Source organism: Triturus cristatus, chromosome 2_2, assembly GCF_964204655.1.
Source record: "Triturus cristatus chromosome 2_2, aTriCri1.1, whole genome shotgun sequence".
NCBI classification, from domain to species: Eukaryota; Metazoa; Chordata; class Amphibia; order Caudata; family Salamandridae; genus Triturus; species Triturus cristatus.
The window spans coordinates 168,144,197-168,216,285 of record NC_140582.1 but is presented as its reverse complement, the minus strand read 5'-3'; positions in this window follow the sequence as shown (position 1 = coordinate 168,216,285).

Genomic DNA, 72,089 nt, shown 5'->3' with positions numbered 1-72,089 from the left:
GGTATTTTTTACTTAATACCGGGAGCTATTACCGAATCGGTATTTTACCGACTGGATTTTGGGTTGATGCATGAGGCTGATTGTCTTTTGCCATTTGTACAGCAAAGTCTTTAAGCATAGGACTAGCACAATGCTGTCCTTGCCGAGCTGTAAAATGACAAAAGCCAATTACCACTCCAGGCACAGTATTACAGCTTTGAATTGATAAAATACAAATCAAGCCAACCTGAAATGAGTAAAAGCAACCCCTGACACAGTGTTTCGCTCTAATTAGAGCTCTTCAGAGAGGTATAGCGTTGTCCAGACACAAGGGATTACCCAGTATAAGTCAAAGAAATACCCTTTCAGGCATAGAGTGACGAATAAATTATGCAAAAAAGAAGCAGAGAACTCTGGGTAGTTCTCAAGTTTAGGTGGAAAGCAGTTCCTGTATGGAGCACTCTCAACACCAGCGACACTCTAGATCCGCTCACCTCAAATGTCTGTTTTTCTAACAAAATCTTTAAGCATAGGATTAGCACAGTGCCATCCACGCCGAGATAGAAAAGGACAAAGTCTTTTGCCATTTGTACAGCAAAGTCTTTAAGCATAGGATTAGCACAGTGCTGTCCTTGCCGAGCTGTAAAATGACAAAAGCCAATTACCACTCCAGACACAGTATTACAGCTTTGAATTGATAAAATACCAATCAAGCCAACCTGAAATGAGTAAATGCAGCCCCTGACACAGTGTTTCGCTCAAATTGGAGCTCTTCAGAGAGGTATAGCTTTATCCAGACACAAGGGAGCACCCAGTATAAGTCAAAGAAATACCCTTTCAGGCATAGAGTGACGAATAAATTATGCAAAAAAGGAGCAGAGAACTCTGGGTAGTTCTCAAGTTTAGGTGGAAATCAGTTCCTGTATGGAGCACTCTCAACACCAGCGACACTCTAGATCTGCTCACCTCAAATGTCTGTTTTTCTATCAAAGTCTTTAAGCATATGATAAGCACAGTGCCATCCACGCCGAGATAGAAAAGGACAAAGTCTTTTGCCATTTGTACAGCAAAGTCTTTAAGCATAGGACTAGCACAGTGCTGTCCTTGCCGAGCTGTAAAATGACAAAAGCCAATTACCACTCCAGGCACAGTATTACAGCTTTGAATTGATAAAATACCAATCAAGCCAACCTGATATGAGTAAAAGCAACCCCTGACACAGTGTTTCGCTCTAATTAGAGCTCATCAGAGAGGTATAGCTTTATCCAGACACAAGGGAGCACCCAGTATAAGTAAAAGAAATACCCTTTCAGGCATAGAGTGACGAATAAATGATGCAAAAAAGAAGCAGAGAACTCTGGGTAGTTCTCAAGTTTAGGTGGAAAGCAGTTCCTGTATGGAGCACTCTCAACACCAGCGACACTCTAGATCCGCTCACCTCAAATGTCTGTTTTTCTAACAAAATCTTTAAGCGTAGGATTAGCACAGTGCCATCCACGCCGAGATAGAAAAGGACAAAGTCTTTTGCCATTTGTACAGCAAAGTCTTTAAGCATAGGATTAGCACAGTGCTGTCCTTGCCGAGCTGTAAAATGACAAAAGCCAATTACCACTCCAGACACAGTATTACAACTTTGAATTGATAAAATACCAATCAAGCCAACCTGAAATGAGTAAATGCAACCCCTGACACAGTGTTTTGCTCTAATTAGAGCTCTTCAGAGAGGTATAGCTTTATCCAGACACAAGGGAGCACCCAGTATAAGTCAAAGAAATACCCTTTCAGGCATAGAGTGACGAATAAATTATGCAAAAAAAGAAGCAGAGAACTCTGGGTAGTTCTCAAGTTTAGGTGGAAAGCAGTTCCTGTATGGAGCACTCTCAACACCAGCGACACTCTAGATCTGCTCACCTCAAATGTCTGTTTTTCTATCAAAATCTTTAAGCGTAGGATTAGCACAGTGCCATCCACGCCGAGATAGAAAAGGACAAAGTCTTTTGCCATTTGTACAGCAAAGTCTTTAAGCATAGGACTAGCACAGTGCTGTCCTTGCCGAGCTGTAAAATGACAAAAGCCAATTACCACTCCATGCACAGTATTACAGCTTTGAATTGATAAAATACAAATCAAGCCAACCTGAAATGAGTAAAAGCAACCCCTGACACAGTGTTTCGCTCTAATTAGAGCTCTTCAGAGAGGTATAGCTTTGTCCAGACACAAGGGAGCACCCAGTAGAAGTCAAAGAAATACCCTTTCAGGCATAGAGTGACGAAAAAATTATGCAAAAAAGAAGCAAAGAACTCTGGATAGTTATCACCGATCCTACACGACGGTGCTTCGTTACTACGTTATCGACTCTTGTGAACTGTTTGACATTACGCTTCGTATGTACTCAGGGTTTGTTCACTGCTGGAACAATACAGCTTGGACTACTCTGAATTACTGTTGCTTTGGATAACTTTTCATCGCCTACGCTTGTCTACCGGCAATATAACTCGATTCTTGCATATTGGGAACTTTCCACATTGCTACAATTGAACAATCTTGCTCCACTAAGTTCGACAGCCTGATTCGTTGCCCTGAAGAAGCCCATGTTTGGGCGAAACGCGTTGGCTGTGGATATGATAACACCATCACAATAAAGAAGAAATTTGAAAAACTATTTAGCTCTTTGTGTATTACGATAACTTTGTAATATCACAGTATACTAGCTATTTTATTTTCGCGTTGCCTCTCATACTTTGTGTTTATCATTATTGTTTATGGTCTTTTAAGCGGCTGACTATTTGAGGTGGGCAACGCACACACTACTCATAAGTGACTTGTTCAGGCAGTGCGAATGTGCTCAAACCCAGCTGCTTACTTCTCATATATCTAACTCTGGGTAGTTCTCAAGTTTAGGTGGAAAGCAGTTCCTGTATGGAGCACTCTCAACACCAGCAACACTCTAGATCTGCTCACCTCAAACGTCTGTTTTTCTATCAAAATCTTTAAGCATAGGATTAGCACAGTGCCATCCACGCCGAGATAGAAAAGGACAAAGTCTTTTGCCATTTGTACAGCAAAGTCTTTAAGCAGAGGACTAGCACAGTGCTGTCCTTGCCGAGCTGTAAAATGACAAAAGCCCATTACCACTCCAGGCACAGTATTACAGCTTTGAATTGATAAAATACCAATCAAGCCAACCTGAAATGAGTAAAAGCAACCCCTGACACAGTGTTTCGCTCTAATTAGAGCTCTTCAGAGAGGTATAGCTTTATCCAGACACAAGGGAGCACCCAGTATAAGTCAAAGAAATACCCTTTCAGGCATAGAGTGACAAATAAATTATGCAAAAAAGGAGCAGAGAACTCTGGGTAGTTCTCAAGTTTAGGTGGAAATCAGTTCCTGTATGGAGCACTCTCAACACCAGCGACACTCTAGATCTGCTCACCTCAAATGTCTGTTTTTCTATCAAAGTCTTTAAGCATATGATAAGCACAGTGCCATCCACGCCGAGATAGAAAAGGACAAAGTCTTTTGCTATTTGTACAGCAAAGTCTTTAAGCATAGGACTAGCACAGTGCTGTCCTTGCCGAGCTGTAAAATGACAAAAGCCAATTACCACTCCAGGCACAGTATTACAGCTTTGAATTGATAAAATACCAATCAAGCCAACCTGATATGAGTAAAAGCAACCCCTGACACAGTGTTTCGCTCTAATTAGAGCTCATCAGAGAGGTATAGCTTTATCCAGACACAAGGGAGCACCCAGTATAAGTAAAAGAAATACCCTTTCAGGCATAGAGTGACGAATAAATTATGCAAAAAAGAAGCAGAGAACTCTGGGTAGTTCTCAAGTTTAGGTGGAAAGCAGTTCCTGTATGGAGCACTCTCAACACCAGCGACACTCTAGATCCGCTCACCTCAAATGTCTGTTTTTCTAACAAAATCTTTAAGCGTAGGATTAGCACAGTGCCATCCACGCCGAGATAGAAAAGTACAAAGTCTTTTGCCATTTGTACAGCAAAGTCTTTAAGCATAGGATTAGCACAGTGCTGTCCTTGCCGAGCTGTAAAATGACAAAAGCCAATTACCACTCCAGACACAGTATTACAGCTTTGAATTGATAAAATACCAATCAAGCCAACCTGAAATGAGTAAATGCAACCCCTGACACAGTGTTTCGCTCTAATTAGAGCTCTTCAGAGAGGTATAGCTTTATCCAGACACAAGGGAGCACCCAGTATAAGTCAAAGAAATACCCTTTCAAGCATAGAGTGACGAATAAATTATGCAAAAAAAGAAGCAGAGAACTCTGGGTAGTTCTCAAGTTTAGGTGGAAAGCAGTTCCTGTATGGAGCACTCTCAACACCAGCGACACTCTAGATCTGCTCACCTCAAATGTCTGTTTTTCTATCAAAATCTTTAAGCGTAGGATTAGCACAGTGCCATCCACGCCGAGATAGAAAAGGACAAAGTCTTTTGCCATTTGTACAGCAAAGTCTTTAAGTATAGGACTAGCACAGTGCTGTCCTTGCCGAGCTGTAAAATGACAAAAGCCAATTGCCACTCCAGGCACAGTATTACAGCTTTGAATTGATAAAATACCAATCTTTGACTTATACTGGGTGCTCCCTTGTGTCTGGACAAAGCTATACCTCTCTGAAGAACTCTAATTAGAGCGAAACACTGTGTCAGGGGTTGCTTTTACTCATTTCAGGTTGGCTTGATTGGTATTTTATCAATTCAAACCTGTAATACTGTGCCTGGAGTGGTAAATGGCTTTTGTCATTTTACAGCTCGGCAAGGACAGCACTGTGCTAGTCCTATGCTTAAAGACTTTGCTGTACAAATGGCAAAAGACTTTGTCCTTTTCTATCTCGGCGTGGATGGCACTGTGCTAATCCTATGCTTAAAGATTTTGATAGAAAAACAGACATTTGAGGTGAGCAGATCTAGAGTGTCGCTGGTGTTGAGAGTGCTCCATACAGGAACTGCTTTCCACCTAAACTTGAGAACTACCCAGAGTTCTCTGCTTCTTTTTTGCATAATTTATTCGTCACTCTATGCCTGAAAGGGTATTTCTTTGACTTATACTGGGTGCTCCCTTGTGTCTGGACAAAGCTATACCTCTCTGAAGAGCTCTAATTAGAGCGAAACAATGTGTCAGGGGTTGCTTTTACTCATTTCAGGTTGGCTTGATTGGTATTTTATCAATTCATAGCTGTAATACTGTGCCTGGAGTGGTAATTGGCTTTTGTCATTTTACAGCTCGGCAAGGACAGCACTGTGCTAGTCCTATGCTTAAAGACTTTGCTGTACAAATGGCAAAAGACTTTGTCCTTTTCTATCTCGGCGTGGATGGCACTGTGCTAATCCTATGCTTAAAGATTTTGATAGAAAAACAGACATTTGAGGTGAGCAGATCTAGAGTGTCGCTGGTGTTGAGAGTGCTCCATACCAGAACTGCTTTTACCTAAACTTGAGAACTACCCAGAGTTCTCAGCTTCTTTTTTGCATAATTTATTCGTCACTCTATGCCTGAAAGGGTATTTCTTTGATTTATATATAATCGTTGCTTTCACCGTTTCCAAGCAACCCTTTGGTTTGTGTCATGTGGATGAATTGTATATAAAAAAACTTACGAGAACTGGGTCGGACACAGTGAGCAAGGCGGACCAGTCTGCCGAAACGCGTCTGGGCCACAGTGTTGTTGAAATAAAGTATTTTCCTTGAAGACTTCATCCCACGGTGTCAGCGCCTGTTTCAAAACTACGAGAAACCAGGATTGGATGCAATATGTATATATATATATATATATATATATATATATATATATATATATATATATATATATATATATATTCACTGAAAAAACCATAGGTTTCACACATGTTATAGTTAGCTGGACATTTCTCTCATACAAAACCAATGAAATTCCCCAGTTATAGTTAGTTCAGCTAACTATAACTCGCGCACCCGCAATGCACTGCTGATGACGTCACATATTACATCACTCATGACATGGTCAGTGACATAACTCATGACATCACTGATGGCATCTCAAATGACATCACTGATGACATCACTGATGACATCATCCAGTGAATGTGTGTTTTTCTGAAAATTTAATATGTTTTATATATGTATATCTCAAGGTTGATGGAAGAATAAATGGGTATATAAGTGTCTAAATGGATGATTTGTTTTTGAAAAATTGATTGTGTAACTGACTGATTAAGTTTATCATAGTGAATACATGGCTTAGTGAGTAATGTTTAAATATTTAAATATCTGTATCAGTCTCTCACTTTGTGTATAAGTGGCTGCATGGGTTGGTGAGTAGCTACATGGGTGTCTATATAGGTTATTAGTTGGTTTTTTGAGTATCAGTCTGAGTGTCTGCATGGTTCGGTGGGGGGTATTACGTAGTGCATAGGTGCACGAATGAGTGACTCACTGTTTGTATGTGTTGAAGACAGCATGTGTGCAGGACTGTATGGGTGGATGAGTGTGTGCATGGGTGTGTTAGTGAGTGATAGACTGTCTCAATAGTGTCTTTATGAGTAATACATATGTTTTAAACTAGTATATGTGACTATCGGTGTATATAAGTGAGTATATGTGAGAGTGAGAGATTGAAAGAGTTCCTGTATGAATAAGTATGTGTTTCTATAAGTGATTGTTTAAAAGACTAAGTATGTGTAAGTTTCCATAGAAGTAAGTGTGGTGGTGTGTGTATAACTGTATATGCATGTAAATGTATGTTTGATTCTTTATTAGCATGAGTGACTATGTGTGTGAGTAACTCTATGGATGAGTGGCATTGTGTAACAGGATGTATAGGTGTATGAGTATATATGATGAGTGAGTACATGTATGAGTGACTGTATAGGACTGTTGGTGAATGAGTGGATGTGTATGTGGATCTTAGAATTACTGAATAGGTTGTTGTAACTGGTATTGGTATGTCCATTGTTTTGTAAATTTTAGTCTCTATTTTTGAATGTGTGTATCAAAGGTTATATTAGAGTGAGAGGAGGTGTGCCACTCTATCACAAGGATGATGTCATCAGTGATGTCATGAGTGATGTCATTTGAGATGTCATCAGTGATGTCATGAGTGATGTCACTGACCATGTCATGAGTGATGTAATATGTGACGTCATCAGCAGTGCATTGCGGGCGCGCGAGTTATAGTTAGCTGAACTAACTATAACGGGGGAATTTCATTGGTTTTGTATGAGAGAAATGTCCAGCTAACTATAACATGTGTGAAACCTATGGTTTTTTCAGTGAATTTGCAAGGGTTTTTAAATGCTAATTCATAACTATAACGTGTGTGAAACCTTTGGTTTTTTCAGTGAATTTGTACGGTTTTTTAAATGCTAATTTTTGAATTATTAACTTACATTTTTTTTTTATAATAAAAATAAAATTACTATGTATTCCTGTATATATTTTATTTGTTTTTGCTCTTTTTTTAAAATTTCAATTAGGATAAAGTTGAACAGTTTATTTAATTTTTGCAATTAATTTTTCTCCACTTTTTTTTTTATTTAAATTCTTGGGGTGCGCACTCTGAGCACGCTCCTAGTACGTTTTCGTAAGTTTTTCATGAATACCGTCGTACGTTATTTACGTACGCATACATACGTTATAGTGCGTGCTGGGAGCGCGCACCCAGTACGTATGCATACGTACGTACGCATGCGTGCGTGCGTCGTACGCATGCGTGCGTGCGTCGTACGCGCTCCACGCGGTTCACTTCCGCATACGCTTAAATTACGCGCAATAACGTTCGCGTATACGCGTGTTCAACGTATGCGTGTTACGTACGCGCATATGACGTATGCACATGCGCTCCTACGTGTTCGCGCATGCGTAATCACTAGGTGCGCGCTCGGAGCTTGCACAGTGCGCGCACCTCGGGTTATATGCTTAATAAAACAACACTTCTTATTGGTTATCATTACTTTCAGTTTCTGATTGTTTCAACACCACACCCAATCCCCTCATGGCAAGTCATGTGATCATGAATCATCACTTTTGATTGGTTTGAAGTACAGTTCCAGATTCTTCCCAAACCACACCTACTCCCCTCATTATTAGTTCTGATTCCTTTGGAGAAGGAGCTATTCTGTTGTTGAGAGACAATGGCTGAACAGCAACCATCTTCAGACAGTGACCAGGACATTCTTCAGAGGCAGAGGAACGGGAAGCAGAAAGACAGCTTTATATGGCAGTTTTTCACTTTTCCAGAGGGACAAAAAAAGGTAAATGCACCTAAAGTTACTTGTGTACTTTGTCAAAAAGTCTTGTCACGTGGGAATCCTAACAAGAAGTATTCTTTTAGCATTCACACTATGTTGAGGCATGTTGACAAAATGCATCCAGTGACTTTTCGTCGAGCTTCTGGAGCAAACCCTCCACCTGCTCAACCGACGACATCTGCAGCAGCTCAGCCGAGCACATCTTCGGCAGCTCAAGCGAGCACTTCTTCTGCAGTGGTGCCTTTGCCTTCTTCCACACCTCTTTTTGGACCACCTTGTTTTGCGAGTTTGTCCACACGCTGCACTGTTTGCGGTCGACTTATTTCTGTGGGTGAGACCAGTCTTGATCTCATTCAGAGAAAATTTGATGCGCATGAGTGCAGTAGGCCATAGATGTTTTTTCTTTTTTTTCGTTTTCTCTTCCTGTTTCCCTCCATTAACTCAAGGGCTCTTTTAAGAGCCACTTAAAAACTAAACCCCCAAAATTTTTTGGGGATTTAGGTTTTTTAAATTTTTTTTTGGGGTGCGCGCGCCCTGCGCGCACCCAAGGATGTTTTTTAAAAATTAAAAAAAAAAAAAATGTACAAAAAGAGGTGAAGAAATGGAAGCATGAAAAGGGAGGATTGAGAAATACAAATATTTTTCACTTTTTTAAAAAAAAAAAAAATTATTTTGAAAACAAAAATTTTTAGTATTTTGCAAGGGAACAGAATTTCTTTTTTTATTTTTTCTTTCTAGTTCTGCAAAAAAAGGAAAAAAGTATTAATATTCAATCATACATTACAAAAAGCATTACTTGTTTTTACATATTTTACAAAGCAATTTTTTGCCCTTTTTTTACTGTTTTCAGAATTTTTTAATTTTCACTTAAAATAGTGAAAACAATTGTATTCATCATTTAACAGCGGGCAAAAAAAAAATAATCTGAAAGATTGTTTAAAAAAAGCCCAAAAACTATCCTCACTAAAATATACCTTGTTAGAAATATTACATATATATTACAAGTACTTTTCTAGATGAATAAAAATTTTCTAGATAAACCGTCTTTAAACCTTGTCGCAAAAGCACACATGCCAAAATAATTTCTGTCAAAGGACTCCACAATTGTTTTTATTACTTTTCCTTTAGGCCAAATAGTAATTTCAAAATCCTTTTTAAGTGATTTCTTCAATTATAATCCTTTAAAATTACAAAAAATGCTTTCTTCAGATGCAGTTTTTATTTTTCAAAATTTAGGTTTCAGAAAAATTAAGTAAGAATTGGGTAAATCATAAGGCAAACGTTGCTTGAAAATCAATTGGGAATCATTACACAGTGTCCAGCCTTTTTCACATTTAAGATTAACTGTGTAATGTCCAGAAGTTACAGTAGTTCCTTCATGAAAAATTATTGCAACTGTAACAAAAGTTTTTCCAGAAATTGATAATTGTTGTCCTGTAAACTTCTTTATTAAAGTATCCAATTTTGAACCATCAGCTCTACAACGTTGCATCATTAGAATTACATACTGACCATATTTCTGTAAAAATAACGTGGAAAACATGTAAGATTTACATTCAGAACATTCCATGTTGTGATTGGCATCTTTAACTAATTTACTAAAAGTCACTGATTTACTTTGTGGTAATGGTAAAAATATGAACCTTTCTGAATCAACATTACTGTTCATACAGTTTTCACAGCAATGTTCCCATTTGTAACAGACACCAAATAAGTTTTCTACTTCTACTCCTTCATCTTCAAGTACACTCAAAATATATATTAAGAATTCCTGTGCATCTTGCTGGACATTTTCTTTAAACTGTGTAGAACCACAACATACATCTAAAAGATTTCTAACATCAGTAGCACTTTCTATTTCAGTTTTATCAGTACTCAGCTTCTCAAAAAGGAGACTCAGCAGAGAACACAATCTTTTTCCATGATTTACTATTATCTGTTCTAGCAACTTTTCAAGATAAACTGCAACATTCAGCACTACATTTGCATAGCAGTTGACACCAGAGCTATTTTCAAAATGGCAACCAACAACCTCTTCAACACTGTCCTTTTTCTTTTTCCTTGCTATCACATCACTGTCCTTTTTTTTTTGTTCTGTTCATCCACATTACAGATATTTTCAAATTTCCTTTTCCGAGAAACAACATGTTTTTCAATAACAGGATACTGTCCTAAATGAGGAGCATAGGTTCTTCTTAATCTATTATACTCCTTTACACAGTTTGTATAAGCACTAACTTTTGAGTCATCAAAGTCTATCATAAATAAACCAGATAATGTTTTTACTCGTGACAGAGCAACATATGCCATACCTTCTTTGAACACAGTAGAACCAATGTTTACAAAAGCACTATCTACAGTCAATCCTTGAGACTTGTGAATAGTTACAGCATATGCTAGAGAAAATGGAAACTGCTTTCTACGCACATATAAGTCTTTCACAAGCATGAAACGAACTGAACAACGACAAATGTCTTTAACTTCTTCTATCTGATCAAATTTTATTTTTAAACATTCAATTCCTTCTTTTTTCTGATAATTAATGAAACCCACAACTCTTCCCATAGCTCCATTCACTAAACCTTTTTCTACATCCAAATTTCTCCTTAAAATCACTCGACAATTCATGCAAACATATAGATTTTTTTCTAATCCAGCTCTTTTGGAAATGTTCTTCTCTAGTGAATCCAATTTATTTTTCAGTTTGCCTGTTAATGTAAAAGTAATTCTTTCATGCTGAATTTTGTCCTCTGCTTCCATTTTCTTAATCTCTTCCTTTTCCAATTTCAAAAGTTCCTCATTGAATATTGAGCACTCACGTAGTGTTGGCATTAAGCAGATTACAGTATTTTTTTCAGCAATGTTCTTGTATATTTTCTCTGCAACTATTTCTTCATTTGGAAATAAATTATGTAGCATCCTACTCTGTAATGCTTTTTTGCCAACTTCTGTGAGTAGTCCAATTCTGATATCTTTCAGAATACTTGCATAATCTTCGTCGTTTGCTTGTCTCATATTGGTAGTGAGTTCTTTGTACTCAAAGAACGACCAAATATTTGCATTACCAATGCTTCCTAATGACTTCTTCGTGTCTTCATGTGTCACAGTATTAAACACTGGTTGTCCTTTAACTGGAGTGAGCTGTAAAAGATCTCCAAAAACTATGACGTGTTTACCTCCAAATAACACGTCATAGTCTCTCTTAAGAATTTGTTGCATTCTTAAATGCACAAAGGCAAGCATTAAGTTTGAAACCATGCTCACCTCTTCAATAATGAGTACTTGCATCTTCTTCAACACTCTTGAAACTTCGAAGCATGCTTCTCCAGTTAGCTTGTGGTATTCTATTTTGTTCTCATGCTCCACTGGTAACATTAGCAAGCGATGTAAGGTAATTCCTTTTATGTTATAGGCTGCTAACCCAGTTGGAGCAGTTACCACACAAGACACATTTGAAGCTGTTTTTTGCTGTAGGTAGCTTCTGATGACTTTTATTAAGAAACTTTTACCAGTTCCAGCTTGTCCACTCACATACATCCTGATTGGTTCAAATGATGTGCATGAGCACTGTTTTTTTTCATGTAGTAATCCATGATCAATTTTTTGGGTGACTTCTTCATAAATTTGTTTTTGTTCTTCATTCAGTTGTTGTTCCAAATTTAGTAAGTCTATTGAATCTTCCTGTGCTTGATTCATAGCCGTTTCTACTTCAGTCATTGCTACTGCAGCTTCATTTTCTACGATTGGTTGTCCTAGGGGATCTTGACTAAGTGTTCCTGAACTTTGGCTGTCTTGAGAACTGTCTCTAGCTACTTCAGCTGCAATTTTTGCTTCCTGTTCATTTTCTTCATTTAACATTTGGACATAAGTTGTGAAAGTACTGCATTCTATGCTGTCTTTGCTAGCATTAAAAGAATCTTCATAGCTTTGAAATTCTCCCAGTAGTTCGTCCTCTGAACGCCATGGTTTAAACAGCTGTAAAAGAGCCAAGTAGTAAAATTCCTTTTTGTCAGTAGTGTCGCAACTCAGCTTCCTGTGATTTATCAAACTTCCTTTTGTTTGCTTCACCAAACATCCTTCCTCACCAATGACTTTAAATTTTCCATTGTTGATGTCTTCTGTGGCTTTCCGTGAAAAAATGTAGTTCTGCAGCACTTCATAGAGACACATGTTCTCAAGATGATGACTTCTTTTTGGGTAATATGTGTCCAACATGTTTGTTTTCAAAATATCTGTACTTTCTGGGTCATTCTCGGCCAAATATTCAATTTCTCCAACAGATTTCAGTACCCGATTTCGCATTCCTGCAAGGCCTAAACTGACCCAAATTATTCTTCTGGATTTCGAGTAAAGACTTGCAGATGATAACCTATCTGAGCATTCGTAGGATCCAATTTCTCGATGCGATAACATCTTTAAACTGAAACTATACAGCTTCTTACTGACAGTCTTCTCGTGAGAAATCTCTTCCCACATTTCCTTCAATTCTGTTTTCTCAGATTCAGTGATGTAAGATGTGACATACCGAGCAACAGCAATAGAATTGTCTGCCACATACTGAATATCCATGTTAGCATTCCACATGGTTAAAATGACTGGGTTGTAGTCATTTAAAAATTTTGACTCTTCTTTTCTTCTTAGGTTGTATGTATTTTTGGGAGATTTTCTGGTTATAGTATGTCGCACAGCTGACATAAAACTGTTGACTCTTCCTTTTGAAAGAACAGGTCTAGGAAATCCAAATCGACACTTTGTGTAGAATTTATCTTTGGTCTTGTACTTCCGTCGACAGTATTTTCCACACCGATGACTTTGGAAACGTAAAACTTGCTCTTTTAACTTTTTCTCTTCTGTGCTTTTAGGTATAGCACATGTTGCATATTCTTCAATGAAAGATAACACTGCTTCATCAGCATCTGTTCCAAATTTTTAGGGCATCCTTGATCCACAACAGCATATGAATATGAGGAGCAACTCTTGCTTGGTACTCTTTTCTCCAAAAGAAATCCACTACTTCTCCAAGTGGTGGATTTTTTTTATTGCAGATGAAGGACATCATAGCCTCAAATCTATGATTGAAATATCTGCAAACATTAACCGGATCCAATGAGCACAGTTCTCCTGCTGTCTTGTATTCAATGTTTTTAATGTTTGAATTTGCCTCTCGTAGAAAATCCAATAAATCATCCCAAGCGTACTCGGCACAGCTTAGGGTTACAAACCATGTAGGAGTTCCTAAATTCCGTAACATGCATTTCAATTCTCCATGGCGTCGGTACCAATATTCATTTGTCCCACGCTGACAATAGGCCTGGGCGGTAAATTCCGTTCTGTTCGCGGAATTTGCGGAATTTGGGTAATTTCGCGTTCCGCGGAGAACGCGAAATTGCCCACAAATCTGCGTTCCGCTACTTCGCAAAATTTTTTGCTTGTTCGCGTTCTCAATATGCGTGTTCGCGAGATATTTCACCCCGAGCACGCAAACAGCGATCGCGAACAGGAAAAAAGTATCGCGAACAAGCAATTCCGCGTGTTCACGGAATTTATGCGTGTTCGCGGAGATTTTTTACCGTTTCGCGGAGATTTGCGTAACGCGATTCCGCAAATTCCGCCCACCCCTAGCTGACAAGCCATCAGATTGATCAATTGTGTTTCCAAATGATCATCTCGGTGCTGCACTTTCTCCATAAAATCCTTAGCAGACACATTATGTAGATGTACTCCACTTTTTAAAATGTGATTTACTGCATAAGATAATGCAGACAAGTCGCTTTCAAATAAAAGATGAAACAAATAAGGAATACTTTGACGAAATCTTGAATCTTCAGCATATAGTCTTGTAGTCGATACTCAGAAGCTGGAATCTGTTCTGGGCGTTCATCGTATCGTCCACCTTTTCCTGTAGGAAACAGCTGAGGAAAACATCGAGCTTCCAAGCTCTTCTCCCATACACTCACGGGAGTTCCTTTTGCTTTCTTCATCTGAAACAGATCAATAGTATCTCCCATAACTTCTTTTGAATGAAGAGGATGTATGCTAAAATGTTCGTAAATTTCTTCTTCCTTTGACTTGTCCACTTTTTCAATTTGTCCAGTTGGTGTTTCTGTGTCTTCTTGTATATCTTCTTCTTCTTCATCTATATAAATTGATTCATACCATTTATTATTCCTTTTCAAATATAAATTTGCTCTTTGTACTTTCCGTACATCTACGAGCTCCTGCCAAATCTTCTTATTCTTTGTAGGTACACCATTAACCAGAATAACTAATGGTTCAGTTTCCAAAGTATCTGCATCAATAGTTTCCATATTTTTTTCAAATCCAAGGGCAAATACACCACTCTTCCTTTTAAACCTCTCAGTAAATCTGAAGGAGGTAATTTACCAGTTTTGGGCTCCATGCGTACTATGGTCTGGAATGGATGAACACATTGAATGAGTATAGACTCATATGTATTTAAATCAGAAAGTTCGGCAGGAATAGCATCCAATTCTAAATTATTATGTACAGCTCTGGTCAGCATTCTATTTTCTTCTAACTTGTTATAACAGTATTTACAAATACGCTGATCTTCACCCAATTCAAAACAATTTTCCAGAAATATATATGTTGCAAAATCCTTCCACTTATAATTATCTTCATTATCACTTTTTTTATACAGATCAACATTCCTTGTTTGAATTTTATAATGGCTTCTGCGGCAACAAATACAAGTAATATTTGGTCTTTCATTAGAGATGATAGTACATTTTGTCATTTCTTCCTCAAAATTTTTAGTAATAATGAGTTCTACATTCTGTTCCTCATTTTCCTCATTAACTGTGTCCTTTTCTGCACTTTCTTGTTCTGGACCAAAGTAACAAAACTGAATCTCATCAGTAACCTTCACTAGATCTGATACAGATCCACGGAACAGAGCATTATTCAACTCATTCAACTTTACTGCTGGACTTTTAGCAAAATACAATGTTCTCACAAACTTTCTCATTTCAGTATGATGAACAGCCAGCATCCTAAAATGATGAAAAACACTTTTACACACTTTTCTAGATAGACAAGCCAGAGAATGTCCTTGCAAACCAGTATTCTCTCTCACTCTGCATGGATCTAGTGTTTGAAGCACCTTCATCTTCTGTTTTACACTCTTTTTACTATATTCTCTTAGAAAGTCACGTAATTTATCAATAGATTCCTGACGCACAGTACAAATACTACTACAGTTCCAAGTGTACACTGGGGCTTTTGGACGTCTCCCCATAGCCTCAGCAGCCATTACTTCTTCCTCATTTCTTGGGACCATTTTCTCTTTTTCCATCACACAACCATCCTTAACTTCATATGCTCTACCATTGGTGTCAACTGCATGCAACAAACTATTACTTTGAAGATAACTCTATTCATTAAAAAATGGTTCAGTACTTGAACTGTGCTTCCATTCTCCCAAGAAAACTTTACAAAAGTTACTTTTTTTCACTTCTCTTTTCCTTTTGCTTTGTGACTTCATTGCATTGACTAATTTATCTAATCTACGCATCCTATTCAAAATTAGAATAAAAAGTTTTCTTTTTATTTCCAAAGCCTTACTTACAATATTTTCTATAAAAAAAAATTTCTTAATAAATTTTGTTTTTTTCTTATATTTTTTCACATCCTTTAGCAAATTTAACATCACTCTTCTCTGAAACATTTTTCGACGAATGTTTTTAAAATCTAATTTTTGTGTTAAATCATTTTTACATACTTCTGATTGTACATTAGCTTTTGTTTTTTGCTGTTGACTCTGTTGTTGCTTTGTACATAAAACACTGTTTGTTTTACATTTATTTTTGCCATTGTTTTGTTTTTTGAAGATCTTTTTTAAGAAATCTCTACTCTGCTTACCAGTAGACTTTTTCTTTTTGCCATCACCAGCTTCTCCTCCTATTTTTTTCCCCCAGTTTTGTCCAGATATACTTGTTGTTGCTTTTCTTTCCTCTTTCTTGTCCTTAAAGGCATTTTTTTATTTTTTCACTGTTGCTCAGCAATACCTGCAAGAAACTTAAAAAAAAATCTTTTTTGTAATTATAATTCATTAAAATATTTTTTAAGCTTTTCATTAATTTCAAATGTTTTACCATTTGCCTCTCATTTGTGATTTACTAATTTGTGCAGAGTGCTAACCACCACAGTTGAAAAAAAACAAGCTGTCCCTTTCCTGCAAGTGCATGTTTTACAGAACAACTGCAACACAAATTACATCTCTGGCCACAATTCCTGTGCGCACACAGCCTCATGGTGTGCTTCTAAGCAGAAAACAGAATTTGATTTGCAAATTCAAAGCACATTTACTACTATGGTAGAGCAAGTGATAATTACGGTTACAGCCTGACACATTTTCCTTGTAGATCACAGAGGCAGAAAAGAGCACGTGTCCTATCAGCTACTTCATACCATGAGCATCTGCAACCTGGGTGAGTGATTAGACTAGAGCAAAGAAAATGACGCCTTGATGATGTTTTTATGTGTTTGCGTTACACACTGCTATCTGAAACATCACACAGAACTGAGTACTACACATGGGAGTGTTGGAGAAGCTGCTGCGTGTGTGTCAAGAGTGTGTTTCTTGAGACTGTGTATTCTCTGGTGCAAGAGAGATGAACAAGGAGACTTCCAGAACTGCATGAAGACTGCAGGGATGTATGTAACAGTGCATGTGTGCTAAGGGATAATTTGTGTAAAGACAACAGGCTGCCCCTTTCCTGGGACTGCAATTCTTACTGAACAACAACTTCACAAATTTAATCTCTGCCCACAATTCCTGTGCGCACACAGACTCATGCCATCATTTTAGGAACATAACACAGGCTGCCCCTTTCCTGGGACTGCAATTCTTACTGAACAACAACTTCACAAATTAAATCTCTGCCCACAATTCCTGTGCGCACACAGACTCATGCCATCATTTTAGGCACATAACACAGGCTGCCACTTTCCTGGGACTGCAATTCTTACTGAACAACAACTTCATAAATTAAATCTCTGCCCACAATTCCTGTGTGCACACAAACTCATATTGTCATTTTAGGCACATAACACAGGCTGCCCCTTTCCTGGGACTGCATTTCTTTCAGAATAACAACTTCACAAATTAAATCTCTGCCCACATTTCCTGTATACACACAGACTCATGCTATGTTTTTTGGAACAAAACAGTGTTCCTGAATAGTACCAAATTACTGTTACAGCCTGACACATTTTCCTTATCATTTACAGAGGCAGAAAACAGCACATGTCCTAACAGCTCCTTGAGACCATGACCATGTGTTACAGGGTGAGTGATTAGACTAGATCAATGAAAATGAGGACTTGGTGACGTTGAATGTGTTTGCATTACACAGTGCTATCTGAAACATCACACAGAGCTGAGTACTACACATGAGAGTGTTGGAGAAGGTGCTGCATGGGTGCCAAGAGTGTGTTTCTGGAGACTGTGTATTGTCTGGTGCAAGACAGATGAGCAAAGAGACTTCAAAACTGCATGAAGACTGCTGGGATGTATGTAACAGTGCATGTGTGCGAAAGGTTAGTTTCAGTTTTGTACATATGGCAACTACCTGTGCCTTTGCTATTTAGAAAGAGAAATCTACCCTGTTGGTTTCAAATGTTTTAGCTTTTGCCTCTCATTTGCGATTAAGTGATTTCTGCTGAGTGCTAACCACCACATTTGAAGAAAACAAGCTGTCCCTTTCCTGCAAGTGCATGTTTTACAGAACAACTGCAACACAAATTACATCTCTGGCCACAATTCCTATATGCACACAGCCTCATAGAGTGCTTCTAAGCAGAAAACAGAATTTGATTTGCAATTTCAAAGCACATTTACTACTATGGTAGAGCAAGTGATAATTAGTGTTACAGCCTGACACATTTTCCTTGTCGATTACAGAGGCAGAAAAGAGCACATGTCCTAACAGCTACTTCATACCATGAGCATGTGCAACCTGGGTGAGTGACTACACTAGAGCAAAGGAAATGAGCCTTGGTGACGTTGAATGTGTTTGCGTTACACAGTGCTATCTGAAACAGCACACAGAGCTGAGTACTACGCATGGGAGTGTTGGAGAAGCTGCTGCGTGTGTGCCAAGAGTGTGTTTCTGGAGACTGTGTATTGTCTGGTGCAAGACAGATGAGCAAAGAGACTTCAAAACTGCATGAAGCCTGCTGGGATGTATGTAACAGTGCATGTGTGCGAAAGGTTAGTTTCAGTTTTGTACATATGGCAACTACCTGTGCCTTTGCTATTTAGAAAGAGAAATCTACCCTGTTGGTTTCAAATGTTTTAGCTTTTGCCTCTCATTTGCGATTAAGTGATTTCTGCTGAGTGCTAACCACCACATTTGAAGAAAACAAGCTGTCCCTTTCCTGCAAGTGCATGTTTTACAGAACAACTGCAACACAAATTACATCTCTGGCCACAATTCCTATATGCACACAGCCTCATAGAGTGCTTCTAAGCAGAAAACAGAATTTGATTTGCAATTTCAAAGCACATTTACTACTATGGTAGAGCAAGTGATAATTAGTGTTACTGCCTGACACATTTTCCTTGTAGATCACAGAGGCAGAAAAGAGCACATGTCCTAACAGCTCCTTGAGACCATGAGCATGTGCATTCTGGGTGAGTGACTACACTAGAGCAAAGGAAATGAGCCTTATTGATGTTGAATGTGTTTGCGTTACACAGTGCTATCTGAAACACCACACAGACCTGAGTACTACACTTGGGAGTGTGGGAGAAGCTGCTGCGTGTGTGCCAAGAGTGTGTTTCTGGAGACTGTGTATTGTCTGGTGCAAGACAGATGAGCAAAGAGACTTCCAAAACTGCATGAAGACTGCTGGGATGTATGTAACAGTGCATGTGTGCTAATGGTTATTTTCAGTTTTGAACATATGGCAACTACCTGTGCCTTTGCTATTTTGAAAGGGAAATCTACCCTGTTGGTTTCAAATGTTTTAGCTTTTGCCTCTCATTTGCAATTAAGTGATTTCTGCTGACTGCTAACCACCACATTTGAATAAAACAAGCTGTCCCTTTCCTGCAAGTGCATGTTTTACAAAACAACTGCAACACAAAATACATCTCTGGCCACAATTCCTATATTCACACAGACTCATGCTGTGTTGGTAGGCACAAAACACAGGCTGCCCCTTTCCTGGGTCTGCAATCCTTACAGAACAACAACTTCACAAATTAAATCTCAGACAACAATTCCTATATGCACACAGACTCATGCTGTGTTGGTAGGCACAAAACACAGGCTGCCCCTTTCCTGGGTCACCAATTCTTACAGAACTAATGCTAATTTCAAATGTGCTGCCATTTTCCTCTCTTTTCTTTCAAAGTGATTTCTGCTAAATCCTAACCATCACAATTAAAAACAAGCTGTCCTTTCCTTTCAACTGCAAGTCTTACTTTTCAACAGCAACACAAATTCAATCTCTGTCAACAATACTTCTCTGCACACAGACTCATGGTTTGATGGTAGGCACAAAACAGTATTCCTCATTCTTACCAGTACACATAAACTTATTGTGAAAACATACTCCATAATATCTTACAAGTTCAAAACAGTTAAATATCTCGCAAACCTCAAAATGTAAACTCATAACTCACCTTTTAAAATAGTTAGTTGAGAAATAAATGTGCCACTCAAACAGCAGACTATCAGAGTCAGAATATCAGAGCTCCACACCTCTCTCCTTTTTCACACATATACATGTTAATTTCAAATCTCAGTGCTTCGCACTTTTTTTCAAATGAAATCACACATTTCTATTGGTTGAAAACTTCAACCCCTTTCCAAATGTACCCTTCCCCCAACTTGTCTCCTGCCTGCTACCATAGCAACAGGTCATGGAACACTGCTGTGAGGAGAGAGGTCAGAAGTTCAGCAGACAATGTTTCATATCCAAAGAGCAAGAGTGCTTGACTTTTCAAACCTAACAGCAAATCCATAGTAATGTTCTTTGGTAACACATTTTTCTGAACCAATACAAAACATGCTTTTTAAAATTTAAACATACAGCCTAGTTTTTAGTGTAGAATGGTTTGAAACAGCCAATGAGTTCTTTTTTTAAAAAATACTATGTGTGCCTCCATTTTTCAACTGTCTTTCATTTCATATTGCCTTTCTACTGAAAGACACCTCCTGAGTGCATCCAGATCTCCTTGGAAGATGTTCACATTGTGGATTGTAGGTCACAGCTATGTCTTCTGGAGTGAAAAATTTGCAGAAAAAAGAGGTATGGTGAGAGACCTTGCTTTGCCAAATGTAGACATTAAATGGATTGGTCAGAGAGGGTTAAAGTGGCACCAATTAATGCCTTTGGTGAAAACCTTTCTATATCTCCCACAGCCTAACCTTATTATTGTGCACTGTGGTGGAAATGACCTAGGCACTTTAACTGGGGTAGGTCTGGAAATGCTTATTAAGGACACCTTTGTGCAATTGATGTCGCTTTTTCCACAAACTGCCTTTGTATATTCTAACATATGCCAAAGGCAAAAGTGGAACTGGTCCAACCAATTTTGTCCGCAGATTGACAAAGCAAGGAAGCACGTCAACAAATCTATTTCTGCTTTCCTCAGAGACTATGGTATGGGTTCTATATACCACAACAGCTTGCGTTACAACATGCAAGACATTTATAGAGGAGATGGTGTACACTTCACTGATGAAGGCAACAGAGTCTTCCTCTTGAACTTTAGACTCTGCATCGGTACTTACTTGTAGGTACCAAAAAACACACAATAAACACAGGGGCTCTTTTTAGAGCCACCTTATATCTTTTCACTTAATTGCGAATTTTTATTATTTTTTTGTTTTTAAAATTTTTTCGGGTGCGCGCTGGGTGCGCGCACTCAGCGATATTTTTTTTCAAAATATAAATCTTTTTTTTTGCCCTACAAGGTCCTACTGTCACCCCCCTACAATGCCTTGTGGGTCAATTTCTCCCCACTCTGCCCCCTTTTCACGTTCTCCCCCTTTGTTTATCAGCCCCTCTTTATGCGAGAGACAAAATGGCAGCCGCCGATTCCTGATTTCCACCGATTCGAATGTTTACTGACATCTAACAACCAATCAGAAGTGCGCTCGTGCACGCCAGGGTGCGCGCACAGGACTTGCTCAGTGCGCGCACGCTGCGCGCGTACAGATATTTATATTGATTTAAATGCTAATTTCTCAGGAAATACTGAACAGATATACACCAAACCTGCAAAAGGCACTTCATGGACCTTATGGCTACCTCTCTGCCAAATTTCACATAATTCTGTTCAGCCGTTCGGGCTGTAGCTGCGACTAAAGTCCCTATGGAAAAATGCATGGGGAAAACGCGTTTTGGGACCTCCCTTTTTTCTCGGCCCCCACTTGACGAATCACCCCGAAACTATCAGGGTAGGAGCTGAGCGGAGCGCCCCATTAGTTTTGAAAATTTCGCGAGGATTCGTCAACCGGCGCAAAAATTATTCAAAATAGAATTTTGAGATTTCCTATGGAAACACGGTCCTAACTATAACTACCTACTGGCGACCGCCAGTAGGTAATATATTCACTGAAAAAACCATAGGTTTCAGGCACGTTATAGTTAGGAATTAGCATTTAAAAAACCTTAGAAATTCACTGAAAAAACCATAGGTTTCAGGGGCGTTATAGTTAGCTGTTTCAAAAACAAATCATCCATTTAGACACTTATATACCCATTTATTCTTCCATCGACCTTGAGATATACATATATAAAACATATGTAATTTTTAGAAAAACACACATTCACTGGATGATGTCATCAGTGATGTCATTTGAAATGTCATCTGTGATGTCATGAGTGATGTCACTGACCATGTCATGACTGATGTAATATGTGATGTCATCAGCAGTGCATTGCGTGCGCGTGAGTTATAGTTAGCTGAACTAACTATAACGGGTGAATTTCAATGGTTTTGTACGAGTGAAAAGTCCAGCTAACTATAACGCCCCTGAAACCTATGGTTTTTTCAGTGAATTTCTAAGGTTTTTTAAATGCTAATTTATAACTATGCCTACAGAGATAGGACATGAAAGAAAAAAAAGAAATACAGAAAGAAGCAACAGAAGTCCTCAAAGATGAAGAAAAGTGCAGGAAGAAGGATAACATGCAGAAAGAACAAACAGAAGAGCAGAAAGAAGCCTTGTTGCAAAATCATCCTGTACCCTCAACTTTTTCAGACAGATACTGGTGGTAACTAAGTCTGACTAACCAGTCCTAGAGCCAGTGCTATGCTAAAAGACACTCAGAATACAGTGAAAACACCTACATACACTAGGGAACACTATGCGTTGGGGTCCCTCTGTGATCAGCATGACCTCATCTGTAAGCCCCTAGTATATAATAGGGCAGGGGATTAAAACTACCTCTTAAAACGCACCACAGGGCGCGTTTGCACACGTCACCACAGACCCCGTCCCCTCGCTTCCCCACTGTGTAAACACGCCATGTGGCCGTTTTAAGTTGGGAGATTAAGTCCCCTTGAATCCCAAGGGTCCCTAGGGTCCAACTAGACCACCAGGTAACTCCAGTAAGCGCCACAGAGCTGCGTTGCAGAGAGATGTAAAAAGGGGCATGGCCTAGACCACCTCTCTGCAACGCAGCGGAGTGGTGCTTACTGGAAGCACCTGGTGGGCTAGTTGGCCCCCAGGGTCCCTCAGGATTGAAGGGGAATTATTTCCCCAACTTAAAACGCGCCACAGGGCTTGTTTGCACACCTTAACTCAGGCCCCCTCCCCTCCCTTCACCACTGTGTAAACACGCCCTGTGGCCGTTTTTAGTTGGGAGATTAAGTTCATTTGAATCCTGAGGGTCCCTAGGGTCCAACTAGCCCACTAGGTACCTCCAGTATGCACCACAGAGCTGCGTTGCAGAGAGGTGTAAAAAGTGGCACGGCCTGGACCACCTCTCTGCAACGCAGCTCAGTGGCGCTTACTGGAAGCACCTGGTGGGCTAGTTAGCCCTCAGGGGCCCTCAGGATTGAAGGGGAATTAATTCCCCAACTTAAAATGCGCCACAGGGCTTGTTTGCACACGTTAACTCAGGCCCCGTCCCTTCCCTTCACCACTGTGTAAACACGCCCTGTGGCCGTTTTTAGTTGGGAGATTAAGTTAATTTGAATCCTGAGGGTCCCTAGGGTGCAACTAGCCCACTAGGTACCTCCAGTATGTGCCACAGAGATTTGTTGCAGAGAGGTGTAAAAAGTGGCATGGCCTGGACCACCTCTCTGCAACACAGCTCAGTGGCGCTTACTGGAAGCACCTGGTGGGCTAGTTAGCCCCCAGGGGCCCTCAGGATTGAAGGGGAAATATTTCCCCAACTTAAAACGCGCCATAGGGCGTGTTTGCACACATCACCTCAGGCCCCGTCCCCTTCCTTCTCCACTGTGTAAATATGCCCTGTGGCCGTTTTTTAAGTTGGGAGTTTAAGTTCCCTTGAATCCTGAGGATCCCTAGGGGCAAAATAGCCCACTAGGTATGTCCAGTAAGCGCCATTGCAGAGAGGTGTAAAAGGGGCATGGCCTGGACGACCTCTCTGCAACGCAGCTCAGTGGCGCTTACTAAAAGCACCTGGTGGGCTAGTTAGCCCCCAGGGGGCCTCAGGATTGAAGGGGAATTATTTCCCCAACTTAAAACGCGCCATAGGGCGTGTTTGCACACGTCACCTCAGGCCCCGTCCCCTCCCTTCCCCACTGTGTAAACATGCCCAGTGGCCGTTTTAAGTTGGGAGATTAAGTCCCCTTGAATCCTGAGGGTCCCTAGGGTCCAACTAGACCACTAGGTACGTCCAGTAAGAGCCACAGAGCTGTGTTGCAGAGAGGTGTAAAAAGTGGTATGGCCTGGACCACCTCTCTGCAATGCAGAGCATTGGCACTTACTGGAAGCACCTGGTGGGCTAGTTGGCCCCTAGGGTCCCTCAGGATTGAAAGGGAATTATTTCCCCAACTTAAAACACGCCACAGGGCGTGTTTGCACACGTCACCTTACGCCCAGTCACCACTGTGTAAACGCGCCCTGTGGCCGTTCTGAGTTGAGAGATTAAGTCCCCTTGAATCCTAAGGGTCCCTAGGGTCAAACTAGCCCACTAGGTACCTCCAGTAAGCGCCACAGAGCTGCATTGCATAGAGGTGTAAAAAGGGGCGTGGCCTCAGAACACCTGTCTGCAATGCAGCTCCCTGGCGCACACTGGAGATACCTGTTGGGCTAGTTGGCCCTCAGGGACCCTCAGTATTGAAGGGGAATTAATTCCCAACTTACAACTGGCCAGGGGGCGCGTTTGCAGAGTGCTGCAAGGAGGGGGCGTGGCCTCCAGCACGATGCCGGTCTTTTATTTATTTTATTTTTTTAAGAAGGAGGGCTGTGTGGCCCCCCTTCTTTTTCTAATTTACTGGCCCTGGGGACCCCATCACCAGGGCCTGCACCCTAATTTTTTTTGTTGAAAAAAATTAATTTGGCCCTCCCAAGGCCTTAATCGGCCCCGGGGACCCCAACCCCCGGGTCATGGCCTTTTTTCAATTTAAATTCTTTAGGAGGGGGCTGCGTTGCCCCCCTCCTCAGGCCACTTATAGCTCCGGGGACCCCATCTCCCGGGGCCGGCCTTTGTTTTTTATTATTTAAAATATATATATATTTATAGAAACACCTAGGACATGCTGGACAAACGTATGTACCTATCACCATGACGATTTGCGTGATATTCATTAAAAGGCGACTATGCATCGAATGAATCCACATGGAATGTATTTACACCGCTAGTGAAGCTCTGACGTCTCTGACGCCCTCCTGTGCCTAATCCCGGCGCCCCCGCTGGTGGGTACTCTCCAAGTAGACAACCTTGTCGTTTATTTATACAAACATGGGTAGCTATTGACGGGCACATTTAATATACACGCACACCAAGCCATTCAAAGGGGATTCGACAAAAATTCGACCAAACTATGCAATAATCCCCCCTCACGGTTAATAAAAAACACATCCACCGCCGGATGTGTAATACTTTTTATTTGACTCTCTGGAAAGGAGACAAACCTCACTTGTGAGTCACAGCGTGCTCCTGGCTGAGCCCAATGCTGTGTTACACCCACCAGTGCCCGCCGATTGCCTCACACCTCTGTGTTGTATTCCACCTGCTAGTGCGTATGCTATGACACTCTCTAGCCCATGTGCACTGTAACACCACCCCGTGAATATGTCATGCCACACTTGCCTTCGCATGAGTTATATTGCCCCATCTAACGTGCCTTCCTCGATGTGTATGTTATAACGCACAGCGCTATGCCATACATATTACAATCTGGGATCCATATCTTTGTCAAAGTGCATATGCAACGTTACACTCCCCAGCACATATTTTATATTACAACTTTAGAGACTAGTTATGTTACACAACACTGCCCTGTGCATATTACACTCCAAGGCGCATATCGCATAGCACGCGCTAGTGCCTGTGCTATCTCGCGCTCTCCAATGAATCTGTCATTGCGCACAATGTAATGCATATTCTATTTCACACCCCGGTTCATCTTATATCACACTTTTTGGTGCATAGTTTATACCATATACTACATCTAGTTTTCATTTTCAATCGTGCTTTCAGGACTATGTTCTATATAACACTGCGTCCACCTACCCTTTTCACGGGCATTACATTTTGCGATGGGGGTGGAGGGTCAGGGGGTGTTTCTGCCAAGTGAGCCCGGAGTCACAGTCACAAACGTCCTCTTCTTCCTGAATAAAAGTGAGATTATGCTGCATACTTGTTCATATTTTAAGTAGTTCGCACAGACACATTTTAAAAACAATAAAGTTCCTAATACCCACCTTCTCTGAACAGTACGCTTGCTGCCCCATCCACCTCCTTCCTATCCTCTGTTGTCTGAATCCATGGACTAGCCTCCTCCCTCCTGCCATGAATGGTCTGATGTGCTGCCACTGCCCTCCATTTAGCATGATGTACCAGTCCACTCCTCATGCCCTCCATTGCCCAATTCTATGGCCCATCATTGACCTCCTGCTTAAACTCTGTGCTTAGCTTGCTGCCCCTATTCTCCTTCCCCCTGCACTCCGATGTCTTTGTGCATGCCCCTGCTCCATCCTTTTTGCCCACTATGTTCCATGGACCTGACACTCCTATCTACTCTGAGTGTTCTGTTGAGCTGCCACTCCCCTCCCACCTGCCTAGCATTGTCAGATGACTGTAACCTGTCCCTGCCACCTCCGCCCTACCTGTGCACATGCCATGCCCCTATCCCCTTCCTCCTGTCCTCCATGGTCCATTTTACTGCCACACCCTTCTGCCCTCCCTGATCTGTTGTGCTGCAACTGCTCCTCCTGCCTGCCCCGCGCAGTCTGTTGTGAGGCCCCTTCCCCTGAACTCTCTTGTCTGTGCCCAGGTCCTGACCCTCCCTTCTATCCTCCATGGTCCTTTGTGCTTGCCCCTGCACCCTCCTTCTTGCCCATCATAGCCATTGTGCTGCCACTAACCCTCCCGCTTGCCATGCATGGTCTTCTGTGCTGCCATGGCCCCTCCCACCTTCCCTGTGTGGTCAGCTAGCTGCCCCAGACCCCCTCCCACCTTCCCTCCATGGTCTGTGTGTATGCCACCATAGTCTCATTGTTGCTCTTCATGGTGTGTCTTGTTTCTAGTGCCCATCCTGCCTGACCTCCATGGTCATCTTGCTGCTCCTGCCCTGCCACCTTGCCCTGAGCCTCATGTGCAGACCCCTTATTCCCTCCCTCCTGGCTTGTCTGTTCCATTGTAATGCCCCTGATCCATCCCTCCTGCCCTTTATGGTCTTTTATGCTGCAGCTTTCTCTCCTGGGGGTGAGTGCTTGCAATGTTCAACACTCCGTCCATCATTTCCTTTGGTTTTGCTTTGTTCGCCATAAGTTGGCAGGGTATGCTCAGACGTGAGTCCCTTGCTCACTTTGCCACTGGATTCAAGCAAGCCTGGCTGAAGACGGCTGAAATGCCAGAAACCGGTCCTAGGAAGCTTGTTTCCGGTCCAGGGAAGACATGGCTTGGCAGTTCGGGCTGGACTGTTCCCATGAGGCACAGGGTCAGACTGATTTACATATGGTCATGTCTGAACTGGGGTGGCAGAGTGGGCTAAAGAATGGTGATGGATTAAACCCAGATCAGTTGACTGGGGGTGAGTGCTTGTAATGTTCAACACTCCGTCCATCATTTCCTTTGGTTTTGCTTTGTTCGCCATAAGTTGGCAGGGTATGCTCAGACGTGAGTCCCTTGCTCACTTTGCCACTGGATTCAAGCAAGCCTGGCTGAAGACGGCTGAAATGCCAGAAACCGGTCCTAGGAAGTATGTTTCCGGTCCAGGGAAGACATGGCTTGGCAGTTCGGGCTGGACTGTTCCCATGAGGCACAGGGTCAGACTGATTTGCATATGGCCATGTCTGAACTGGGGTGGCAGAGTGGGCTAAAGAATGGTGATGGATTAAACCCAGATCAGTTGACTGGGGGTGAGTGCTTGCAATGTTCAACACTCCGTCCATCATTTCCTTTGGTTTTGCTTTGTTCGCCATAAGTTGGCAGGGTATGCTCAGACGTGAGTCCCTTGCTCACTTTGCCACTGGATTCAAGCAAGCCTGGCTGAAGACGGCTGAAATGCCAGAAACCGGTCTTAGGAAGCTTGTTTCCGGTCCAGGGAAGACATGGCTTGGCAGTTCGGGCTGGACTGTTCCCATGAGGCACAGGGTCAGACTGATTTGCATATGGCCATGTCTGAACTGGGGTGGCAGAGTGGGCTAAAAAATGGTGATGGATTAAACCCAGATCAGTTGACTGGGGGTGAGTGCTTGCAATGTTCAACACTCCGTCCATCATTTCCTTTGGTTTTGCAGCTTTCTCTCCTGTCTGTCCATTATGGTCAGCTAGCTACCATTGCCTCTTTCCCATCTGTTCTATGTTGTCCATGTGCATGGTCCTGTCCCCTCCCTATTACTTTCTATGGATTGTTGTGCTGCACTCCCGTCCCGCATGCGCTGTGTGGTGTATTGTGCTGCTGCAAACCCTGATGTCTGCCCTGTAGGGTCAGTTTGGTGCACCTCTCCATGTCCCTCCTGTCCTCTGTTATCCAAGTCCATGTCCCTACCCCAATTCCTCCTGCCTACCATGATTCAATGTACCATACTTGCGAACATTTTGAACATGGTAAGAGAGAGATTTTGAAAAAAAACTGGGGTTTTGATTTTCCCCTTTGAGTTACATTGAAAAAGAGGAGATTATAGACAGGAGACAGATCAAATAAAGCCCATTTGAGCTTAAAAACATTGGACGTTTCCTGGCTGAAACGGGTCTGTTGGCATGTATGGTTGTACTACCACTGCCTTTTTTCTTCTGCCCACAATTGTCTATTATATTGCCACAGCCTCTCTTGCTAGTCCTGTATTGTTGGTTTGTTGCCCCTGCCCCGCTTTCCACTGCCCTCCATAGTCTGTTGTGCTGCCACTGCCCTTCCTGCCTGCCCAGTGTGGTCAAATTGTTGCCTCTGCACTCTCCTACCTGCCTTTAATTTTCAGAGTCCGTGCCACTGGCCTCTGCCTCTCAACAGTATCCCAATGAACAACTAGATTGCTAACATTCTATATTTATTACAAAAGTGTGGAACGCCTGACATCATCTTGATGTAATCAAAACTGTAATACCTAGAGTATTTCCTTTCGAAATTACATATATGAGAGGGTCTTATTTGCATCAAAAGTATGGTTAGTGCTCTAAAAAACTAAAATGAGGACATATTTTCTGAGTTTTCAAATAGCGACAAAGAACTTTTAAATTATTTGTAATCTTTATGTTTTTTTATCCAGTTGACCACTTGATTAAATGTTGCACCTTGGCGAGAGGATGTGGCGTTACTTCCAGAGATGCAGACTTTGCAACTGGGGAACCAGGTTGGAGTTTCTGCTTCAGCTCAACATTCTGTGATTGTGGTGAAATCACTTAATCTCCCCATGTCTACAACCAAAATGAATTTGATCTTGTGTGATGTAACCACTGCTCATGTAAAGCATTCCAATACCTGACAAGTCTGCACTATATAAAACTGCAAATACACAAAAAATAAGTGTTTTGCACACTTATGTCATTGGGCTACATGTGGGCTACATCTGGGTGATATTTGTGCTGCATTTAGGCTCTTTTATGTCTGGTGGCCATCTTGGGAGATTTATTTGTTATGAAGTTTCCTAATTTCCTCATTTACTGCAGTCTCCTCAGTAGGAAATGCTTTCAGTTTTTTACTTTGATTCCATCAAGAAGGTATTCAGAATGTCACACATTTGCCATAAATTCTGAATGTTAGCACTCTAGTTGCTCATTAGATCACTGTAGTAAAGCTACTGCTCACCACGGAAGTCTGCTGCTGGTATTAAAAGTGCATGTTTCAGTCTGCATATCAGAATTCTTTTATGAAATAGAAGAGGATTTGAGAAGTCACTCAAAATGTGCCATAATTTTTCTTTCTTCAGCACTAATCATAATTTCTATGGCAAAATGAACCCCCTCATTGTGTTCCTTTTTAAATTAAATGTTTTAAGTGTTACCAGTTTATTCCAATCAAGATGGCTTCAGGTGTGCCATACTTTTGTCATAAGTAAGAAAGTAAGCGCTCTAGTTGTTCTTAAGAACACTCTGGGACATTCTGTCATTGGGCTATACTTGGGCTACATCTGGGTGATATTTGGGCTACATTTGGGCTCTTTTGTCTCTGGTGGCCATCTTGGGAGATTTATTTGTTATGACGTTTCCTAATTTCCTCATTTACTGCAGTCTCCTTAGTAGGAAATACTTTCAGTTTTTTACTTGGTTCCATCAAGAAGGCATTCAGATGTGTCACACATTTGCCATAAATTCTGAATGTTAGCACTCTAGTTGCTCATTAGATCACTGTAGTAAAGCTACTGCTCACCAAGGAAGTCTGCTGCTGGTATTCAAAGTGCATGTTTCAGTCTGCATGTCAGAATTTTTTTATGACATAGAAGAGGATTTGAGAAGTCAAAATGTGCCCTAATTTTTCTTTCTGCAGCATTAATCATAATTTCTATGGCAAAATGAATCCCCTCATTGTGTTCCTTTGTAAATTAAATGTTTTAAGTGTTACCACTTTATTCCATTCAAGATGGCTTCAGGTGTGCCATACTTTTGTCATAAGTAAGACTGTTAGCGCTCTAGTTGTTCTTTAGAACACTCTGGGAAGCTGCAGAAGAACACAAAGGAATCAACTGACAGTCTCTGCCCTTGTTGGATGTACATGTTTTACTGAGAATGTCAGACTTCATTCTCACATGACTGAGAAATAATGTGAATTTACAGAAAATATGCTCTCAGTTAACTTATAGATCACATTCCAAACCTCTGTGGGAAAAGCATGAGAAAATAGTTTTCTCTCAAACATGATTCATGATATCACAGCAGAAGGCTTTTTCACATGGTAAAATCACCTTATAACACACCACAATTCCTATAATGAGTATGGTACCATCAACAAATGATTTATAATATAACTAAAGTCTTAAAACCTTCTATTAACTGCAATGCTTTTTAATGAGGTGCTATCATGGATATTGGTCCCAAGATGGCTGCCAACACTTCTTGGATGAAGTGCTGACAGCCAATCAGATCTCACGATGAGATGTGTGGTTAGGCTCCACCCAGATATATATGTGATTTTACTTTTGATTTTTTCAGGAACTACTGAACGGATTTACACCATTTAAGCAAAAGGCACATGCCTGACCTGAGGACTACCTCTTTGCCAAATTTCAAGTAATTCTGTTCAGCCGTTCGGGCTGTACCTTCGACTATAAGGTCCTATGGGAAAATGCATGGGGAAAACGCGTTTTGGGACCCCCCTCTTTTCTCAGCCCCCGCTTGACGAATCACCCCGAGACTTTCAGGGTAGGAGCTGAGCGGAGCGCCCCATTAGTTTTGACAATTTCACGAAGATAAGTCAACCAGCGCCAAAGTTATTCAAAATAGAATTTTTCAGATTTCCCATGGGAACTCGGTCCTAACTGTAACTATCTACTGGCGACCACCAGTAGATAATATATATATATATATATATATATATATTCACTGAAAAAACCAAAGGTTTCAGGGGTGTTGTAGTTAGGAATTGGCATTTAAAAAACCTTAGAAATTCACTAAAAAAAACATAGGTTTCAGGGGCGTTATAGTTAGCTGGACATTTCCCTTGTACAAAACCCTAGAAATTCCCCTGTTATAGTTAGTTCAGCTAACTATAACTCGCGCCCCCGCAATGCACTGCTGAAACCCTGAAACCTTTGGTTTTTTCAGTGAATTTCAAAGGTTTTTTAAATGCTAATTCCTATCTATAACTTATCTCTAAAGATATCTTTTTTAATGATTTTCATTGGATTTCTACATTTTTCAAATTCAGTGTGTCAATTTCATTAATTATGTTTTTTTTAATTCTTTTTTATCACCACAATTTTTTAATTAATTCTTTTAAAAATTAAAAAATATTATTTGTTTTTATTGGGTTTTTCAAACATATTTTTTATATTTAAAAAAATATTTCTTTAACTATATGTTCAAAACTTCATTTTATAAATTTTATTTCCATGTTTTTGGATCTGCACACCCTATGTGCACCGTTCTCGATTTTTTTTAATTCAATTTTGCGGATGAGCACTGGGTGCGTGCTGCGTATGCGCGGATCCCATATGACCTGCAAAAAAAGAGATTTGATTGGTTCATTACACTTCCTCTTCTAACTATTGAAAGACCCCACCCAATTCAATCATTCTTCTTTGACCTTCTTTGGAGGAGCATCTCTTTGCAGAGAAGAAGATTTTTTTAGACTAAGTTTACACTTAGCTCTAACTTTTTTTAACTAAAAATGGCTTCAGGGCAGCAGGCATCACCTGCATCTCCTCATACATCTGAGGAGGAATTTTTGGTGGAGGCACCATGCAAAGGACGTTTTTCTTCAGTGGTGTGGAAATGTTTTACTTTTCCCGAGGGGCAGAATAAGACCAATGCCACCTTGGTCACATGCAAGTTTTGCAAAAGTGTGCTGTCATGAGGGGATCCTAACAAGAAATACTTGTGCGGCACGGCTAGTATGATGAAGCACCTAGGACCCTTCATCCAAACAATCTTGCACGAGAAGAGTGCAAACGGATGAGAAACACTCCTGCTCCTGCGCCTTCCACCTCATCGCAGTCAAGCACTTCAAGAGTGCATCCATCAGCCAAAAATTTGGACATCCGTCCTCAATTTCAATTTTTAAAGGTGCTCTGCACTAAGTGCAATTCAACTTTGTGCTACGGTGAGCAGTCGATCGATCTGATCTGCCGCCAGCAAGAAAGTCGCATTTGCTAGTTTTAAAAAAAAAAAATTATTGTTCCCTGAAGTTCATTGTTTGGTTCCTCCTGTTTTTTTTTCTCAAAAAAATCCCCAAAAAACAAAAAAAAAAAAGTTCTTGTAAGAACTAACTTATCTGGTTTCAAAAAAGAGCTACATTTCTTTGTTAGTGTGTGAAAGTTTAGATGAATGTATGTGTAGTATGTAATTGACTGAATGAATGCATTAGTAGCGTATGGTGAATGTATAAGTGCAGAACTATGAGGAAGTGCTGCAGCATCACACAGTAACCTCTTTATCTGCAGTGTGCTGTAGTACTTCCGTAACACAGGGATGCAACATATGTACATAAATATGTTGCAAATCTATACTTCTCTCTGCACGGCTGCTTAAACTGCAGCCATGTGGTGACACAGGCACCCTTGCACCATAGTGCAAGGATATCTGTGTCATATGCTGTTTGTTTTTGTGCAGGAAGACACACCTTCCTGCACAAAAACAATCAGTAAAGGCATTTTTCTCTTTCAATGTATGCTGAGCATTGTAGCTTGCATTGAAGATATAAAAATGTGGAGAAATGAAAACAATTCTCCTTGTTGTGCTTTCCTACACCAATTTTAGAATGGTGCAGCATTCACACACATATCGAGATTTATGATTTCTGAAAAATCTAGACATGTGTCTTGTTCTATGAGTATTCAGTGCAATCATGCACAACAACACTTCTAAAACACCCTTTCAACGCAAACTGGTGTGCATAATGAGGTTGTACTTACATGGAGTAGAAAAAGTGCACAGAATGCCTTTTCCTCTCTTTGTAAATATGAAAGAGTGTCTTGCTCAATAACTATGTTACAAAAAGTGACATATTTCCGGTTTTAAAATTCCTTGCAAATGATAGAAGGTAAGCACAGAGTTTTGTCTGCAAAGATATTCAAAGAAGAATGATTGAAATGATTGTGGTCATTCAATAGGTACATGCGCATTTGTCAGAAGAAGTTGGAAACCAGGAAGAGGGAGCCCCGGAGACACCCCGCTTCAGGTAAGTGTCTTTACTAATATTTAATGTACAATTAGGGTATGTTTTAAAAGGAGGGCGGGCGGGAGGTGGTTGGCGCGTAGTGGGGCTACACGGAGCACGTAGTGTGCGTAGATTTGGGCACAATACGTGCTGCTTCACATAGCCCACTACGCCCACTACGCCCACCCTTAATTGGAGGACTGCATCCATAGTAAATATGCATTTATAGCAGTCTATGTGCTAAGGCCTGGCTCACTGCATGAGTACTTGAGTACTGACAGAATGATTAGAATATAGCAAGGAGGGTGCCTGGGTGAATTTATAAGTGGTTGGCTTTTGACACAGTGAATGGATTAGTACTTGGTACTGAACAGGTCACTAGAGGAGTGCAAAGGGAGTGACAGGATGTTTGCAGGACTATATGGATACTGACTAGGGAATTGAAGGTGTGAAAGACAAGTGTATAGTATGTTAGAAGACTGCATGCATACTGCATAGACATTTGAAGCAGTCTATGTGGTAATGTATGGTTCACAACATGAGTACTTGCAAACTGACTAAATCATCAGACTAATGCTAGGACAGTGCCTGGGTAAAACTTTTACATTTTCAGTTCTGGCACAGTGAAGACAATAGTACATGGTACTTCACTTTAGTGTCAAACCCTGATTCATTTTATCAATGCATAAGCAAAGAATAGCTTCTAAAGCTACTAAAACTTGACAACATGACCAGTTTTAAAACAGTTATCTGTCAGCAAATACACAATGTTACCAAATGCTTCTATCACAATCCTTACCCAAATGCACACAGACTCACAGTGTGATTTTAGACAAGCAACACTATCCTAGGAGTTTACCAAAACTCATTCACTAGTCGAGAAGAGGTAAGGGTACTGCACACAATCTACATATTTCAGGACTGCACTTTTGTGTCAAAGCCTAACTCATTTAATCAACGCATAAGAAAAGACTGGCCTCTAATGCTACTAAAACTTGACAACAGGACAGGTTTTAAAAAAGTTATCTGTCAGCAAATGCACAATGTTACCAAATGCTTCTCTCACAATCCTTACCACTCACAGTGTTATTGTAGACAAGCAACACTATCCTAGGAGTTTACCAAAACTCATTCACTAGTCTGGAAGGGTTAACGGTAATGTGCACAATCTACATATTAAAGAACTGCACTTTAGTTTGAAACCTGACTCATTTTATCAATGCATAAGCAAAGACTGGCTTATAATGCTACTAAAACTTGACAACATGACAGGTTTTAAAACAGTTATCTGCCAGAATTTACACGATGTTACCAAATGCTTCTCACACAGTGGTTCCCAAATGCACACAGACTCACAGTGTGATTCTAGACAACAACCTCTATACCTAGGAGTTTACGAAAAATCATTCACTACTGTGGAAGTGGTAAGGGAACTGCACAAAATCTACATATTTCAGGACTGCACTTTTGTGTCAAAGCCTAACTCATTTAATCAACGCATAAGCAAAGACTGGCTTCTAATGCAACTAAAACTTGACAACATGACAGGTTTTAAAAAAGTTATCTGCCAGAATTTACACGATGTTACCAAATGCTTCTCACACAGTGGTTCCCAAATGCACACAGACTCACAGTGTGGTTCTAGACAACAACCTCTATACCTAGGAGTTTACCAAAAATCATTCACTACTGTGGAAGTGGTAAGGGAACTGCACAAAATCTACATATTTCAGGACTGCACTTTTGTGTCAAAGCCCGACTCATTTAATCAAAGCACAAGCAAAAACTGCCTTCTAATGCTACTAAAACTTGACAAGAAAGGTTTTAAAACAGTTATCTGTCAGCAAATACACGATGTTACCAAATACTTCTCTCACAGTGGTTCCCAAATGCACACAGACTCACAGTGTGATTCTAGACAAGCAACACTATCCCTAGCAGCTTACAAAAACTCATTCACTACTGTGCAAGGGGTAAGGAGACTACACACAATCAACATTTTAAAGTACAGCACATTAGTGTCAAAGCATGACTTATTTTATCAATGCATAAGCAAAGACTGGCTTCTAATGCTACTAAAACTTGACAACATGACAGGTTATAAAACAGTTATCTGTCAGCAAATACACGATGTTACCAAATGCTTCTCTCACAGTGGTTCCCAAATGCACACGTACTCACTGTGTGATTCTAGACAAACAACACTATCCCTTGCACTATACCAAAACACATTTCTTCATCTAGAAGGAGTACTACATTTTAGTATAGAAACATAACTCATTTCACAAATTCATAGACAATGACTGGTTTGTAATTCTACCAAAATATAAAAACAGCACAGTTATCTGTCTGCAAACACATGAAAAACACAAATGCTTATCACAGAATGGTTTCTACATGCACACACAATGTCAATAAGATTGTAGAGAAAAAAAGTACTCCCTACTCTTTAGCAGGAGAAATACATTAGTCTGATTAAAATCAAAATAGTCTACATACATCCCCTCACAGTTAAATAACTCACCTTTCAAGTTGTTTTGTAGATTAAGAAGTATATCAGTCACACACCAGATATCAGTCACACACCAAATTTTCTTATACAGAATCTCTGCACTGTGCACCTCTCAGAAAAAACAAAGAATGGCAAAGTTTCCCTTTCATTTTCCACACATATACATGTAAACATCAAATCACAATCCTTCACACATAAATTCAAAAGCAAACACACATTTCTATTGGTTAAACATTTCAACCCTTTCCAAATGAAATACATTTCAACCCTTCCCCCAATCTGCCTTCTGCCTGTTACCATAGAAACAGGTCATGGAACACTGCACTGAGCACACAGGTCACAAGTTCAGCACACAATGTTGCTAAACAAGACATCAAGTGTTCTTGACTTTTCAACATATCAGCTTATCATATATAATGTTCCTTACAATCAGTTTTTCTTAACCAATAAGAATCATGCCTTTAAAAAGCAGAAATATACACCCTACCTTTCAGTGTAGAAAGGTCATACAACCAAAGATTTTTTTTTCTCCAATTTTTATTTTCTTGGATCCGCGCACCCAACGTGAGAGGATCCGTGCACCCAACGCGATAGGATGCGCGCACCCTGCGTGCATTTCATTATTTTTTTTTTTTAAAAAAGGGGGCCCCAGGGGGTCCTTTTGGGACCCCCTAAGCACCTCTAGAGGGTCAGAGTATTTCCACTCTGCCCCCTTTATATGTTTTACACACTTATTCCTCTTGCTTCTTCAGCCTCGCTTCTACTGAGGCAGAAAATTGCCACCAACAGTTCCTGGTTTTGAAAGTGGACAGACACTCGACAGCCAATTAGCATTCAGCGCGCGATCGGGAGGGTGCACGCTCGGTTCAGGGAGGGTGCGCTTACGGTGCGGGTAGGGTCCGCGGATCCTCCCCGGCTATAGATATCACTAACTTTTTTACCCGAATTTTCAGGAACTACTGAACAGGTTCACACCATTTATGCAAAAGGCACGAGTCTTAACTCAGGACTACCTCTTTGCCAAATTTGGTGTCATTCCGTTCAGCAGTTCGGGCTGTAGCTGCGACAACAGATCCTATGGGAAATTGCATGGGGAAAACGTGTTTTGGGACCCCCCTTTTTTCTCGGCCCTCGCTTGACGAGTCAACACAAAACTTTCAGGGTAGGAGTGGAGCAGAGCTGGCCAAAAGTTTGGAAAATTTCGCGAGGATTCATCGACCGGTGCCAGACTTATTAGGAATAGAATGTTGCGGATTTCCTATGTAAAATAGGTCCTAACTATAACTATCTACTGGCGACTGCCAGTAGATAATATATATATATATATATCATTCATCAATGATCTAAATCAGAACACAATTAATCTAGAGTTCGTAGGACACCACAGTAAAACCACCATAGACTTTCTGGACATCCGGGTCAAACCGATGGGAGGGAAGTTGGAGACCTCAGTGTTCCGCAAGGCTACTGCCGGGAATACAGTACTTCATGCGGGGAGTGCTCATCCCTTTGCATTAATTAGGAGCATTCCCTTCGGGGAATTCTTCAGAGCGAGGAGAGCATGTAGCAATCAGGCTGAATATGATAAAATTGAGAGTGAGATGACCCACAGATTCATTCAAAGAGGGTACTCTCCAGCTGTAATAAAAGGAGCCGCATCTAAGGCAAGGAACCTAGATAGACAAAAAATCCTGTTTGAACCATCAATAACAAACCAGAGGAAACTACAGAGAGAGGGAGATAAGAATCAACTTAATTCTAGATTTATAACAACGTTCAATTAAAAACATAAAGAAATATGATCTATTTTAAACAAACATTGGCATCTAGTGAGAAACGATCCCGTACTAGGCCCCAAAATGAAAAAACACCCGGACATCACCTATAAAAGATCAAAATCATTAAAAGATTTGGTTGTGAGGAGCGAATATCAGGAAGAGAAAGGGCGAGCTCCCACCTGGTTACATCAGAAACCAGGTTTTAGAAAATGCCCAAAATGCAAGGCGTGCCAGCATGGCATGAATTGCACTGATTTTAAAACTTTTTTTAATAAAACCATTGTTATTAAAAGTTTTTTGATCTGTAAATCTAGCTATGTTGTTTACTTGCTACGATGCCCGTGCCCCAAAATGTATGTAGGGAGTACAACCCTTCCTGTGTATAAACGAATTTTACAGCACAGGAGGGCTATTGTTAATCAAGACAGAACATATCCCATAGCACGTCATTTTGAATCCCATCACCAGAGTAACCCGATATTCCTAAAATATTCCTGCATAGCGGAAGTCCCGAGGAGGAAGAGGGGAGGGGACAGGGAAAAGGAACTAAGGAGACTGGAAACATTTTTATCCTAGAATTCAACTGTAAAGAACCGCAAGGGTTAAATGTGGATGAGGATGTATATACATGTTTGTCTTGAAATACTCAAGGAGTAATAGAAAATAAGAAATGAGAAATTCTTGCTATTATTGCTTTTATTGGTGAAAAAAAAGTCAATATAGAGGGTAACCCAACAAAGATAACCGCTCTGTGTAGAAATATCAAATATGATTTTAATATTTGTGAATATGTATGTACGTATGATATTAATCCCTATCCTATATTTCTCTAATTGTGCTGAGCTGAGAAAGTAAATGGATATTTTAATTGATAAATGTCTAAGTTTACATAAACACTTGCACTTTAGAAATATCATGATAACTGTGACTAAAAGAAATGGTTTTGACAAATGTATATAGTTTGTTATCTGGATTGTGTATAATGAAATGGTTGTTTGTTCTGTTTTTTTAATGGAGAAAATAACCTTAGTATATTATACAGATCAAATATTTGTATATATTAGAAAAGGGATTCTCTGCGTAATTTGCACAACAGGCACTAGCACCTTCAATTATTAATTATTGCGACTGACATTAATCCTTAAAAAACTAGCACTTGCACTTTAAAAATACCAAGACAATTATTTTTTAGGTGAAATTGTTTTGTAAAATCTATATAGTTTTTCTATCTGGAATGTATATAATAAAATGATAGGATGCCTCATTCCAAGAAGGAAACCATAAATGTACCCGATAGATTAAATACTGGTATATAGGAGAATAATGATTTGATGCGTAATTTGCACAGTGAGCACTAGCACTTTGAATTACTGAATTTTATAAGGAAATGTTAAAAAGGCACTTGCCGAATGTATTTGTCGAAGACGAATATCATTTGCACTAGCATGTTGGAAAAAATTGAAATCCTTTGAAATTGTGTGGCTAATTCTGATTTTTAATTAGCTATTATGAATATGCGCAAGGATGTTTCCTGCGCGAAATATAAGAAATAGCTTTAACCATTAAGCCATGAAATACAGAAATATGTGCAACTTGAGTATGATATATACTAAGAAAACATGTGAAACGAATAGGAATGAACATGTTTCAAGATGGCGGCGAAAGTGCATTATACAGAGCTGGGGAGCATGACAGTTGCGTCCCTCTTTGATGTTAATCACTAAATGAAATGTATTTTATTGAAAAAAAGTGGTGCACAAACCATCGTGAACAAGGCAGCGCGAGTCTGCTGAAACGCGTTGATGTTATACCTCGTTTGTCGAAAATAAAGACCGAGTGCCCATTCTTTCACCGGAGTGCTGGCTGTTTATTTCTTAGAAGGGATATACCCATAGTTGGATATATATAAATATATATATATATATATATATATATATATATATATATATATATATATATATATATATATATATATATATATATATATTATCTACTGGCGGTCGCCAGTAGATAGTTATAGTTAGGACCGTGTTTCCATAGGAAATCCGCAACATTCTATTTGGAATAACTTTGGCGCCGGTTGACGAATCCTCGCGAAATTTTCAAAATAGGTGGGGCGCTCCGCTCCGCTCCTACCCTGAAAGGCTCGGGGGGATTCGTCAAGCAGGGGCTGAGAAAAAAGGGGGGTCCCAAAACGTGTTTTCCCCATGCATTTTCCCATAGGACCTTTAGTCCGAGCTACAGCCCGAACGGCTGAACAGATTTACTTGAAATTTGGCAGAGAGGTAGTCCTCAGGTCAGAGATGTGCCTTTTGCAGGTCTGGTGTAAATCTGTTCAGTAGGTCCTGAGAAAATAGCATTTAAATCAATATATATATTTGTAAGCGCGCTCCGTGCGCTTACGGTAAGCTTACCGTACGCGTACGGTGCCGTGCGCGAGCTCAATTCTGATTGGTGGTTACATGACTGTAAATATTCGAATCGGTCGAAATCAGAAAGTGTCGGCCGCCATTTTCTGTCTCTCGCACTGAAAAACAAAGGTGGATAACGTGAAAAGGGGGCAACGGAGAGAGTTGCAGACCCCCTAGCGTTTGTCAGGGGGTCCACGAAGGACCAAAAAGTACGAAAAATACATTTAATAATTTTTTTTTTAAAACGCGGAGTGCGCGTACGGTAAGCTTACCGTACGCGCACGGCAAAAAATAAAAAAAAAAAAAAAAAACGAAATAACAATCACATTTATTAAATAAATTGAAGGACCCGCAAGGGAAAAAAAAAATTGTTACTGTGTAAAAAAAGGCGAGGCGCGCACGGTATGAACTGCGCAATGTGGGCGCGCGGTGCGCGAAGCGCACCGAGTGCCCACAGCGCGCGCATGGTGCGTGAAGCGCACCGTGCGCGCAGGGTGTGCGCACGGTGAAAAACCAGAAAAAAAATACAAAATAAATACATAACTTAGCATTTAAAAAACCGTACAAATTCACTGAAAAAACCATAGGTTTCACACACGTTATAGTTAGGAATTAGCATTTAAAAAACCTTGCAAATTCACTTAAAAAACCATAGGTTTCACACATGTTATAGTTAGCTGTACATTTCACTCGTAAAAAAACAATGAAATTCCACGTTATAGTTAGATCAGGTAACTATAACTTGCGCGACCGCAATCCACAATGTGTCATTTCAGATGTCATCATTGATGTGATGAGTGATGTCACTGACCATGTCATGAGTGATGTAATATGTGACGTCATCAGCAGTTTATTGTGGGCGCGCAAGTTATAGTTACCTGATCTAACTATAACGTGGAATTTCATTGGTTTTTTACGAGTGAAATGTACAGCTAACTATAACATGTGTGAAACCTATGGTTTTTTAAGTGAATATATATATATATATATTATCTACTGGCGGTCGCCAGTAGATAGTTATAGTTAGGACCGAGTTCCCATAGGAAATGTGAAAATTCTATTTTGAATAACTTTGGCGCCGGTTGACTTATCTTCGTGAAATTTTCAAAACTAATGGGGCGCTCTGCTCAGCTCCTACCCTGAAAGTCTCGGGGTGATTCGTCAAGCGGGGGCTGAGAAAAAAGGGGGGTCCCAAAACGCGTTTTCCCCATGCATTTTCCCATAGGACTTTTAGTCGAAGGTACAGCCCGAACGGCTGAACAGAATTACTTGAAATTTGGCAAAGAGGTAGTCCTCAGGTCAGGCATGTGCCTTTTGCATATATGTTGTCAATCTGTTCAGTAGTTCCTGAGAAGATCAAAAGTAAATTCACATATATATCTGGGCGGAGCCTAACTACACATCTCATCGTGAGATCTGATTGGCTGTCAGCACTTCATCCAAGAAGTGTTGGCAGCCATCTTGGGACCAATATACATGATAGCACCTCATTAAAAAGCATTGCAGTTAATAGAAGGTTTTAAGACTTTGGTTACATTATAAATCATTTGTTGATGGTACCATACTCATTTTAGGTATTGTGGTGTGTTCTAAGGTGATTTTACCATGTGAAAAAGCCTTCTGCTGTGATATCATGAATCATGTTTGAGAGAAAACCTTTTTCTCATGCTTTTCCCACAGAGGTTTGGAAGGTGATCTATAAGCTAAACTGAGAGCATATTTTCTGTAAATTCACATTATCTTTCTCAGTCATGTGAGAATGAAGTCTGACATTCTCAATAAAACATGTACATCCAACAAGGGCAGAGACTGTCAGTTGATTCCTTTGTGCTCTACTGCAGCTTCCCAGAGTGTTCTAAAGAACAACTAGAGCGCTAACAGTCCTACTTATGACAAACGTATGGCACAACTGAAGCCATCTGGGTTGGAATAAAGTGGTAACTCTTAAAACATTTAATTTAAAAAGGAACAAAATGAGGGGGTTCATTTTGCCATAGAAAGTATGATTAGTGCTGCAAAAAGAAAAATTAGGGCACATTTTGAGTGACTTCTCAAATCCTCTTCTATTTCATTAAAAAATTCTGACATGCAGACTGAAACATGCACTTTCAATACCAGCAGCAGACTTCCCTGGTGAGCAGTAGCTTTACTACAGTGATCTAATAAGCAACTAGTGTGCTAACATTCTGAATTTATGGCAAATGTATGACACATCTGAATGGCTTCTTAATGGAATCAAAGTAAAAAACTGAAAGTTTTTCCTACCGAGGGGACTGTAGTAAATGAGGAAATTAGGAAACATCATAACAAATAAGTCTCCCAAAATGGCCACCAGAGACAAAAGAGCCCAAATATAGCCCAAATATCACCAAGATGTAGCCCAAATATAGCCCAATGACAGAATATCCCAGAATGTTCTAACAAACAACTAGAGCGCTAACAGTCTTACTTATGACAAAAGTATGGCACACCTGAAGCCATCTTGATTGGTAACACTTAAAACATTTAATTTACAAAGGAACAAAATGAGGTGATTCATTTTGCCATAGAAATTAGGATTAGTTCTGCAGAAAAAAAAATTAGGGCTCATTTTGACTTCTCAAATCCTCTTTTATTTCATAAACAAATTCTGACATGCAGACTGACACATGCACTTTGAATACCAGCTGCAGACTTCAATGGTGAGCAGTAGTTTTACTACAGTGATCTAATGAGCAACTAGAGTGCTAACATTCAGAATTTATGGCAAATGTGTGACACATCTGAATGCCTTCTTGATGGAACCAAAATAAAAAACTGAAAGTATTCCCACTGAAGAGACTGCAGTAAATGAGGAAATTAGGAAACTTCATAACAAATAAATCTCCCAAGATGGCCACCAGAGACAAAAAAGCCCAAATGTAGCCCAAATATCACCCAGATGTAGCCCAAGTATAGCCCGATGATAGAATGTCCCAGAGTGTTCATAAGAACAACTAGAGCGCTTACTGTCTTACTTATGACAAAAGTATGGCGCACCTGAAGCCATCTTGATTGGAATAAACTGGTAAAACTTAAAACTTCATAACAAATAAATCTCCCAAGATGGCCACCAGAGACAAAAGAGCCCAAATGCAGCACAAATATCACCCAGATGTAGCCCATATGTAGCCCAATGACAGAAGTGTGCAAAACACTTATTTTTTGTGTATTTGCAGTTTTATACAGTGCAGACTTGTCAGGTATTGGAGTGCTTTACATGAGCATTGGTTACATCACACAAGATCAAATTCATTTTGGTTGTATACATGGGGAGATCAAGTGATTTGACCAGAATCACAGAATGTTGAGCTGAAGCAGAAACTCCAACCTGGTTCCCCAGTTGCAAAGTCTGCAGCTCTGGAAGTAACACCACATCCTCTCCCCTAGGTGCAACATTTAATCAAGTGGTCAACTGGATAAAAAAACATAAAGATTACAAATAATTTAAAAGTTCTTTGTCGCTATTTGAAAACTCAGAAAATATGTCCTCATTTTAGTTGTTTAGAGCACTAACCATTATTTTGATGCAAATAAGACCCTCTCATATATGTAATTTCTAAAGGAAATACTCTAGGTATTACAGTTTTGATTACATCAAGATGACGTCAGGCGTTCCACACTTTTGTAATAAATATAAAATGTTAGCAATCTAGTTGTTCATTGGGATACTGTTGAGAGGCAGAGGCCAGGGGCACGGATTCTGAAAATTGAAGGCAGTTAGGAGAGTGCAGAGGCAACACTTTTACCACACTGGGCAGGCAGGAAGGGCAGTGGCAGCACAACAGACTATGGAGGGCAGTAGAAAGGGGGGCAGGGGCAACTAACCAACAATACAGGACTGGCAAGAGAGGCTGTGGCAATATAATAGATCATTGTGGGCAGAAGGAAGAGGCAGTGGTAGTACAACCATACATGCCAACAGACCCGTTTCAGCCAGGAAACGTCCAATCTTTTAAGCTCAAATGGGCTTTATTTGATCTGTCTCCTGTCTACAATCTCCTCTTTTTCAATATAACTCAAAGGGGAAAATCAATACCCCAGTTTTTTTCAAAATCTCCCTCTTACCAAGTTCAAAATGTTCGCAAGTATGGTACATTGGATCATGGTAGGCAGGAGGAGTTGGGGTAGGGACATGGACTCGGATAACAGAGGACAGGAGGGACATGGAGAGGTGCACCAAACTGACCCTACAGGGCAGGCATCAGGGTTTGCAGCAGCACAATACACCACACAGCGCATGCGGGACGGGAGTGCAGCACAACAATCGATAGAAAGCAATAGGGAGGGGACAGGACCATGCACATGGACAACAGAGAACACAGGGGAAAGAGGCAATTGAAGCTAGCTGACCATAATGGACAGACAGGAGAGAAAGCTGCAGCATAACAGACCATAAATGGCGGAGGGACGGATCAGGGGCATTACAATGGAACAGACAAGCCAGGAGAGAGGGAATAGGGGTCTGCACATGGAAACAGAGGGCTGGGGGCAAGGGGGCAGGGCAGGAGCAGCACGATGACCATGGAGGTCAGGCAGGATGGGCACTAGAAGCAAGACACACCATGGAGAGCAACAATGAGACTATGATGGCATACACAAAGACCATGGAGGGAAGGTGGGAGGGGGTCTGGGGCAGCTAGCTGACCACACAGGGAAGGTGGGAGGGGCCATGGCAGCACAGAAGACCATGCATGGCAAGCGGGAGGGTTAGTGGCAGCACAATGGCTATGATGAGCAGGAAGAAGGGTGCAGGGGCATGCACAAAGGACCATGGAGGATAGAAGGGAGGGTCAGGACCTGGGCACAGACAAGAGAGTTCAGGGGAAGGGGCTTCTCAACAGACCGCGCGGGGCAGGCAGGAGGAGCAGTTGCAGCACAACAGACCAGGGAGGGCAGAAGGATGTGGCAGTAGAATGGACCTTGGAGGACAGGAGGAAGGGGATAGGGGCATGGCATGTGGACAGGCAGGGTGGAGGTGGCAGGGACAAGTTACAGTCATCTGACAATGCTAGGCAGGTGGGAGTGGCAGCTCAACAGAACACTCAGAGTAGATAGGAGTGGCAGGTCCATGGTACATGGTGGGCAAAAAGGATGGAGCAGGGACATGCACAAAGACATTGGAGGGCAGGGGGAAGGAGAATAGGGGTGGCAAGCTAAGCACAGAGGCTAAGCAGGAGGTCAATGATGGGCCATAGAATTGGGCAATGGAGGGCAGGTGGAGTGGACTGGTACATCATGCTAAATGGAGGGCAGTGGCAGCACATCAGAAAATGCATGGCAGGAGGGAGGAGGTTAGTCCATGGATTCAGACAACAGAGGATAGGGAGGAGGTGGATGGGGCAGCAAGCTAACTGTTCAGAGAAGGTGGGTATTAGGAAATTTATTGTTTTTAAAATGTGTGTCTGTGCGAATTACTTAAAATATGAACAAGTATGCAGCATAATCTCACTTTTATTCAGGAAGAAGAGGACGTTTCTGACTGTGACTCCGGGCTCACTTGGCAGAATCACCCCCTGACCCTCCACCCCCATCGCAAAATGTAATGTCCGTGAAAAGGGTAGGTGGACGCAGTGTTATATAGAACATAGTCCTGAAAGCACGATTGAAAATGAAAACTAGATGTAGTATATGGTATAAACTATGCACCAAAAAGTGTGATATAAGATGAACCGGGGCTTGAAATATAATATGCAATACATTGTGCGCAATGACAGATAAATTGGAGAGCGCGAGATAGCACAGGCACTAGCGTGTGCTATGCAATATGCGCCTTGGAGTGTAATATGCACAGGGCAGTGCTGTGTAACTTAACTAATCTCTAAAGTTGTAATATTAAATATGTGCTTGGGAGTGTAACGTTGCATATGCACTGTGACAAAGATATGGATCCCAGATTGTAATATGTATGGCATAGCGCTGTGCGTTATAACATAGGCATCGAGGAAGGCACGTTAGATGGGGCAATATAACCTGTGCGAAGGCAAGTGTGGCATGACATATTCACGGGGTGGTGTTACAGTGCACATGGGCTAGAGAGTGTCATAGCATACGCACTAGCTGGTGGAATACAACGCAGAGGTGTGAGGCACTCGGCGGGCACTGGTGGGTGTAACACAGCATTGGGCTCAGCTGTGACTCTCAAGTGAGATTCATCTCCTTTCCAGAGAGTAAAATAAAAAGTATTACACATCCGGTGGTGGATGTGTATTTCATTAACCATGAGGGGGGTTTCATGCATAGTTTAGTCAAATTTTTATTGAATCCCCTTTGAATGGCTTGGTGTGCGTGTATATTAAATGTGCCCGTCAATAGCTATCCATGTTTGTATAAATAAATGACAAGGGTGTCTACTTGGAGAGTACCCACGCCGGGATTAGGCACGGTGGGGTGTCAGACACGTCAGAGCTTCACTAGCGGTGTAAATACATTCCACGTGGATTCATTCTATGCATAGTCGCCTTTTAATGAATACCACGCAAATCGTCATGGTGATAGGTACATACGGTTTGTCCAGCATGTCCTAGGTGTTTCTATAAATATATATATTTTTTAAATAATAAAAAACAAAGGCCGGCCCCGGGGGATTGGGTCCCCGGGGCCATAAGTGGCCCGAGAAGGGGGGCCACGCAGCCCCCTCCTAAAGATTTTTTTTTTAAAAAGGCCATGACCCGGGGGTTGGGGTCCCCGGGGCCGATTAAGACCTTGGGAGGGCCAAATTAATTTTTTCAACAAAAAAAATTAGGGTGCAGAGCCTGGGGGATGGGGTCCCCAGGGCCAGTAAATTAGAAAATGAAGGGGGGCCACACAGCCCTCTTTCTTAAAAAATAAAAAAAATAAAAGACCGGCATCGCGCCGGAGGCCATGCCCCCTCCTTGCAGCACTCTGCAAACACGCCTCCTGGCCAGTTGTAAGTTGGGGAATTAATTCCCCTTCAATACTGAGGGTCCCTGAAGGCCAACTAGCCCAACAGGTATCTCCAGTATGTGCCAGGGAGCTGCGTTGCAGACAGGTGTTCTGAGGCCACGCCCCTTTTTACACCTCTATGCAACGCAGCTCTGTGGCGCTTATTGGAGGTACCTAGTGGGTTAGTTTGACCCTAGGGACCCTTAGGATTCAAGGGGACTTAATCTCTCAATTTAGAACGGCCACAGGGCGTGTTTAAATAATGGTGAAGGGAGGGGACGGGGCCTGAGGTGACGTGTGCAAACATGTCCTGTGGCGCGTTTTAAGAGGTAGTTTTAATCCCCTGCCCTATTATATACTAGGGGCTTATAGAGGAGGTCATGCTGATCACACGGTGATCCCAACGCATAGTGTTCCCTAGTGTATGTAGGTGGTTTCACTGTATTCTGATGTCTTTTAACATAGCACTGGCTCCAGGACTGGTTAGTCAGACTCCGTTAACACCAGTATCCGTCTGAAAAAGTTGAGGGTACAGGATGATTTTGCAACAAGGCTTCTTTCTGCTCTTCTGTTTGTTCTTTCTGCACGTTATCCTTCTTCCTGCACTTTTCTTCGTCTTTGAGGACTTCTGTTGCTTCTTTCTTCATTTCTTTTTTTTCTTTCTGTGCGTTTTTTCTTCTTTCTTCACATGTCCTATCTCTGTAGGCATAGTTAGAAATTAGCATTTAAAAAACCTTTGAAATTCACTGAAAAAAACCAAAGGTTTTAGGCACGTTATAGTTAGGAATTAGCATTTAAAAAACCATAGAAATTCACTGAAAAAACCATAGGTTTCAGGGGCGTTATAGTTAGCTGGACTTTTCACTCGTACAAAACCATTGAAATTCCCCCGTTATAGTTAGTTCAGCTAACTAAAACTTGCGCGCCCACTTCGCACTGCTGATGACGTCACATATTACATCACTCATGACATGGTCAGTGACATCACTCATGACATCACTGATGACATCTCAAATGACATCACTGATGACATCACTGAGAGCTCTGGGCGTGGTTTCATCATGGGCTGTAAGAGGAATCAACTGATGCAGGTGTCCCGCCACCCGGGCCGCAAGCGCCGATGTGTCACCCTGCGACTAGGCCTGGGCAGTAAATTCCGTTCCGTTCGCGGAATTTGCGTAATTTCGCGTTCCGCGGAGAATGCGAAATTGCCCAAAAATCTGCGTTCCGCGACTTCGCGAAATTTTTTGCTTGTTCGTGTTCTCAATATGCGTGTTCGCGAGATATTTCACCCCGAGCACGCAAACAGCGATCGCGAACAGGAAAAAAGTATCGCGAACAAGCAATTCCGCGTGTTCGCGGAATTTTTGCGTGTTCGCGGAAGTTTTTACCGTTTCGCGGAGATTTGCGTAACGCGATTACGCAAATTCCGCCCACCCCTACCTGCGACCCAAGTCCCACAACATGGCCAACATAGAAGGTAGGGGGAATCATTGACCCTACATTTATCCATACTTCCACACATAAAAGATCGTGGACATGACACATCTGTGTGGATATGAATGTTTATTGCACATTCAGTGTAGTGTTGCAGCTGTAGTAATACAGGTCCATGCAAAGCCCAAATTTCAGTTTTTGGCACATGGAGGGCAGCCAATTAGAGCCAAGCTTGTGCTCGGGGTTAAGGCTCCGCCAACATATGTACTTATCCAATCAATGACCGAGACAAAGTTACATAACCAAAGTTTTCCCCACTGCCAGAGGTAACATGGTTGCGTGCGCTGTCCACAGCAGAATGTAATGTGGTAGGACCCAGGGGCTGCATCATGCATACATAATGAACACACAGACACAGTTAGATAGCGGAACTGGGTACGGGCACGTGCGCTCGGCTCCTTTTTATTACCAGGGTCACATGTCCAATGACGTCTGTGCTGGATGCGTGTGAGGTGAGTGAAAGCCAGCCCTCAGGGAATGATTAGTGCTGGCAACAAGTACAACAGTAATTATCAGATCACACACAGAGATTCAATCATGTAGGGTCATTGACTTGTGCTGCACTAAGGTAGGGGCACCAGATGTGAAATAATACACAAAAGCTTCTATTGTAAAGGGTCCATGACTTGTGGTGCACTGAGGTAGGGGCAGCAGATCTGAAATTATACACAAAAGATTCCATCATAAAGGGTTCATGAGTTGTGGTGCACTGAGATAGGGGCATCAGAAGCATTCAGCGTGTTCACAGCCAGGAGGGCCACACTGGTAGCAATGTCTGTTGCCTTCTGGACTGCGTCATCCACAATCGCAACTCGACCTAAAGTGTGAGCCCTGCTATCCGCAGTGCAGATCGAAGGCAGTAGTCAGCACAGACATCGAGGAATGCTTTTTGTCACTTCCTCTTGACAAAATCCGAGGACATAGAGTACAATTCTGTCTGCAATTATTAAATCAAGACTGAATTCAAATTGTGATCTCTGCTGACCGCAGTGTAGGCATATGGATCAAAAGTTGAAATATGTGTGGACTACATTGTCGAAATATCTAGGTTTTAGGGATGTTATAGTTAGTTGCCTACAGAACTCTGAAATTAATGAATCAAGACTGAATTTGAATTGTGAGCCCTGCTGACCACAGTGTAGGCTGGAGGCAGGGGTGAGCAAAGGCCCACAGCCATGTGACATTGACTTGAACTTCACAGATTGGGAGCATTTGGTCTTCCTAACCGATTATAGTCTCTTACACAATATGCATCAGTACTAATCTTGAATTGTGAGCCCTGCTGACCGTAGTGTAGACCGGAGGCAGCGGTCAGGAAGGGCCCACAGCCACATAGCATTGACTTGAGCTGCACAGAGTTATTGGTACCTGAAGCACTCAGCGTGTGCACAGTCAGTAATGATGCGTGGTCTCGGCGGGCTGCACTGGTAGCAATGTCTGTTGCCTAGTGGACTGCATCATCTGTAATCGCTGCTCTATCTGAACTGTCATCCCTCCTGACCACAGGGTAGGCTGGAGGAAGCGATGAGAAAGGGCCAACAGTCACGTGGCGTTCACTTGATCTGCACATTTAGTGGCACCTGAAGGACTCAGCGTGTGCACAGCCAGCAAAGATGCGTGGTCCGGGCGGGCCAAACTGGGAGCAATATCTGTTACATACTGGACTGCATCATCTGCAATCGCGACTCGATCTGAATTGTGAGCCCTGCTGTCCGCAGTGTAGATCGAAGGCAGTAGTCAGCACAGACATCAAGGAATGCTTTTTGTCACTTCTTCTTGACAAAATGCGAGGACATAGAGTACAGTTCACTCTGCAATTAATAAATCAAAACTGAATTTGAACTGTGAGCTCTGCTGTCCTCAGTGTAGACTGCCATTCAGTGTTCCTTTGGACTTGTAAGATGAATTTGGTCATTGTACTAAAGCTACAACTGATATAAAACAAGATTTTGAAGCAAGGATACTAAAAGGATATTATGTAGGTTTTTGGGACGTTATCGTTAGTTGTGTACTGGACTCTACAATTCCTGAATCAAGACTCAATTTTAATTGTGAGCCCTGATGACTGCAGTGCAGGCCAGAGGCAAGGTCAGCAAGGTCCCATGGCCACGTGGCGTACAGTTGAACTGCACAGTTAGTGGCACCAGAAGCATTCAGCGTGTGCACAGCCTGCGATGATGCGTGGTCCGGCTGGGCAGCACTGGAAGCAATGTCTCTTGCCTACTGGACTGCGTCAGCTGTAATCGCAAGTCGATCTGAATTGTAAGCCCTGCTGTTCGCAGTGTAAATAAAAGGCAGTAGTCAGCGGAGACATTGAGGAATGCTTTTTGTCACTTCCTCTTGACAAAATCCGAGGAAATAGAGTACAATTCTCTCTGCAATTAATAAATCATGTCTCAATATAGATTGTGAGCTCTACTGACCGCAGTGTAGGTAACAAAAGATGAAATATGTGTGGAATACATTGTTGAAATGTGTAGGTTTCGGGGACGATGTAGTTAATTGCCTATTGGACTCTGAAATTAATGAATCAAGACTGAATTTGAGTTGTGAGCACCGTTCACCGCAGTGTAGGTTGGAGGCAGTAGTCAGCAAGGGCCAACAGGCTTGTGGCATAGAGTTGAGCTGCACAGATAGTGGCACAGGAAGAATTCAGCTTGTGCACAGCCTGCGATGATGCGTGGTCTGGGCGGGCCCCACTGGGAGCAATGTCTCTTGCCTACTAGACTGCATCAACTGCAATCGAGAGTCGATCTGAATTGCAAGCCCTGCTGTTCGCAGTGTAGATGGAAGGCAGTAGTCAGCAGAGACATTGAGGAATGCTTTTTGTCACTTCCTCTTGACAGAATCTGAGAACATAGATTACAATTCTCTCTGCAATTACTAAATCATGTCTCAATGCAAGTTGTGAGCTCTGCTGACCGCAGTGCAGGTAACAAAAGATGAAATATGTATGGAATACATTGTCGAAATGTGTAGGTTTCGGTGACGTGATAGTCAATTGCCTACTGGGCTTTAATGAATCGAGACTGAATTTGAGTTGTGAGCACCGCTCATCGCAGTGTAGGCCGGAGGCAGTGGTCAGCAAGGGCCTACAGGCATGTGGCATAGAGTTGAGCTGCACAGTTAGTGGCACAGGAAAAATTCAGTGTGTGCGCAGCCTGCGATGATGCGTGGTCAGGGCAGGCCGCATTGGTAGCAATGTCTTTTGTCTAATGAATTCTGCCTTAATAAGGCTACATGGCGATGTCTTATGGTGCACAGAGTTAGTGGTACCTGAAGCACTCAGCGTATGCGCCGCCTGCGATGATGTGTGGTATGGGCGGGCCGCACTGGGGGCAATGTCTCTTGCCTACTGGACTGTGTAATCTGCAATCGCGAGTCGATCTGATTTGTGAGCTCTGTTGTCCGCAGTGTAGATGGAAGGCAGTAGTCAGCGGAGACATCAAGGAATGCTTTTTGTCACTTCCTCTTGACAAAATCCGAGGACATTGAGTACAATTCTCTCTGCAATTAATAAATCATGTCTCAATGTAAATTGTGAGCTCTGCTGACTGCAGTGTAGGTAACAAAAGATGAAATACGAATGGAATACATTGTCGAAATGTGTAGGTTTGGGGGACGTTGGAGTTAATTGCCTACTGGACTCTCAAATTAATGAATCAAGACTGAGTTTGAGTTGTGAGCACCGCTCACCGCAGTGTAGGCAGAGTCAGCGGTCAGGAAGGGCCCACAGGCATGTGGCATAGAGTTGAACTGCACAGTTAGTGGCACAGGAAGAATTCAGCGTGAGCGCTGTCTGCGATGATGCGTGGACCAGCCAGGACGCACTGGTAGCAATGTCTTTTGCCTAATGAATTCTGTGTCAATAAGGCCACGTGGCAGTGAGTTGTGGTGCATTGAGTTAGTGGTACCTGAAGCACTCAGCGTGTGCGCAGCCTGCGATGATGCATGGTCCAGGCCGGCCGCACTGAGAGCAATTTCTCTTGCCTACTGAACTGCATCATCTGCAATCGCAAATTGATCTGAATTGTGAGTCCTGCTGTCCGCACTGTACATCGAAGGCAGTAGTCTGTACAGACATAATTCTGTGGTGCTGTGCTGCTGGGTTCGCAGGGGGCCTGTGTCGAAGAGGCCCGCAGTCACGGCAGCGGCCTTGTGGTAGGGTGAGGGCCGCCCCTCTGGCAGACCTGTTGGCCTTCCCAGAAGTGAACCACACCCAGATCCACGGCCAAATTATTCACACTTCTACGCTGGAGTGGTGTATGCTGGACCAGCCCACTCTGCTTTCAGTTTCGCTTACACGGGCTGACGACACACCTACATGACCGAGATCTTCCCCACTGCCTGAGGTAACATGATTGCGTCCACTGTCCACAACAGTGCAAAAACCAGCAGTAAATGTACACATGGAGAGGTCTGTGCTCTGCATAATGAGGTCTGTACAGCACATTACCGCTACACTTGGCATTGTGTGCATTGTTATTGATGGGTGACTTGCATCCTTCACACATACTTTGTTTCCACATCTACCAACAGTCAGCTGTTGTGTGGCTGAGGGCCCATGCCGTTTTGGGAAGGTACGCTGTTCTGTTCTGAGCAGCCTCAGTGGTAGTAGGGGGGTTAGTCCGAGGGGGAGGTCCTGGGGGTGGTGGCGGTGGATGTCAGAGCTGCATGATCAGTAGCTCTATGACTTGTGTTGGTCTTCAGATGTGGTTCTGGGCTGGTCTCCCTTTTACACTGTAGGTAGTCGTCCTGCTTTACACCAGTAAAAGGCCGATGTTAAATTCCTACTGCTAACACGGCTTATCGCCTGTTTTTGGATCACATCACAGATTTCGCTGGTCGTTGACAATATCGGGAAGTGGTGTTTTTGTGTTATGTTTGCACGGGAAAGCCTATTCTGCATTTCATTAGCATTAGTTGTCGCTCTCATTTGTGGTGATTCTTTTTGCGGAAGCTATCGCTGGAAAACTGGTGATATTGGCTGTTTTCACCAGGTTGAGAATGGGACGATTATTTCAAATCACTGAAAAAACCATAGGTTTAATGAACATAATAATTAGAAATTAGAATTTAAAAAACCTTAGAAATTCACTGAAAAATTCCATAGGTTTCAGGGACATTATAGTTAGAAATTAGCATTTAAAAAACCTTTGAAATTCACTGAAAAAATTATAGGTTTCAGGGACTTATCGTTAGAAATTAGCATTTAAAAAACCTTTGAAATTCACTGAAAAAAACATAGGTTTCATTGAAGTTATAGTTAGTTGGACATTTCACTCGTAGAAAACCAGAGAAATGCGGCCATTATAGTTAGTAGAGCTAACTATAACTCCCGCCCCCACAATGCACTGCTGATGACATCACATATTACATCACTCATGACATGGTCCTCTGCTTTTTTTTCTGTTAGTTAGTTCAATTGACTTAACGTAGCCCATAGCCATCCTGATCTTTCTTCCTTTACTTCTTGATACCCTCATGTTGATTTTTTCTTTTTTTATCACCACCCATAACCCCCCCACCTGACCCCTTGACCCCAACCCTCCTCCCCCTGCTTCTAGAAGGAGGAATCATCCCCTTCTTGCAGCTGCCGTTAAAGTGGCAGCCATCTGGACCCCAGGCCCCACAGTAGCTCCTGTGATGGACACATCCCTACTATGAATCACCAAAGAAACAAGAAATAAGAGAAGAAAGAAAAAAGAAAGGATCAGTAAATATCTAATGAATCTAAGCAGCCCCCTCTTTCTGCCATTTATGCAGCATTTCTCTCACTTCTGATGTAGAGAGGAAGAAAAATGTTTGCCCCCTCTCATGATCTTCAGACGGGCGGGTTCCTGCAAGAATACTTGAGCCCCCGTATCCTTTAATGGGTTGATTAACTGTCTCAGTTGCCATCTTTTGTCCATAGTGGCTTTACAAATTTCTGAGCGAAAAAAAATAGAAAAGGACTCCACAGCTATTGGTGACCCGGGGCCAGCTTTTAGAGAGACTGCTTATCGCAGCAAAAAATTGCCAAAATAAAGCAAAAACGGCCTTGGGTAGCGAGTATCTTGCCGCCGTTGTACCATTGGAAGTCTATGAGCCCTTTGTATCTGAGCAACTAGAGTGCTAACATTCAGATTTTGTTGCAAATGTATGACACATCTGAATGTCTTCTTGTTGGAATCAAAGTAAAAAACTGAAAGCATTTCCTACTGCAGAGACTGCAGGAAATGAGGAAATTGGGAATCTTCATAACAGATATATATCCCAAGATGGCCACCAGAGACAAAAGAGCCCGAATGTAGCACAAATATCACCCAGATGTAGCCCACGTATAGCCCAATGACAGAAGTGTGCAAAAACACTTTTTATTTTTTGTTTTTTTTGCAGTTTTATATAGTGCAGTCTGGTTAGGTATTGGAGTGCTTTACTTGAGCATTGGATACATCGCACAAGGACAAATTCATTTTGGTTGTAGACAAGGGGAGATTACGTGATTTGACCAGAGGCACGCAACAGACTATGGAGGGCAGTGGAAAGAGGGGCAGAGGCAACAAACCAACAATGCAGGACAGGCAAGAGAAGCTATGGCAATATAATAGACCATTGTGTGCAGAAGGAAGAGGCAATGCTAGTACAACCATACATGCCAACAGACCTGATTCAGTCAGGAAACGCCCAATGTTTTTAAGCCCAAATGGGCTTTATTTGATCCGACTCCTGTCTACAATCTCCTCTTTTTCAATGTAAGTCAATGGGGAAAATCTATACCAGTGTTTTTTTTCCAAATCTCCCTCTTATCAAGTTCAAAATTTAGCAAGTATGGTACATTGGATCATGGAAGGCAGGAGGAATTGGGGTAGGGACATGGACTCGGATAACAGAGGACAGGTGGGACATGGACAGGTCCACCAAACTGACCTTACAGGGCAGGCATCAGGGTTTGCAGCAGAACAATACACCACACAGGGCATGTGGTAAGAGAGTGCAGCACAACAATCCATGGAAAGTAATAGGGAGGGGACAGGACCATGCACATGGACAACAGAGAACAGAAGGGAAAGATGCAATGTCAGCTAGCTGACCATAATGGACAGAAAGGAGAGAAAGCTGCAGCATAAAGGACCATAAAGGGCAGGAGGGAGGGATCAGGGGTATTACAATGGAACAGACAAGCCAGGAGGGAGGGAGTAGGGGTCTGCACATGGGAAATAGAGGGCAGGTGGCAAGGGAGCAGGGCAGGAGATGCAAGCTGACCATGGATGTCAGGCAGGGTGGGCACTAGAAGCAAGTCACACCATGGAGAGCAACAGTGAGACTATAATGGCATACACATAGAAAATGGAGAGAAGTTGGGAGGGGGTCAGGGGCCACTAGCTGACCAGACAGGGAAAGTGAGAGTGGCCGTGGCAGCACAGAAGACCATGCATGGCAAGCAGGAGGGTTAGTGGCAGCACAATGGCCATGATGGGCAAGAAGGAGGGGGCAGGGGCATGCACAAAGGACCATGGAGAATAGAAGGGATGGGTAGGATCTGGGCACAGACAAGAGAGTTCAGGTGAAGGGGCCTCACAACAGACCACGCAGGGCAGGCAGGAGGAGCAGTTGCAGCACAAAAGACTAGGGAGGGCAGAAGAGTTTGGCAGTAAAATGGACCATGGAGGACAGGAGGAAGGGGATAGGGGCATGGACCATGGACAGGCAGGGTAGAGGTGGCAGGGAGAGGTTACAGTCATCTGATAATGCTAGGTAGGTGGGAGGGGAGTGGCAGCTCAACAGAACACTTAGAGTAGATAGGAGGGGTAGGTCCATGGAACATGGTGGGCAAAAAGGATAGAGCAGGGGCATGCCCACATATATTGGAGGGCAGGTAGAAGGAGAGTAGGGGCAGCAAGCTAGCACAGAGGCTAAGCAGGAGGTCAATGATGGGGCATAGAATTGGGTAACGGAGGGCAGGAGGAGTGGACTGGGACATCATGATAAATGGAGGGCAGTGGCAGCACATCACACCATGCATGGCAGGAGGTAGGAGGTTAGTGCATGGATTCAGACAAAAGAGGATAGGGAGGAGGTGGATGGGACAGCAAGCTAACTGTTCAGAGAAGGCAGGAAGGCCAGTGGCAGAACAACAGCCAAACAGGGCTGTAATGAGGGAGCAGGGGCATGGACTTGGACAATGGATGGCAAGGAGGAGGGGAGGCAGGAGAAGCAAGCTTGGGTGGGGGCAGCACAATGCCAGGATAGGCCCTGCTTCCAACCCCCCACTATCCATTGTGATAGGCATCTTACTTCATGTTAAAAAAACTAGACATTTGCTGAAAAAAACAAAGAATACAGGGACGTTATAGTTAGACTCAGATTTCACTTGTACAAAACCAGGGAAATTCTGCAGTTATAGTCACCTGGGCTGAATATAACATACGCCCCCGCAATGCACTGTTTATGACCTCAGACATTACATCATTCATGACATGGTTAGTGACATCACTCATGACATCTCAAATGAGCTGTGAATGGAATGGAACTATAATCGCAAGAACTTTATTTTGGGATAGTGTGTGTATATTAACACCTCTTTTTTCCTTTTATTTCTTGTAAGACCCATTATAATACACAACGTGCCCATATCAATATGGCCGATAGCCTTTCACGATAAAGTACTGTGTAGTCCATTGTTTATTTTGATTTTTTCAATCCTAAGTATGTTTATTATGAACAAGCCACATTGACGAACATACAGGTAGGGTGGTCATGGGGCAAGATATGCTGAAATGACATTGTGTGCATATTAAAACTTGTTTTCTTTATTGTATCAATTCCCGAATTTTCACATCATGACCAGGCCAATATGGTCGCCAGCTTTTTGGATTAAATTAATATGTAATCCTTTGGTAATGTTGGCAACTGGAGGCATTTATATTTTTAAATAAGGAAGCTACTATGACGTCTTGTATCGTTGTCAAGGTTTGGATGTGCCGAAATACGCGGATTGCGTCCTTTGCTGATTAAATACTTCCAAACTACAACCTGAGTGCTGATTTCTTCCTTGTAAGAGTGAATACATATATATAAAATTCACTGAAAAAAACAGAGGTTTCAGGGACGTTATAGTTAGAAATTAGCATTTCAAAAACCTTAGATATTCACTGAACAAACCACAGGTTTCAGGGACGTTATAGTTAGTCTGACATTTCACTCGTACAAAAGCAGAGAAATTCACCCATTAAAGTTAGCTCAGCTAACTATAACTCACCCCCCACAATGCACTGCTTATGTCGTCACATATTACATCACTCATGACATGGTCAGTGACATCACTGATGACATCTCAAATGACATCACTGATGATATCACTTATGACATCATCCAGTGACTGTGAGTGTTTCTAAAAAGTTTAAGAATGTGATATATATATGATGATTCAGTCAGTGTGTGACTGACTGTATAAGTTAGTGATTATACGTGTCTTGGTCAATGTATGGGTGAGTGACTAATCTGTGTGAATGTCTGTATCAGTCTGTCAGTTGGTGTGTAAGTGGCTGCATGGGTGGGTGAATAGGTACATGACTGTCTATATGGGTTATTGATTGGTTGTCTGGGTACCTGTATGGTTGCCTGAGTGTCTGTGTGTTGTGTGACTACTTGCATGAATGTGTGAGTGGGTGATTCACTGGATGTATGGGTTCATGAGTGTATCTGCGAGGGGCTATATGGGTTAGCCAGTGTGCATATGGCTGTGTTGGTGAGTGAATGGATGTCTCAGTGGTATATGTGTGAGTAACTGCATATATGAATGGCAGTATATGTGAGTGTTGGAGTATATAAGTGATTGTATGTGAAAGTGAGTGATTGTGAAAGTGGAGGAATGGATGAGTATTTGCGTGAGTCAGTTATTACATAAGAGAGTAAGCATGTGTTAGTATCTGTGAATAAGTGAGGTGGTGTGTGTATAACTGTATAGGTGAGTAAATGGCATTGTGATTGACTCTTTGGTTGACTGACTAGGTGTGTGAGTAACTCTATGGGTGAGTGGTGATGTGTGAGTGTCTGTATGGGTGTATGAGTGCCTATATTAGTGGCTGTATTGATGAGTGACTGTATGGTGAGTGAATGGATGTGTGTGTAGACATATGAATCAGTGAGTGGGTATGTACTAAATGGTATTGGTCTGTCTATGGTTTCGAGAATGGTAGCCTGTATTTTAGAGTGAGTGTATGAAAGGTTATATTAGGTTGTGAGTAGGTGCATAAGAGATTAAGTGGATGATGCCATCAGTGATGTTATCAATGACATCATTTGAGATGTCATCAGTGGTCACCATTGATGTCACTGACCATGTCATGAGTGATGTAATATGTGATGTCATCAGCAGTGCATTGTGGGGGCATGAGTTTTATATATATGTATATATATATATTACCTACTGGTGGTCTCCAGTAGGTAGTTATAGTTAGGACCTTTTTTCCATAGTAAATCCGCAATATTCTATTCCCAATAAGTCTGGCGCCGGTTGACGAATCTTCGCAAAATTTACCATACTTTTGGCCAGCTATGGTCCGCTCCTATCCTGAAAGTTTTGTGGTGATTTGTCAAGCGGGGGCTGAGAAAAAAGGGGGTCCCAAAATGCGTTTTCCCCATGCCATTTCCCTTAGGACCTGTTGACACAGCTACAGCCCAAACTGCTGAATGGAATTACACCAAATTTGGCAAAGAGGTAGTCCTTAGTTCAGACTCGTGCCTTTTGCATAAATGGTGTAAATCCGTTCAGTAGTTCCTGAGAAAAGTTGAGTTAAAAGAATAAATATATCTATGGCCTCGGAGGATCTGCGCACCCTATGCGCACCCTGAGCGCACCCTCTGCGAACCGAGTGCGCAGCCTCCCGATCACACGCTGAATGCTAATTGGCTGTCAAGTGTCTGTCTACATTCGAAACCAGGAACTGTTGGCAGCCATTTTGTGCCTCGGTAGAAGCGAGGCTGATTAAGTAAGAGAAATAAGTGTGTGAAAGATGTAAGGGGGCAGGGTAGAAATACTCTGACCCTCTAGTAATGCTTAGGGGTCCCAGAAGGACCCCCGGGCCCTATTTTAAAAAAAAATAAAAACGGCAAAAGGCACGCAGGGTGCGCGGATCCGGCCAGAAAAAAAAAAAGAAGCTCGGGCTTCCGCGCTTCCTTAATAATTAGCCCCCGGGGGGCCAAATCCCGGGGCAAAATCTGTAAAAATTAATGGGGGCCCAGGGGGGCCCCCAGCCCAGGGTAAAGATACCCCCCGAGGCTAGAAAATAGATAGGGTGGGGGGGCTGAATGGCCCCCCAAGCCCCGGGGACCACCACCCCCTGGGGCTTTATTGTTTGAGGGAGGGGGGCTGCGTGGCCCCCCTCCTGGAGCCCTCGAGGGCCCTGGGGACCGCCAGCCCCCAGGGCCAGCTCCTACAGTGTCCTGGGGTGCCCACCCCAGGACACTGTTGTTTGCTATCAGAGGGTGGGAGTCTCCCGCCCTCCCATAGCAAACTTCGTTTGGATTTTGAAAGAGAGAGCAGGGAAACCTGCTCTCTTTCAAAATCCAAACGATATTGCTTTTCCACACGGGGAGCTGCATGTCAGCAGCTCCCCATGTGGAAAATCAATGCCGGCTCCCGAAGGACACTGGGAGCCAGCTGGGACCGGGGGGTGTTGGGGCTCCCCCAACGGTCCCCAACGGTTTTTAATAAACCCCGGGGGATGGGGTCCCCGGGGATAATAATAATTAGTGATAGGGGCTATTTATTTTTTACGGTAAAATTAGGAGTCGCGCATCCTAACGAGTTGGGTGCACGATTTCTCTCGCATAGGGTGTGCGGTTCCGAACGCATTGGGTGCGCGAATCCAAGGAAAAAAAATGAAATTGTTTGGACATAAATATCAAGCTTATGTGTTTTGTTCTTGAGTGGCTCTAAAAAGAGCTGTTGTGTTCATTGAGAGTTTTTGGTACTTATAAGTAAGTACCTATACAGAGTCTAAAGTTGTTGAGGAAGACTCTGTTACCTTCATCAGTAAAGTGTACTCCATCTCTCCTATACATATTTTGCATATGAAAGCGCAGATTGTTATTGTAAATGGACCCCATTCTATAGTCAAAAGCAGAAACAGATTTATTCACATGTTTCCTAGCTTTCTCAATCTGTGGACAAAAATGATTGGACCAGTTCGATTTCTGCCTTTGGCATATGTTAAAATGCACAAAGGCAGTTTTGGGAAAAAGTTAAATCAATTCTGCAAAGGTGTCCTTCATAAGCATTTCCAGACCTTCCCCAGTCAACGTGCCTAGGTAATTGCCACCACAGTGCACTATTATGAGGTCAGGGTGTTGGAGATGCATAAAGGATTTTACCAATGGCATCTATTGGTGCGACTTTAACCCTCTCTGTCCAATCCATTTAATGTCTACAATTGGCAAACCTAGGTCTTTGTGAATGCCTATGTTTTCTGCATACCTTTGGCTCCAGAAAATATAGCTGTGTCCCACAATCCACACTCTAAGCATCTTGAAGGGAGGTCTGGATGCACTCAGATGGTCTCTGTAAATAAAATGGCAATTTGAAAAGTAAGATTTTTCTAAAAGGGTGGCTAAGATGCAGTTTTGAAAAAAGACAAGAAATCATTGGTTGTTTGACAACGTTCTACACTGAAAACTAGGGTGCATGTTTCTGTTTTTTAAACGCATGATTCTTATTGGTTAACAAAAAGTGATTGGAAGGAACATTATATATGATAAGCTGATATGTTGAAAAGTCAAGCACACTTGCTGTTTTGATTAGCAACATTGTGTGCTGAACTTGTGACCTGTGTGCTCAGTTCAGTGTTACATGACCTGTTTCTATGGTAACGGGCAGAAGGCAAATTGGGGGTAGGGTTCAAATGTATGTCATTTGGAAAGGGTTGAAATGTTTAACCAATAGAAATGTGTGTTAGCTTTTGAATTTATGTGGGAAGGAATGTGATTTGATGTTTACATGTATATGTGTGAAAAATGAGAGGGAAACTTTGCCATTCTTTAGTTTTGCTGACAGGTGCACAGTGCAGAGATTCTGTATAAGAAAATCTGATGTGTGACTGATATGCTTCTTAATCTACAAAACAACTTGAAAGGTGAGTTATTTAATTGTGAGGGGATGTATATGGTCTATCTTGATTTTAATCAGACTAATGTATTTCTCCAGCTAAAGTGCAGGCCGTACTTTTTTTTGTCTACAATATTATTGACAGTGTGTGTGCATGCAATATAAAAAATCACACTTAGTTGAATTAAAATTAATCAGAGAACAATTGAGTTAAAATCATCAGAAATATTCATTCAACCATGTCTAACTTAATACAGCGATTACGGCTGAACCACACTGCTGTTAAGAATTTTGCGACTGCAAATACAATTGGGGCGGATGAATCTGTCTTTAAAATTCTATATGCTGGAAGATGATGCCTAAAATCAAGGTTTTTAAGGAGTGGGACAAGCCAATAATTCCTAGCTCTTTGGTAGGCTGGACAGAAAAATATGATGTGCAAGTCAGTCTCTCATGGGTGTGTACATGCTGGGCATTGTACTGAAGGCTGGGGCTTAGTCCAGCGATCAGTGAGTGCCCTGAGGGGAAGAGTGCCATATCGCCCTTGCATGTATAACTTCCTTGTATTTGGAGGGCTAATATTATCAAAGGCGAGCTCTAAGTGATATGAATCTTTGAATTTAAGAAAATAATTAGATAAGGACCCCTCTCGTGTACTCTCAATTGAGACGCGTAACTTGTGCTCATAATAAACCTTTGAGATGGATTTGCGTGAGATCCTGCAACATACATTTACTGGATCAAGCCACAAATCTGGTCTTCCTAATGTCTCGAATGTTTGTTTAATGTATCTTAACCATGGGATTTGTACGGCATTAGGTAGGCGCAAGATCTCTACGAGCTAAGCCCTGTAGTTGGATAATTCCGGCGTGCTCCAGATTTTGCGCCAAAAAGTACCAACTCCTCTGTAATGGGTCTTAGGCCCAGGTCTAATCTTAATGGGAGGAGTGGGGTACTGGACGGTAAAGCTGCCAATAATTAAAGTTATTCTCCGTAATCTGCAATTTCTGAGCAGCTATGTGCCCCCATATTTCACCATTTCACCCCCGTAGGTCACTGCCACTCTAGCCTGCATTTTGAAAATTTGCAGGGGGGGACCAAATAGCTTGTAAATTGACCCGCTTATAATCCTACATATACCACCCGTTAACTGGACCAGTTTCAAATTTGCCTTGGTTCGGTGCGAGTCCCATGTCATAGTCTGGTTGATTGTTACCCCCAGATAATCGAACATAAAAACCCTCTCTAATCTAGAGGACCCTATCATAGGATTTGGGCGTGTTGAGGAGGGCAGGTTGAGGATCATATACTTAGTTTTTAAAGCATTGATCTCCAGTCCGCGCTTCACACAGAAGTTCGAAAACCCATCCAACACCCGTTGTATGCCCATGGGGGTTTTAGAGAGCAGAAGGGTGTCGTCTGCAAACATGATAGCAGGCACCCTGCTGCCATTTAGCTTGGGGGCGTCAATGTTGCTCAACCCAATAAGATGGTTGATGACCCCGTTGACAAAGAGGCAAAACAGGGTCGGTGCAAGCACACAACCCTGTCTTACCCCCCCGTCAACGGGGAAGCTATCGGAGAGAACTCCCCCTCTACCACACCTAACCTTAGCAAAATTCCCCTGATGTAATCTTATCAGGATTAGTAGGATGTCAGCAGGAACCCCTAAGTCCATTAGGACAGTCCATAGTTTGTCCCTTGGTACTAAATCGAAGGCCGCTCGCAAGTCCACAAAAACCGTGTACAAGCTACCACCCTCGATTAGCACGGTCTTCCAATATAAGAGATTCAAACGAAAAATCTGGTCTGTGGTTGAAACACCCCCTCTGAACCCTGCTTGATACGGACTCATGATTGCACATTCTTCAGTCCAATTCTGGAGGTGGTTAAGTATCAGTCTACCGAAAATCTTTTGAGGAACATCGATAAGACTGATGGGTCTGTAGTTGGCTGGGAGCAGAGGCGATCCCTTTTTAAATATTGGGACAATCTCTGCGCCCAGCCAAGTATCTGGCACCTCCATACCCCCCAAAATGGAATTAAATAGTGTCGTTAAATAGGGTGCCCAGACATCCGGTTCTTGTTTAAATAGGTCGCCCGGCAGGCCATCTAAACCGGGTGCCTTGCCTGATGCCAACCCTGCAATGGCCACTCGGACCTCCATTACTGTGAATGGAACCCCTTTAGGAGAGTCGCTGACAATCTGTGTGGGATTTATCCTTGCCCCATCAACTACCCTATATAGGGACTGGAAGTGGTCTTGCCATGCCTTGGCTGAGATGTTGGGCTCTGTTGCAGAGGCCAGCTCCTCAGACCCTGTATTCACATTGCGCCCAAATTTACGTGAATCTCCACGTGCCAGGGAGATAGTGAGTTTTTCCCACTTTTCATACTCCCATTCGCTTTTTGCATGGGTGGTCAGGCGCTTATAGGCCATTCTCCTGGCCCTGATCTCCACACTCCCCTTCCCCTCGAGGCCAGGAGATTGGTTTTTGCCTTACGGCATGTAGTGTTGTACCAAAGGGGACAAACAGCACGTCCGTTAGCCCTTTTTGGTATGGAGAAAAGAATTTCAGACACCGATTTAATGAGGTCCTCGTGCAGCAGCCCCAGCTGTTTGCATATACCCTGGGTACTAACTTGCTCCATTAGTGCGTGGACCTTTTCGAGTGTGGGGATAACCCAGGCATATAGCCTGGATATCTTCCCTGGGTTAGAAGCTAATTTCTCCCACTTCACTCTTCGTCTATTATTCGTAAGGCCTAACCCAACCTCGGGAGCCTCCACCTGCTCCCCCCTGACCTCAAGACCGGGATGGTCATATTCCAGTTCCAATGCGTTGTGGTCACTGTCTTCCCTTGATATCACCCGGAAGTCTCTGATAAGCAACCACGAGGCCAATGGAACTAGAATATAGTCAAGTCTTGACTCCCTACCCACTCTATTGTATGTGCATTTTGGAGGGATATCAGATTTTATCCGTCCATTACAGGCTCGGACACCATATTTCAGGGTTAAGGATGTAATTTGTACAGCCAGAGGCGTCCAGGCTTTTGGGGCCGGCGCTTCCAATGGAGGTACAGACCACGCCGCATCCTCCTCCTGGGCCAGACCGTCCAGTAGGCCAGAAAGCGGCTTGAAATGGCAATTCAAGTCACCTCCTATTAAAAAAGGAATACCCTCAGGGATTTCACTTAGGGCATCCGCAAGCTCTTCGATAGTACGCGACTCTTGCGTGATATTAACTGGTATGGAATAAACATTTACCAGCAGAAGACTATGTGAGTTTGGCCACTCCAACAATACAGCAAGAATATCCTCCTTGCTCAATGGAAGAACAACGGCCCTGCATCCCAAGTCATTGGCCACCCAGGTTGCAAGTCCTCCCGAAGGACGCCCCCTGCCCCCCCATTTTGCATTTATGGAGAATACTGCAAAACCTGTGCGAGTGACTTCTTCTCTTGCCCAGGTTTCTTGGAACAAGCACATATCTTTGCCCTCGATGAAGGAGTTCCAGTCCGGGCATTTCAGTTTATTGCCCAGGCCCGCCACGTTCCAAGATACTATCTTCAGAGAGGAACAATTAGTTCTCTCGGTTAGTTAGTTTGGGAGCATATCCATACTAGAATGCCTCCCCAATAGTGTGTTGGTATCTGAGCTACCGTCTTGGGCCGCTGTCACCTCACTTGCAATAAGTGGAGAGCTAACGGTCCTTATAGATACCTCACCATTGGTGTATTTCTCCTCGGGGTTGACCTTCCCCCCGGGGGTAGCTAGGCGTTTTGTAAGTGTAGGAGCCCTATTTTGACCTGTGTCCTCCCCTCCCCCGTCTGACTCGGTCAATCTACCATATCTAGGTTACTAAACCTGTTATGGGTAGGAAAGTGATCGTATCGCTGAAATCTGGGAAGATGGGGGCCCTCTCTTACTCTAGCACCCCATCTGCCTCCTCTCCTATGTACTAATTCCCAACCATCCTCTTCCTGCTCATGTCTTATGGGGGAATAGAAGAATGATAAAGGTAGGGATTGGATGGAAGTCTCCTGGTCATGATATGGCCAACTACGTATGAGACGGTCATGGGGTCCCTAAAGTTAACCAGGACACAGTCTCCATGGATAGATTTCCTGGTATTGCCTAGCCATGGGACTCTCCTCACCATGAGGACCTCACTCAGTATTCCTTCAGGGAGGGGCCTATTGATAGAAAGCCAGTTGATTACCTTGTTTTTTAGGGCTTCAACAGGTTCTCTAGAGGATGGTTTTAATTTGGGAATGCCTGTTAAAATAACTGTGTACGGGCTTGCCTCCGGTGGCAAGTTGACTGGCCTATGTTTTATACCATTGCCCTGTTCCCCTTTTGCAGGCGCAGCTAACTTCTCCTGAGGACTTACATTTGCTGCACAATCTGCAACTTGTGGGTTTACCACTCCCGTAATTTGTGGTATGGGATGTTGTGTTTGTATAGGCTTGGGTACAGGGCCCCTTTCCTTGGCTAGGGGCGCTAATGTGGTCTTCTTGCCACTATGGGTCGGCCTTCCTCTTACAGGTTGGCTGTCTTTTTTGGGTGCGTCTGCTAGATGTGCAATTTCCTTTTCGATATTCACTAAACAAGTTTCCATCTTTGCTAATCGTACTTCTAGAGGATTTAGCATTTTCCTCAGAAGAGTGCGAATATCAGAGAGAGTAATATCCTCCTCCCCAGATAATACATTTGAACTGAGGGATATCTGCCCAGATGTATGTGAGGGTGGTGCAATTTTTTTGGGTGGCGGGTTTGGCCCCTTACTAGCTATGCCATGTTTATTACCCTCACACATGGGGTTATACTTTGCAATCTTGGGCTTTCGCCCCCCGGTGTTTTGTGCCCTTCTTTTCCTTTTCGGGATGGCTCCCTCCCTCTCCCCCTGTGTTAGCTGCGTTAGCTGGTGAGCCCTGTCAGTAGTTCCGTCCATGTTGGACAGGGTCACTTTTGCTTTGATTGGGGGTGGGGGGGGCTTGGGTAATGGTAAAGGTGATATACTGAGCTCTTCAGGGGCAGAAAAATCACATTCAGTAATGAGTAAGATGGAACTACTCAAATTGGGTACATCAAGCGTACCACTTATCCCCCTGGCCCCATCATCTGGTAATATACAATCCAGTCTTTGTTCTGGGGTGGTTGCATGTGCAGGGGGTCCCAAAGAGGATCTCCTTACCCACTCAATTTCTTGCAAAATGCGCCTTTCTAGAATAGTGATTTCATCAATGAGGAGTGACCCCGCTTTTGCAAAATATGTGTCCAAAGTACCTTTTGCCATCCCAGCAGCCAGTGTGGTCTTACTCCTCATCTCTCTTGTGGCCATAGTCCAAGGCTAGATGCGGGAAGTGTGATGAGGAATCGTAGACCGGGAGGGATGACCCAGTCCCGGTCTCTCCCGTTCTCGAACGGCCTCAAACGGCCCGCTCCTTGCCCGGTCTTCGCCCCGTGCTTCGTCCCGCGCGCGTCCCGCTAGCGGGATTACTCCAGGCGTTTAGGTGAAGGGGAGGATCAGGCGGGAGTGGGCGGGAAGAGGGCCCAGCTGCACCTGTGATAATGGCGCTGTGCAGGCTGGTCCTCGCAGTCCCACCCGCGGAATAATCAAGCAGCAAGGGCTCCCCTGGATCCAATACACTCCACAGGGTCCGGATTAAGGTGTCACAAGCACCAGCAGTCTCCGTAGTCAGTAGAAGCTGCGAGCGGCCCCCGCGAAGCGGGGGCCGCGAGACGTTATCACAGTGTTGGAGGGAGTGGGCGGGAAGAGGCTCCAGCTGCACCGGTGGTAATGGCGCTGTGCAGGCTGGTCCTCGCAGTCCCACCCGCGGAATAATCAAGCAGCAGGGGCTCTCCTGGATCCAATACACTCCACAGGGTCCGGATTAAGGTGTCACAAGCACCAGCAGTCTCCGTAGTCAGTTAAACCTGTCATGTTGTCAAGTTTTAGTAGCATTTGAAGCCAGTCATTGCTTATGCATTCATAAAATAAGTCAGGCTTTGACACTAAAGTGCAGTTCTGAAATATGTAGATTGTATACAGTCCCCTTACCCCTTCCAGAGTAGTGAATGAGTTTTGGTAAACACCTAGGATAGTGTTGCTTGTCTAGAATCACACTGTTAGTCTGTGTGCATTTAGGTAAGGATTGTGAGAGAAGCATTTGGTAACATTGTATATTTGCTGACAGATAACTGTTTTAAAACCTGTCATGTTGTCAAGTTTTAGTAGCATTAGAAGCCAGTCTTTGCTTATGCATTGATAAAATGAGTCAGGCTTTGACACTAAAGTGCAGTACTGAAATATGTAGATTGTGTGCAGTCCCTTTACCCCTTCCACAGTAGTGAATGAGTTTTGGTAAACTCCTAGGGATAGTGTTGCTTGTCTAGAATCACACTGTGAGTCTGTGTGCATTTGGGTAACTATTGTGAGAGAAGCATTTGGTAACATCATGTATTTGCTGACAGATACGTGCTTTGAAACCTGTCATGTTGTCAAGTTTTAGTGGCATTAGATGCCAGTCATTGTTATGCATTTATAAAAATGAGTCAGGCTTTGACAGTAAAGTGCAGTACTGAAATATGTAGATTGTGTGCAGTCCCCTTACTCCTTCCAGAGTAGTGAATGAGTTTTGCTAAAGTGCAAGGGATAGTGTTGCTTGTCTAGAATCACACTGTGCGTCTGTGTGCATTTGGGTAACCATTGTGAGAGAAGCATTTGCTAACATCATGTATTTGCTGACAGATAACTGTTTTTAAAACTGTCATGTTGTGAAGTTTTAGTAGCATTAGAAGCCAGTCATTGCTTATGCATTGATAAAATGAGTCAGGCTTTGACACTTAAGTGCAGTACTGAAATATGTAGATTGTGTACAGTTCCCTTACTCCTTCCAGAGTAGTGAATGAGTTTTGGTAAAGTCCAAGGGATAGTGCTGCTTGTGTAGAATCACACTGTGAGTCTGTGTGCATTTGGGAACCATTGTGAGAGAAGCATTTGGGTACTTCATATCTTTGCATACACATAATTGCTTAAAAACCTTTCCTGTTCTCATGTTTTGGTAGAATTAGAAGCCAGTCATTGCTTATGTATTCACCCAGGAACTCTCCTTGCAATACTGTAAACATTCTGTTAATATCCAAGTAGTAATGGAGTGAGGCAGGCCTTGGCACCTGGATTGATTCAATCGCCTATACACTATGTATGCAGTCCTTTAACCATCTACACACTTATCTTTCACGCCTTCAATCCCCCAGTCAATATCCATACACTTCCAGGAAACACCCTGTCACTGCCCTTGTACTACTCTACTGATGCATTCAGCACCATGTACCAATCCATTCACTGCGCCAAAACCTAAACACTTATAATTTCACCCTGGCACTGTACTTGTAGTACTCTAATCATTCAGTCAGTACCCAAGTACTCATGCAGTGACCCAGGCCTTAGATAATGGACTGCTTCAAATGTCTGTCCAGTATGCATGCAGGCCTCTAACCACCTACACACTTGTCTTTCACACCTTCAATATCCCAGTCAGTATTTATACAGTTCCCGCAAACACCCTGTCACTCCCCTTACACTTCTCCAGTGACCCATTCAGCACCATGTACTAGTCCATTTACTGCGCCAAAAGCCAAACACTTATAAATTCACCAAGGCACTCTCCTTGTAGTTCTCTAATGATTCAGTCAGTACCCAGGTACTTATGTAGTGAACCCGGCTTTAGCACATGGACTACTTCAAATGTCTATCCACTATGCATGCAGGCCTCTAACCACCTACACAATTGTCTTTCACACCTTCATTTGCCCAATAACCACCCTGTCACTCCCCTTGCACACCTCCAGTGACTGATCCAGTACCATGTACTAATCTATTCACTGCGCCAAAACCGAAAAACTTAAAAGTTTTACCCAGGCACTCTCCTAGCAGTAGTCTAATGATTCAGTCAGTTCCCAGGTACTCATGTAGTGAACCATGCATTACCACATGGACTGCTTCAAATGTCTATCCAGTATGCATGCAGGCTTCTAACCTACTATACACTTGTCTTTAACAGCTTGAATTCCCCAGTCAGTATCCATGTACTTACAGCAAATACCCTGTCACTCCTCTTGCACTCTTCCAGTGACTTATTCAGCACCATGTAGTAATGCATTCACTGCGCCAAAACTGAAACACTTATAAATTCACCAAGGCACGCTTCTTGCAATAGTCTAATCATTCAGTCAGTACCCAAGTACTCATGCAGTGAGGCAGGCCTTGGCACATTGATTGATTCAAACGTGTTTCCACTATGCATGGAGGCCTCTAAGTACCAACACAATTGTCTTTCAGACCTTCAATTTCCCAGTCAGTATCTATAAACTCCAATAAACACTCTGTCACTTCAATTGCACACCTCCACTTACAAATTTGGCACTAAGTACTAATCTATTCACGGCGTCAAAATCCAAAAACTTAAAAAGATTCATCCAGTCACTCTGTTTGTAGTACTCTAATGATTCAGTCAGTACTCAGGTAGTTTTGCAGTGATCCAAGTGTTACTCCATGCACTGTTTCAAACATCTATGCACTATGCATGCAGGTCTCTAGCCACCTACACATTTGTCTTTCACACCTTCAATACCCGAGACAGTATTCATACAGTTCCCGCAAACACCCTGTCACTCCCCTTATACTTCTCCAGTGACTTATTCAGCACCATGTAATAATGTATTTACTGTGCCAAAAAACAAATACTTATAAATTCATCCTGGCACTCTCCTTGCAATACTCAAAACATTCAGTCAGTATCCAAGAATTATTGGACTGAGACATGCCTTAACATATGCATTGATTCAAACACGTATCCACTATGCATGTAGGTCTCTAATCACCTACACACTTGTCTTTCACACCATCAATATCCCAGTCAGTATCCATACACTTCTAGCAAACACCCTGTCACTCACCCAGTATCTCTCCTTATAGTACTGTAATCATTCATTCAGTAAGCATGTAGTCTTTGAGTGAGGCAGGCTTTAGGGCATGAACTGCTTCAAAGTAGTATGCACTATGCATGTAGCGTTTTAACCATCGTAAAACTTGTGCTTCAGGGCTACAGTTTATTAGTCAGTATTTATATAAAATGTGTTTGTACAGTAATAGAAAAGTATACATTTTAAAGTTATTAATATACATTTATTTGTGATTATTTTTTACAGATACTGTTTTTCACCATTAAAATAGAGAAATCATGCGAGAAAAAAAAAGAAAAAGAAAAGAACAGAGAAAGGAGAGTTACTTGAAGGAAAATCAACCACAAGTATTGAATGAACAACATAATGTGGCTAAAAAGAAAAAATCTTCTGGTAAGATCACAAAGCAATTTATTAAAAATGTTTGTAGGACAAAACGGAATGTACAGAATGCTGAAACCTCTGAGAATGCTTCAACTAGAAAAAAAATTCAAAATAATAGGAAAAGCAAAAAAGCAAATGGACAGTCAAAGGAGAAAAAGTATGGTAAAAGAAGGCAAAATCAGTATAAGGAAATACGCAAAAAAATATTTTACAAGAGAGCAGTACATAATTTGCTGAAAGATGTGAATAAATATAAAAAGAGAGCTCTATTTTATAAAAAGAAGAAGCATGTTGAAACCATTGTTGAAAAGTCTTCTGAAGTAAAAAGGAAACTATTCATTTTAGTATTAAACAGAATTCGATCACTAGATAAACCAATCCATTTAATGAAGGCCAAAAGTAGGAGGAAAAGTGTAATTAATAGAACTAATTTTTGTGATGTTTTTTGGGAGTAAGGAAACACAGTTCCAGTTCAGAGCCTTTCTTCAATGAAAAGAGTTATTTACAGAGCAATAAATTATTGTATGCAGTTGACACCAGTGGTCGAGGTTATGAGGTTAGAGATGGTTGTCCAATTGACAAAGAGAAAATGTTTGAAAGAAATGCAGAAGAAGTGATAGCAAATGAAGTTCTAGGGAGACGTCCTAAACACCCTGTGTACACTTGCGATTGCAGTAGTATTTGTAGTGTACAACAAGAATCTATTGATAAATGATGTCATTTTTTACGAGCATATTGTAAAAAAAGTGTTAAACAAAAGATTAAGGTGTTGCAAGGACTAGACCCTTGCAGAATGAGAAAATACTGGTTTGCAAAGTCATTCTCTGGTTTGTCTTTCTAGGAAAGTTTGTCAAAGT